The following is a 72,089-nucleotide window of genomic DNA, read 5'->3' on the forward strand; positions in this document are numbered from 1 at the left end:
CTTTCGGGTGAACCAGTTTCTGTCTGAGTGTGTTGCTGGGTCTGAAATACACTGGGATGTCATGCTTGGAGAAAACTCTCCTGAGTTATTCTGATACACCGGCTACATAGGGGATTACAATGTTGTTGCGTCTGTCCTTCTTATCCTCCTTCGCTGGTGTCTGGTCTTCTTTTCTGTGCCTCTTTGCTGACTTTAAAAACGCCCATTTAGGATAGCCACGCGTTTTGAGTGCTTCCTTTACTCAAATATAATATATATAATCTTGTCATCATATATTATTTATCCATGATTGTTTACATTTTTTTCTTTTCAAACATTTCTTTTATTATTCTCAAAAATAATTTCTGAAGTTGGCAAATAAAAACAGAAGTAATAATGTGGAAAAACGCAGTTCTTTCTGATGTATAGTAATCCAGTATTCACAGATATTATCAGAAACACAAATACAGTATTTCAAATATTTAACATCTTCCTGCATTAATCCAGACACAAAACTTCCAAGTTTGAAGCTGGCTCATGTGCACACATGCAGCTTCAGTTCAGAGACAAATGGCAGCCGCACAACCGACAGTGTGTGCGTTCATAAGACCAAACCACACACACTCACACCTCACACTTTCGCCCACGTGTGGGCCATTCTTGAAATATAAAGAATGACAACTTTATTCCTGAACTCTGGCAGTTTGTTCCTCTTGCATCTGAAAAGTTGCAAGTGTTCTGACCTGACACTCTGAAGCGATTGCTGCCAGCTCAGATTTGCTGAACCCTTCTAAACAATACCTGTTCACTCTACTCTCCCCTCTCTCCATTCCTGCTGAAATCAGTCTTAACACACACGACTCCAGTCGCACCATGCTTACTTCCTATTTTTCACTATTTGACTGTTGTTGTGTTCAAATAAGAAGAAATATTTGTGGTTTAGAAAGATTTAATTTGCTTTGGCAGTTCCTGTTCCTTTTCCTGAAATAAGAGAAACATGGACACAAAAACACACCCTGTGTAGCCTTGACTATCGAATGTTATCCTTCAGTTGATTCTAAGGCCCAGTTCAGGACATCTTGTTTGGACTCTGTGACCCAGAGACGTATAAAAAGCCATCACTGGTGTATGTGTAAGCGTGCTGAAAAACCCTCTGCACTCTATGTCTACCGGCAATATTTCAAATCCAAACATTAACATTGAATGAAGCTCTTGACTCTGAAAACATGAAACGCCAACCCATTTATGAGCAAATTTGCATCGTGTATATATTAAAACAATAACACACAGCTTTATTTATTTTATAAACATCCATCCATCCATTCGCTTTCGCTTATCCTTTTCAGGTTTGTGGGGGGCGCTGGAGCCTATCCCAGCTGTCATAGGGCGAGAGGCGGGGTACACCCTGGACAGGTCGCCAGTCTGTCCCAGGGCAATTTGATGAACAATTTATAATTTTTACATAATACTCCAGCCTTTCAACTCTGAGCTTATTTAGTTCTATTAATACACTGAAATCTCATTTGTGTCATGAAGAAAGTCTTTAATCAAACAGAATTCAAAGATCAGAAACATTTCATATATGGAGTTAAACATGAATCATTGTTTCAACAACATATTTATTGTTGTCATAAACAGACAAGAAGACAACAACAAACTGCTCCTCCCATTCAACACATGTCAGTCCATATCCCAGCAAACTAAATCATCTCCATTTACACATCAAATAGAAACATGAATCACTTGTAATGATTAGAAACTTGATAGAATTTCAAATCTAGTTTGGGGAGTCATTCAGTGAGAAACAGTGAAATGATTTTCCATGTGAAAAGGTGGACAGCAGAAACAGAAAGAAACAGTGAAACTAAAAGAGAAACAAAGAGCTTTGGAACAACGAGGCAGCAGGAGGACAGCTGCAGTTTAACAGCTTCAACTCACTGACAGGAAACAACATTAGAAACATCATCATCCTCAACTCATCTGCTGCACTGACACTGACACCTTCAACGGACACACCTTCACTTCATCATCAGTTTGAATGTATGGAAACATCCTGTGAGTGAAAGTGTGTGTGAAGGTGTGTATGTGTGTGTTAGTATCAGGTTCAGAGAACGACAGCTTTCCTCTGTTCCAGTCCAGATTCACTCTGATCCTCTGGAACTTCTTTTCTACTGAGAGAGGAGTGAGAGGATCTGATGGTGAGTGTTTGTAGTATTTACTTCCATCAAACAATATCTCCCATAATCCAGATTGTATGTTTCCTTTCCTCTCCACAGACTCTGCCAACACACCCAGTTCCCACCCTGTACTGTCTCCAACTTCGACATCCCAGCTGTGAGTCCCTGAGTTAAAGCCCTCAGAGCCCAGGACAGAGATGTAATAATCAAACCTCTCTGGATTATCAGGAAGCTGCTGCCTCTCTCCTCCATATCTCACACTGGTCAGATCTTCAGACAGGATGAGGTTTGGATCAGCAGTGTTTGGGTCCAGAATGAGATTGCTAGAACATGTTAGTAGTCTGGCAGTCTATTAGGGACCAATAAGCCAAAAACACAGAGGTCCAAACTATTAAAAAAGTGTGTGTGTGTGTGTGTGTGTGTGTGTGTGTGTGTGTGTGTGTGTGTGTGTGTGTGTGTGTGTATGTGTGTGTGTGTGTGTGTGTGTGTGTGTTTAAGAAGAACACCATCCCCCCCTGTGTGATCGCAAGACATGTTCAGCTCAACCTCCTCTTTCACTCAAACCCAGAAAGACTGGAGCGGGGCCAAGGAACTCAAAAAGAACAAAAAAATAATTAATACAGCATGTACCCATATAAGATAACAAACAATCCAAAACAGATTTTATACAACCATTTGTGCTGTAGCTTACTGCTGTCATGCATTGCGAATAAACTTAAAATTTTGAACTGAATAAGCTATAGTCACAGAAGCTTTAGAGCACAATGTTAAAAAGGACAAAAAGAATATCTTTGAAATATTTGGGGTTTTGGCTACATGCAGCACTGACAGGAAAGCACATTAGAAAAAAACCCATCCTGAACTGACCTGATCTGCTAACGGTGCCGCTGACACTGACACCGTCAGCGTCACCGGCAACACCTTCACTTCATCACCAGTTTGAATGAATGGAAACATCCTGTGAGTGAAAGTGTGTGTGAAGGTGTGTATGTGTGTGTTAGTATCAGGATCAGAGAACGACAGCTTTCCTCTGTTCCAGTCCAGATTCACTCTGATCCTCTGGAGCTTCTTCTGAACTGAGAGAGCAGTAACAGGAGCTGATGGTGAGCGTGTTGAGTATTTACCTAAACTGAAAATCACACCCCAAAATCCAAACTCTTTGTTTCCCTTCCTCTGAATAGACTCTTCTACCACACCAAGCATCCAGCTTGTATTATTTCCAACCTCGACATCCCAGCTGTGAGTCCCTGAGTTAAAGCCCTCAGAGCCCAGGACAGAAATGTAATAATCAATCCTCTCTGGATTATCAGGAAGCTGCTGCCTCTCTCCTCCTCTCACACTGGTCAGATCTTCAGACAGGATGAGGTTTGGATGAGCAGTGTTTGGGTCCAGAATGAGAGGAGTGTAGGAGACCATGTCCTTCATGTTGTTCCAGATGTTGAAGGTCAGGTTGCCCAGGTGTTTGGCCTGGTCTATCAGAGCTCCTGAGGGCAGCTGTGGATCATCCAGCAGGGGGCAGCGCTGGACTCTTTCCACTGCAGCCTTGTAGTTGTGCAGGAATGAGACGTCTTCAGCTCTCAGCTCCTCCTCTGTGGCTCTGACTGTGTCTGAAAGAGCTGCTATCTCTCTGCTCAGAGCCTCCATCTTCTCCTTCATCATCCCACTCTTCTGCTCCTCTTCCTCCCTCAGTGCAGCCAGCCTGGCCTCCTCTTCCTCTGCTAGAAACTGCTGAAGCTTCTTAAACTGCTCCTTAATCTGCCTCTCTGTGTGTCGGACCTGGACCTTAATGTGTTCTGCTGTTTGATCAAACTTCACTTGAACTTCTTCACAAACCTTTAACTTCTTCTTTAAGGGCTCCAGAGTTTCCTGAAGTTCCTTCTTGTGTTGTTGTGCAGCTTCATCGATGGGTCTGAATCTGTGGTTGGTGTGATTTTCTGAGTCTCTGCAGATGAGACACACTGGCTGCTGATGGTCCAGACAGAAGAGTTTGAGTTTCTCAGAGTGCAGACTGCAGAGATCCTCTGAAGCTCTCTGATCTCTCTCCTGTAAGAACGACTCACACAGGTTCTTTAAAGCTCGGTTTAAAGGTGGATCATCCATTGATATTTCCTTACAAACTGGACACTCGTGTGTTGGTCTCTCTCTCCACCGTCTCTTCAGACAGTCTTTACAGAAGCTGTGGCTACATGACAGAATAAAAGGATCTCTGAAGACCTCCCGACAGACCGGACAGCAGAGATCCTCCTCTGATCTGGAAGCCATTGAGTCTGTGAGTGAAGCTGAAAACAGCAGACAGGAAGTACAGTCAGTCCTGGCTCCCCTCCCTCCTCTACCACCTTCACTGAAACTTCCTTTGAGTCGTGTTTTTGCTCAAACTCACATTCAGTGTGTGGAGCGTCAGCAGCTTGAAGCAGCAGTGTTGAAGTTTTACACTGTCACTGCACTCACTCGTGCAGCTACAGCTACTCACTGATCGTCTGTGTGTCTCCCTTTACTGAGAAAGACGAACAGCTTGTTTCCTGGTTTGTCGCAGCACTTGTGTAAGGTCAGAGGCGGAGTCTCATCCACCTCCTCCCATACATGCTGTTGCTTCATCCTGAACAGCGGTGTATTTTCTTGTCTTAACTAAATAATAACTATGAATCCAAATTTGTGTGTGTCCTCTGTGCATTCCTGGTGTTATTAGATCGGGGACATTACATACCGGTACATACAACAAGGCTCCCCTATCAGTATGCTTGGGAAGAGCATACCTTTTGCTAGCATTCAAATTACACTATTTTCAGGAAACTGAGATCAAGTATCATTCATAGACAGGTGACACTAACAGGAAAACCCTACCCAAGTCATTGTTTCAGGTATTCACTGATCACATGAACTTTGTGGACCAACACATCAGGTTTACCAAGGAGAATGTGGAAAACATGACAGGTTAGCCTTCCTAAACTGTGAGATTTCCATCACCAATAGGGGACAAAAGTTGATGTGTACAGTAAACCAACACATACACTTATCAAACACTCAAGCACAAACTGGATGTCATCAGGACACTCCAACACAGAGTGAACACCATCCCCACAGATATAGCGGCCAGAGACACACACAGTGATATTTGAGAAGTGAAATGAAGTTTTTTGGATTTACAGAAAGTGTGCAATAATTGTTTAAACAAAATCAGGCAGGTGCATAAATTTGGGCAGCACAAAAAAAGACATGAAATCAATATTTAGTAGATCTGCCTTTTGCAGAAATTACAGCCTCTAAATGCTTCCTGTAGGTTCCAATGAGAGTCTGAATTGTGGTTGAATGTTTTGGAACATTCCTCTTACAAAACAACTCTAGTTCATTCAGGTTTGATGGCTTCTGAGCATGGACAACTCTCTTTAATTCACACCACAGATTTTCAATAATATTCAGGTCTGGGGACTGAGATGGCCACTCCAGAACATTGTACTTGTTCCTGTGCATGAATGTCTTAGTGGATTTTGAGCAGTGTTTCGGGTCGTTGTCTTGTTGAAAGATCCAGCCCTGGCGCAGCTTCAGCTTTGTCACTGATTCCTGGACATTGGTCTCCAGAATCTGCTGATACTAAGTGGAATCCATGTGTCCCTCAACTTTGACAAGATTCCCAGTCCCTGCACTGTCCACACAGCCCCACAGCATATTTTACTGTAGAATAGAATACAATAAGAATAAAATACTATACACAACTATATAGAATAGAATAAAATAAAATACTATATACAGTAGAATAAAATAGAATAAAATATACAATAGGATAAAAATAGAATACACATGCTGTATACAACTGAGTAAAAATACAACTTTGTCAGAAAAGAGTATTGCACTTAGTGTTATTGCTATTGCACACGTGTGGATGTGTGTGTTTGATCAGTTAAAGTCTTTATTATGGAGTCTGACAGCAGTGGGGAGGAAAGACCTGTGAAATCTCTCCGTCCCACACCGTGGGTGCCGCAGTCACTGAAGGAGCTGCTCAGTGCTGTCAGAGTCTCCTGCATGGGGTGGGAGACGTTGTCCAACAGGCACACACATATACAAACATCCATTCCCACCCTCATGCTCTCATATACACTTACTCCACACTCAACCAACGTGGAGACAGACATAAAGAGACGCTGTACACACGATCACACTCCCCAAGCGTACTCTAAGCCCCGGGTCTAGGTACCCTTGCCCCTGGAGGGGGGGAACTGCACCCAGACCCAGGTGGTGTTACCCTTTTCCCTGCGGTGGGGGGAGGCAGACCGCCCCGACTCCGCAGCAGCAGGGAGGCCCCACACTCCAGACCGCAGTCGGACGGCCAACTCCTCCTCCTAGCCCCCCCGCTCCAGCAGGTCGCAGAGAATGGGGGTGAGAGAAGACTCCAAACCTCCCTCCACCCGCTCATTGTAGTGTTGATGCATGTGTGTTCTAAGGTGCATTTAAAACCCAGGAGGGCATGGAGCTACCTGCCAGAGAGCAGCAGGTAAGCGCATAGTCCCTCCTGTTAGCCCTCAATGTCTAAGTGTATTTAAAACTGAGAGGTGGGCAACGACGCCAGGGGTGAGGTGTACACCCTGATGGTACTTTGGGTTCCATGTATCGTGCCCACCCCCAAGATCCTATATGTATGTGTAATGAGAGTGTGAGTAATGTGAATGTCTAAGTTGTGGGATAAAATTGAGGCACAGGCAGCCAGAAGGGGACGGGGGGGGGGGGGGGGGGTGGCCTCCTCTGCACCCTGGTGACATACCCCTACTCCAAGGTCCTGCATGTGTGGGTGGTTGCGGTGGAGCGGGAAGAGGGAGGCAGCTGGAGATGGGGAGGGAAGGAAGGGAGGGGCAAGTGACCGCTCCCTGGGGCCAGCTCCCCCGCTGACCCCAGTAGGCACCCCCACACTCCGCGACCCGCCAGGGAAAGGGGGCCCAGGCCCATCCAGACCGGGGCCAGTGCAGCAGCGCCTCCCGGCCCCACAGAGCCCAGGACAGTCCACCCAACCCCACCACAGAGAAAACTGCACCCACCCCACCATCCACTCTTCTTCCAGACTACATAAGACAATAAACACCCAGGCTGGGATCTTCCTCCACCTCTCCTGTGTCTCCCCCTCCTGCAGAGAGAGCCCCTGAGGAGAGGAAAGCTCCTGCAAGATGTGACAATCTTCCCCACCAGTTGAAGAGCCCCCCAGGTGGGTGCCGCAGTCACTGAAGGAGCTGCTCAGTGCTGTCAGAGTCTCCTGCATGGGGTGGGAGACGTTGTCCAACAGGGATGACAGCTTAGCTGCTATTCTCCTGTCACTCACCACCTCCACTGCACTCAGAAAAATTATGGTTCTTAAATGGTTCTTCAGATGTCTTCATGGTTCTTTAAAGAACCATCATACGTCAAAGAACCTTTTTTATTTTGTGGATGGTTCTTCAGCTATTACAAATGGTTCTTTAAAGAACAAAAGGTTCTTCATTCTTAGCAATCTAAGTTTGGTGGTGTAAATTGCATAAATATTTATTCACTATAATGAGGCTGTGAATTATACTGTGTGTTTTCTTTGTGTGCATGTGTGTGCGAAGGGGGAGGGCGGGATACCTGGCAATTACCCTTTAAGAGAAGATAGGAAACTGAATATTCAAATAAAAGTTAGAAATATTTGCTTGAAAATATACTGGTGGCAGGGGTGAGGGCCAAAGCCTAAAGACCCTAACCCCCCCCCCCACACACACACACACTCCTAACCCCACAAACACATTATGAATATGGTGAGTTAACAAACAGTAGACACAATACACACATTCAAATACTGTACTTTAGTTTTAAATTTTAATAAAGCATTACTATTTTCTACTCCAAGGCATTCCTTTAAGATTATTATGTATTTTTGAAAATATAGCATAATGATAATACTAGTTATTGTAAACTTTACAAACCACCCAGCAGTATGTAAAGTCAAATTATAAAATACAAGTAAATAACAATTGCAGAACAGAATGTCAGTGTAATGAACACACACTTTGTTTTGACAAAGCACACTGCTTTGGTAAATGATCTGAGTAGTTGTTCATCACTGAGCAATTTGTTAATATGTGTTTTGAGCCAAATAAATGACAGGGAGAGAGTAATGTCAGAACACGTCATACTATAGCCTCCCGGGAGCGGACGGAGGGGGTCCGTCGTTGGTATGCGCATGCGCAGACAGAGTGTGCGAGCGGCGGGCCTTGACCTTTCGGGGGAAAAATCTCACGGACGGTGACAGCGAAACGGATAACAGTCTTCAGTACCTGCTGGACTTTGAAGCTGTGGATTCTGGGACTGTTGGAAAAGGTAAAACATTTTCATTGAAACCTTATTACTGTTTTGTTTTTGTTACTCGTCATTGTAGCTTGCTGTTAATGTTGTGCTAACAGTAGCGATTAGCTAGATACGTTAGCCGTTGAGGTCAGCGCAATTTAGTATCTGGTATACAAAAACTGTTTTCCTAACAAAACCACTGTTATAATTAAGTGAAGGTGCTCCCAGCTAATTTGAACCTTTGGCTTCTAAAATATGTGGTTCAATTGCGTGCTGCGTACATAACCTAATGTCAGCTAGACCGAAATTAAAATGTAATATATTGTTAAAGTCACTAAAATGGCGCCTGAAGCCTGTTGTGACGTGAGCTCTGTGTCTGCTCTAGAAACTCTGAAAGTCTGTAGATCTTGTAACAAACCTTTTGGGTTATAGCACCACTAGGGGGGGAGTCTCCTAGGGGGTGTGTGAGTATAGCGTGGCAGCCATTACATGCTGCTCGTGTTCTGTTCTCAGGATAGACCTCACCATCGTAACGGCCTGGCACCGGCGACTACCGATCCCCGCACATGTATGTACGGACAGTGTAGAGCCATGGAGACCTGGCTTGTATGGTCTTATGTTGCTGACAAGGAATAAAGGTCTGTTGTTTAATTTAACTGACCGGCTCCGTGTTATCCGGCTAACCTCCTCCCCCCATACCGCACCTCCCCTGCAAAGAAACAACTCATTGAAGAGCAGGTCCAGAAAATGCTGGAGGATGGCATAATTGAACCGTCCATGAGCCCCTGGGCCGCACCTGTCGTGATTGTTAACAGGTTGGGCGCTGACCCACGGTTCTGTGTGGACTTTAGGGGGCTGAACCAGGTGACTCGACTTCCTAGCGAGAGGTCGATTCATTTCAACATTGGACCTGGCGAGGGGTTACTGGCAGGTGCCGGTTTCAGGGGACTCACGTCCTAAAACAGCCTTTGTTTCCCATTGTGGGCTGTTTCAGTTTCGCGTGCTCCCTTTCGGCCTCTGCAACGCACCAGCCACCTTTCAGAGGCTGATGCACAACGTCCTCAGCGGCCTTGTTTACAAGACATGTGCTGTATATCTGGATGACATCGTGGTTGTGTCCCCTACCTTCGAACAGCATTTGTTGGACCTGCGGGAGGTCCTTGAGAGACTTAGGTCTGCGGGTCTCTCGTTGAAGCTTAAGAAATGCCAGTTCTGCCTGAAGGAGCTCACCTTCCTGGGCTACCGGGTTACCCCGGATGGCATTAAACCGGACGATGACAAAATCAAGGCTGTGATGCAGTTCAGAACTCTGTCCTCAATGAAACAGGTGCGGCAGTTTCTCGGTCTGACGGGATACTACCGCAGATTCGTAAAGGAATACGCTCGCCATGCAGAACCTCTGCACGCCCTGACAAGGAAGGATGTTACCTTTCAGTGGGATGACAGGTGTCAGGAGTCCATGGACTTCCTGAAACAGAGCATTGCGACAGCGCCTGTCCTGTCACTCCCTGACTTTTCCCGGCCTTTCTTCATCCATACGGACGCATGTGACCTTGGCTTGGGGGCGGCCTTAATGCAGAAGGATGCAGAGGGTAGGGAAGTAGCGGTCGCTTACGCGAGTCGAGCTCTTCACAAGGCAGAGAAACCATACTCTACGCCAGAAAAGGAGTGTCTGGCCGTGATTTGGGCTTTAGAACACTTTCGTCCCTATGTGGAAGGGCTTCATGTGACGGTCTTGACTGACCACAACAGCCTTAAGTGGCTGATGTCACGCCCAAACCCTACTGGCCGGTTGGCGCGGTGGTCCCTGCGCTTGCAGGACTTTGACTTTACCATCGTACATAAGGCGGGGGTGCACAACAGGGTGCCAGACGCTCTGTCTCGCAACCCACTACCTGCACCAGAGGGTCCTCCTATTGAAATCTTGCCGGAGCATGCTGTCATGTGGGGCATGGATCTTCGTGCCCAGCCTCCCCTTTTGTTAGAAGACCGAACACAACTAAGGCAGCTGCAGTTAGATGACCCAGGTGCAGGTCCAAAGCTCCGAGACCTGGAGTGTTCCCCCAACCTGGGTTCGGACGCCAGTCCTTCACCGTCCTTGGTGGTCAATGACGGCCTACTCTATTACCGAGGTCCGAAACATAAGCGCAATCTTCACCCCCAGGAGGAGCTGAAGCTGTATGCTCCTACGGCTCTCCGGGGTACCCTGTGCGGTTATTATCATGACCACCCTACAGCAGGTCACCTGGGGATTGCTAAGACACTAGCAAGAATGCAGTCTAGGTTTTACTGGCCCAAGATGGCATCGGAAGTTAAACGCTACGTCTTGTCGTGCCCAGTATGTCAACTCACAAAACCCAGTCAAAGAAAGCCAGCGGGCTTCATGGTCCCCATTTCGCCCCAGCGACCCTGGGAATACGCAGGGGTCGATTTTGTCGGACCACTACCTCGCACCGCTTCGGGGAACTCGTACATACTGGTCTTCGTAGACTATTTCTCCAAGTGGATCGAAGTGTGTGCGGTTCGGGATGCGACGGCTCGAGTGGCAGCCAGTAAGTTCATTAACGAGGTATTTGCTAGGCATGGGGCCCCTAGGTACCTTATTTCGGACAGGGGCTCACCTTTTGTTAGTGAGCTGTTTGATTCTGTTCTCTCCACTCTTGGGTCCACCCACCGCCTCACGACGGCGTATCATCCGCAAACTAATGCGACCGAAAGAGTGAACAGAACTCTCAAAACGGCCATCCGCGCATACGTGGGCGATAAGCACGCGTCGTGGGATAAGTTCATGTCCCAAATCTGTTTCGCGCTGCGCTCGGCCCCCCATGAAAGTACAGGACTCAGCCCTGCTATGATGTTGTATGGTAGGGAGCTGGAGACACCCCTTGACTTGCTTACTAAGCCGTCCGGGGAGAGCGAGGAGTCATCCATGCCCTATCCGGAGACCCTTAAAGCGTCGCTTCAGGAGGCCCACGATCGGGCCAGGGAGACACTGGCTCGCAGCCATGCTAGGCAGAAACGCTACTACGACCTGAGACGCCGGCCGATGACCTACGCAGTCGGAGACTTGGTGAAAGTCAAAGCTCATCATCGATCGGACGCTCAATCTTGCTTCACGGCCAAGCTGGCACCCTTGTTTACAGGGCCCCTCCAGGTTACTCAGAAGCTTGGGGAGGTCAACTACAGATTAGCCAAGATTGACACTGGTGAAGACGCAGGAGTCTTCCACGTCGTGAACGTTCAGGCATTTTACTCCTGGGACTCCACATCTCCTTCAGGGCACCGGACTTCGGCCCAGGAGAGCCTGGATGAGACTGAAACGGGGGAACAGCCCTCATTCCCGAGTTCAGGGGATATCGAAACAGGCGGGCACCCCGCCGAGGGCGCCTCTGAGTCGCCACCGGCCGAGGGGGAACACTATCATTTGAGACCCCGCCGGTGCCCCAGAATCACTGAGGGTTGGACTGCTACCAGGTGGACTAACCGTCATCATACGGACAGACTCAATGTTGACTGAGGGTTGGTTTCATACATGTACATGCTGTAATTGTTCTGTTCATAAGGGGTGATTACTTGTTCTGTTCCACTGAGCCCTCGTCATCGTGGCCCGTGAGAGCCTTTGTTTGGTTTTCGGTTGTACTGATTTGTGTGACCGGTTGTGTTGTATGTCTGACTGTTTCCCTTGTCTATGACCATCTCTGGAAGATGGATTGGCAGTAATACTGCATGTTCTGTATTGTTTGCTTCAAGCACTAATTTTGTTTATTGACTGTACCAATGCATAAGGTAAGGGTGTCTAACAATTCCTCCACAACCTGCTTAGTACCTAATGTAACTATGTATAGTGAAGAAGGGTAGCGGGAGGAGGGTCACCTGGGTCCGGCTGAGGACAGCCTGTGAATTGCCGGGGGGGTGATGTAACAAACCTTTTGGGTTATAGCACCACTAGGGGGGGAGTCTCCTAGGGGGTGTGTGAGTATAGCGTGGCAGCCATTACATGCTGCTCGTGTTCTGTTCTCAGGATAGACCTCACCATCGTAACGGCCTGGCACCGGCGACTACCGATCCCCGCACATGTATGTACGGACAGTGTAGAGCCGTGGAGACCTGGCTTGTATGGTCTTATGTTGCTGACAAGGAATAAAGGTCTGTTGTTTAATTTAACTGACCGGCTCCGTGTTATCCGGCTAACCTCCACACCACATGCCCGCTGGACCGGCTAGCCGCTCCTTCCTCGCCAGACTGCTGTTACAATCTGAGCCGTACATTAAATACTCACATGAACCTGTACTTTGAATTCTGTATGAGCTGTATAAAATACAGCTATGCATAAGTGTTTTGAATGAATAATTAGATTAGATAACTCTTTATTGTCTAATCTAATTATATAGAAATGAATAGAAATGTGACATGAGAAGGTGTGTCTTTGACTGTTCCTGCATAACTTATTTTCGGACTAGTTGACAAGTTATGCTCCGGTCATTTGATGTTTCCAAGATAGATGTTCTGTCAGGGCTCTGTGTGTGGGCAGGCGGAGAGGAGGATCCAAACGCAGGACTCAGACACTAACGTGAAACTCAAAAACCTCAGCTTTATTGCTGGTACGAAAACAAAACATGAAGTGACCACTGAAACCAGAGAACAGGAATACACAGGCATAATCTGAAGGTACGACATGACACCAAGCATGGGAAAACACAGGGCTTAAATACACAGGGTAGTAATGAGGGAATGGACCACAGAAGGGAGACACAGCTGGGGGAGATCAGGGCTAACGAGACGGTGGAGCTAAGCTGCACACACTAACATAAGACAAAGACTTTCACAATAAGACAGGAAACAAGAAGTACTAAACCAGATGCAGACATGACACTGAACAGAAACTGCAATACACATGAGAACCCAAAACCTAAGAACTGATCCCTCACCAAGAATAACAGAAACAGATCCATAATGATAATAATAAACAAAGGACCAGAACATCAGACAACAATCCATAATGCAAAAATAAACCAAAACATAATAAACTCAAAATACTGGGTCCAACGGGCCCAGAACCGTGACATGTTCTTTTGTAATATAGTTATTTTTTAGTATATTTCATTTATCCACCATCATACATCATACATACAAGCTAAGAAGAGGTCGTTATACTAACAAGAGGTATCAACGGTGGGCCAAAGTTCAGCACATGGTTAAAGTTTGTAATCCAGCCAGGGTATAAATATCACTCAGCAGCCAGAGCTGAAGCAGGTAGCATCAACAGATAAATCTACTCTACCCGGCTTAAATCACAAGAGCACCTCTGACCAAAAAGCTGTAGATTTTTCTTGTTTGCACAAATTAATCCAGATTCACATTAATTGTGTTCACAGCTCCAACAAAATGAGGAAGAGGAGGGGGAGCAACACAATTAGGTTGAATTACAATTGGATGGAAGGCGAGGACAAGGAGAAGGAAGCTTAGGATGAGGAGGAAGAGAAGCAGCAGGAGCATCTTTAGGGATCCCTATGATGTCATTGAGGTTTGTTTCATTAATATGGTCCTCTCACAAAGAACGATGACTTGTTTTAGTTCACCTACTTCCTGTATTAAATAGTGATGTGCAAAATGTTGTGAAAAACCATGGAGCAGGTGTTAGGTTTTGTATTGTTGATTGCCATTTATGCTTAGAAATATTTACTTATATATGCTTAGAGTTTTGTAATTAGTTGTAGATTGGTAGAGGTTTTGATCCTTGATAGTCTGCAAACTTTGTGTGCATTAGAGAGCACTTTGGGAGCATGAGAGAGGTCGTACCTTGTCTTATTGTTTTATGGTAGGATTAACGTAGCTACGTCTGTTCTGGTCTAAGTGCTTTTGGTTTGATGAACTGCTGGACTTCCTCACCGTGTTATCTAGGGTGAAGCATCTAGGGTGAGGGGGAGACTACCCTCTTCCTGACCAAGGATGTTTGCTTTTGTGCTTTCATGTTATAGGACCCTTTGATCAGCAGTACCACACACACACACACACACACACACACACACACACACACACACACGGTACTCTTTGTGTGTATGTAGACGTCATATGTTAATGAACCTATGCATATTCATGTAACCTCAATAAAAGAGCAGTGTTACGGGAGAACGGACGAGAGCAACTGGGGTCAAGCGAAGGAACGGCGTTTGTCCGGTTCTCTCCCGTGCACGAGAAACATGAAGAACTTTGCCTACTCGTGTCTTGCTTTGCTGTTTAATTATATTGTCTTCAACGTTCCAGTGAATAGGTTCAAGCTACAAACCTATCATTAATTGGTCCTTCGAGAGCTGGAGCCCTGGAGTCGACATTCACCGAGGGGAGAAGAGACACGCTGAAAGACTGACGTCAGCCAGGAAGTTCCTGTGGATTAACTGTCTGTCTTTTCTCCTCGATGAATGACGATCGGCGGGATCCGAGGCTGATATTACACACTAAGCAACACCAAGTAAGTCCCTAGAGCCCGACTCTATAACCGTGTGGTTGTGCAGTCTCCGCCACTTTGTGAGACGTTGAGAAGTTCGCTACTTTGTGGAGCGATAAGTGAGTTCTTCGCTACTTTGTGGAGCGAGAGGTGGGTTCTCCGCCACTTTGTGAGGCGTTGAGAAGTTCGCTACTTTGTGGAGAGATAAGATAAGAGATAAGATAAGGTAGAACTTTATTAATCCCTCGGGTGGGTTCCTCTGGGAAATTCGGTTATCTGGCTTCCTCGCTACTTTGTGGAGTGAGAGGCTCCTCGCTACTTTGTGGAGCGAGAGGTGAGTTCTCCGCCACTTTGTGGGGTGTTGAGAAGTTCCGCGGGGTCCAGACTGTGCTGGACGATAGGCCTATTTTGTGTTGTTGTCGTTGTTGTTTTCGTTGTTGTTGTTGTGTGAGTGCGTGCAGAGCGGAACACGTGGTCCGTGACACCAGCTGTTGTCGTTATCATGGATTCCTAAGCAACCAAGAGTGTGTCGGAGGGTAACAGACGTTTATGCTGGACTTTGCTCCTGGCAGCACAAAGTATTTAAATTTAAAAAAAAAAAGAGAGCGACGGCTCCTTAGCTGCGCGGGTTCACGTGAGCATGGTCGCGCGGGTTTCACATGGTCCTGAGCCGTGCGGTTAATCGCAGGCTTATAAATGAAAGAGATTCAAATGTTAGAAGTTTTCAGAAAACACACCAGCCTTGAAGAGCATGTGGAGAAGGCCAGCCCACATCAGTAGCACTTAAGATATGCTCTGGTGAATGGCTTCCCCCACCCCCTTGCTGACACAAAATGTTTATTCTTTAGCTTTCCCTGATCGACAACAGCCTGTGTGCCAGACCATAGATTTAATTGAGGTGGATAATTGCTAAAAGTAATCTACATTAAGCTTGTGGTTGCTCAAATTCAGTACAATGACATATGAGATGAAGTAAAATAGGCAAATATTTAAACTAATGAAGTGCATAGAGGCACTTGACCTGTGTGAAAGACTGTCGTCTTAATATGAGCCATTGTTGAGATATAGAGCACACCTGTGAAAACAACTAATATGCTGAACCCTGTATGAAACATCTAAAAGTACATGATGGAGAAGCTGAATTGAATATGAAAGTTTAAGTCTTTGCCACTGTGGGAAAAGCACGCAACCACTGTGTGAGGTTGCGTTGCGGTTTTTTCTGAGCTGATGAGCAAGCTACACATTATCAGATCGAGAGCTGTCTGAGAACTCCTCGAAGAGAGGGAAACAGAACTATAACTGTGATAACTGGAGTGTGCAGCGTTTCCGTGAGCAGTTTTTCTGCATCTTGACTCACGTGTGTAGAGTGTTCATAGCATCCGCATCATGTTTCTGTTTATTTGTTTTGTTGGGTTAAAAATAATTAAATAAACTTGTGATCATACATATGGATCACCATGGCACATATCATCAGCCATATGATTTATTTATGCAGATGACAAAGTGAGTGTGAATGTGTTTGATGTCACAGTGTTTTTGTGCGCTGTGTAAAAGTAATTGCCTCTGATTGTGAGAGCGGTGATTCTGCAGGTCACCAGCTATTGTAAAAAAAAAAAGAGTGAAAAAGAGAGAATTTATATTGTAGATAAAAAAAAAATCATAGGAAAAAGGTTTTGTGTTGATCAGCCAAGAACAACTACAATCTAATTTTCTGCTTTTAAGAAAGGACTGTTCACAAAAACAGAGAGAGAGAGATGTGTGTTGATTAAGCAGTGATGATAATAATGAAAATGTCTTAGTTTGTCACTTTCAGGTGAAAAGCAGACCTGAATCAATTTTCCACATGCAGCGGTCGGAAGAAAGTTATAGTTTAACATCATTGGAAACATTCAGGCCAAGTTTCTGGCTGACTTATTTACAGCACCATGTGTCTCTCAACCTCACAAGCAAGCTCTCACTCCTCCCTGAAGACAAGGAATGCAGCTCCAAAGAGCAATAACATGGCAGATAAAGAGACAGCAGCAAAGTCCTGAGCAAAGAGTCCCAGCAAGCAGCAGCAGTGTGGACAAACAGCATCAGAGAAGAAGAGCAAACCCATCATCCTGCCTGATTGGATGAATGGCACTGTGTCTACAACAAGCTGAAACTTCACTGTGCATGTGACAAGAACATTTGAGGAGAACTGAGGAGACTGTTGGAGTTTGACATTTGCCACCTTTGGAGAAAATGGCAAGAAGAGACAGTGGAACACAGGACAAAGCTGAAGGAGAACTGCCGGCTGTTGGACTGTCTAAGAGTGAGAGGACAACAGAGTGAGAGGAGTGGTGAGAACACATAGGAATTTTGTTATTTAATGTGGGAAATCAAAATTTGGGTTAGCAAACCTGGGAAAAAAAAACTGACTGCTTAAGTTGGAAAATTGTGAAGGAGTCTGAAACACTGCGAAAAAGAAACATATACAAAATCACACACACAAGCACAACATGCATTAACCCTACTAACACAAACACAAGAGAGCTCATGAAGATTAGACAACATCTTAAGCGTGAGTCTGTTTATCATCTTGTCCAAGTCACCTCGTGTGATGCAAAGACCAGTGGACTCATAGCACATTAGTTAAGAAATGATCAAATAATAGCAGAGAAGTGTGAATGAAAGGCAGCTTTAAGAACATGCTCTGCTGGAGATGCAGCTCCACAGACATGCATTAGACCTGCCTAATAACACAAACACCCATGTAATGAAAATTAGCTTGTTATCTTTCATCAGTGTTAAAATAGTGTCAATTTAACAGACACTTGTTATCAAATACTGAATTTATCCAATGCAAAAATTGACTCTCTAGGTTGCAGGACAACAGTTTAACTTTCGTGGGAAAAAAGATTCTGGTTTGACCAACCAGTGATCAGACAATAAATTTAGTCGTTGATATAGTAAATTGGGTGAAGCTTCCTGCTTGATTGATGCAGCACAAGTAATTTACTGTATGAGGGAAATTCTATTTTTGTGATATTATTTTGAACATGCATTTCTGTTGTCCTGTCATCTTAGTGGGTTAATAGCTGATATGCAAATTAGTTGATCGTTCTTAGATTAATGAAAGGTGACTGAATTCTAGCACGAGTGAATGAGGTGTGTTGGAGTTTGTTGTGTGTTGAGTGGAGACTCTAAAACACTGAGTTTCCTGTTTTGATGTGCGAGTGAATCCTGTATTTAGATACACAACTCTGAATACGTCAGAACAAACTTCTTTTGTGAAGTGCATGACAGCATGTCACATGTTTTATGATGAAGGGAAAAAAGGAAAACTGAATAAAATCTGTGGCCTAAATGAGTGAAGAGCACAGACCTGGTGACTAAACTCATAGCTAATAAGACATTAGGGTTATGTTGTGTGTTGTGCAGCTGATGGTTGGTTTGGAGTGAATTTAGCTGATGATTTTTTTTTGTTGTGAAGTTGAGCCTGCCAATTAGTATGATGGTATGATGAACCATGCTAATGGTATGATTTACCCTCCTGAGATGAGGAGCTTGTGTCATGACTTAACAAGGCCTTTTTATTTTAATACTTTCACAGTGCACTGAAAGTTTTGTTTGATAATCTCTGTCGTTTGAGCAGATCTGCACGATTAGAACAGAAAGCGCTGTACTACACGTCGTCGGGAAAATTGTTGCAAGTGAGTTTCTCCACATTAAAATGGGTTCTGGAGAAAGCCACTTATCTGGGACAATTAGAAAATGAGAGTCCCTGCCTAAAAAGGATTCAGCGAGGTAATCCGATCTAAAGTTCTTCTTTTTCTTTTTCAAATGACGTCATTTTGCTGAGAGTGGAAACTAAATGCGACGATAGGTTCCACTATCAGCAAGATAGACTTTATTGATGTAACACTACTGTGCGAAGTTAACCCCCACCTGACAGAGGTGCAGCAACATTCGAGGTTGCATGACGATTTAACCTTTTAAATGCCACTTTCTGTGTCTGTGCATCTACCAGGGGTGTTATTCACTATCCTGTGTTGCTCACAGAGGAAACTGTGAGAAAGTGTGTATGCACATGTGCAGCGCTAACATTTACATTTCTTTTCTACAGCATTACAGTTCTTCATGTGATTTGATGATGCGATTTATACCAGGACAACTAGTTAATGTTTTTTCCTACTACAGGATTTCTGGGTTCATGTGTGAAGAAACCGTGTTTATAGGTTAGGAGTGGTGATGCTGTTACACTGTGTTTTTGGGAAAATGTGAAGGTTACTTTGATGATGTGAATAACATGTGAGAAATTTCCTGTGTTGAAAACTAGTGTCACTTCTTTCCACAGCTATGGATGGCTAACTTTATGGTGTTTTTATGGCACCTCTGGAACCTGTCGACCTGCGTCTGACCTGCGTCTGACCACCGTCTGACCACCGTCTGACCACCGTCTGACCACCGTCTGACCACGGTCAATGTGTATTGCTAATGTTTGTTTTTCTGAGAATGCATGTAGAGGATTCAGCAGAAGCGGACAAGTGACATGAGAAAAACAAATAAGAGATGCAGTGTTTATGGAATAGTTTAAAATGGAGCTCATTTGCTGGCCACTTTTGAGCTCCTAGTAATATATGAGTGGAGTGACTTTGCTTAAGGGAAGTCACTGATTACATTAATGTTAACTGAGCACATGGGATGATCCATGTCTGAGGCAAATTATGGTAATAGTTGTAGTTTACTGATTTGAGAAAACCTGCACATGACACTTGTCTTGTTGATGTTGAATTCTTATTACTCTTATGATACAATTGTTTACAAGTGTGAAGTTTGATTTTACTTCCAGATTTTGCTTTCCAGGCCATGATGGTGTGTATGCAGGCTCTTGGCAGAGCCAGGTGTTAAGAAAATTTAATATGCAAAACACACTAACATATTTTATTGCAGGGTTACGGAGCTACTCCAGCGGAGATGCCCTGATGTTGCCTGGGACATGATCTCGCTAACCTTTTTCTTTAAGACAGGAATCCAGGTTTGATGAGTTGACTCATGTGTGTGTCCATGCGTCAAGAGGAGGAGTCCAGGATTAACATGAAATAATGTTTTTTATGATTGTTGCAGTGATTTGTGTGATTAACCGTTTATTTACAGGTATTAAACCTATGTAAGTGGTGCATCCATGTTCAGATGAGGCTTTGATGGCCTATAAGTGAAGTTCACTGAACTAAAGAATGTGGCTTGATGATTGTTGACATGCTCTCCAAATAGAAGTTTTTCTTCCTAGCAAGGAAATACAGGTGCAGCAGTCTGCTGAAAGGGATCTCCTGAGAAATCTTCAGAGGCCCAGTGAGAAGCAAGAACCATTCCAGGCATAGCTGACAGCCCAGGCAGTGGTTGAGGTCAAAGGTCGAGCTGTTTGGGGCCCATCATGAGATCAGACTTTGGAGCCACAGCAAGGACCATGAAACTGCGTTGGAATGAGAGCTGTGCCAAAGGGGATTTCCAGAGGCCAACAGAGGAGATTCTGGACAACAGACGGGCACCTGAAGGATGAGGGGAGCGTGCCAAGCTCCATTGACAGCCCAGAGGGAGTCTAAGGATGACATCATGATCCTGTGAAAGCACAGGAACCAGAAGCTATGGTGGTGATGACAGCAGTTTCCTATGAACATCACCGGGGGCAGGGATAGCTCAGTAGGTAAAGTGGGCACCCCATGATCGGAAGGTCGGCGGTTCGAATCCACTTAACGGCTACCCTGAGGTACCCCTGAGCAAGGTACCGTCCCTACACACTGCTCCCCGGGCGCCTGCTTAGTGGGCTGCCCACTGCTTCACTGAGTGAATGGGTCAAATGCAGAGAAAAACAAGTAATTTCCCCATGGGGATCAATAAAGTATCCATTATTATTATTATTATTATTAATGCTGTGCCACTATACTGTGCATACGCTGGCACATTGAAGACTGCTGGGATCATAACAGCAGTAAGATAACTGAACCCTGCACCCTTTTCACAGAGGGGTTTTTCTGCAGAGCGTGGACAGTGGAGGAGTCATAAGTATCCCCCTCACAAGACGAAGGCCTGAAGTGAGGTGATGGGGGTTGGTAGAGGCCATAAAACTAGAGTGCTGAAAAGAGGTCTGTAGCTTTGGAGATAGCTGAGACCCATGTTGACAAACAACAAAACCAACTGGTATGTTTGAATGTTTATTCTACATACATTTGGACTCTGGTCCTATGGACAGTGATGGAAACAACTGGAAGAGACATTTGTGACGCCCTGCAGAACGCAAACCACTCTGCAGAGAGACATGTGATTTGCACACCCGGAGGAAGCACCACCAAGCTGGAATGTTTTGAAAATGTTACTTTCTTATTTTCACTATTAAATTAACAATTCATTTGTTTGCTCGTAGGATGCAGTTTGCCATTGGATGAGATCAATGAGGAATGGGATAACTGCTAATACATTTGTCAAACTGTGTATTTTTACAGTAATTTAGGGTGATTGACATATGCTGTGTATAACAATGTTTGCATTGAAACTGGCTGCAAAGGCTTGGTGTGTATTCCACACTGGAATGCACACCTACATTCTGGGAGCATGGGAAGAGGTCGTACCTTGTTTTATTGTTTTATGGCAGGATAAACGTGGCCGTATCTGTTTTAGGTTAAGTGCCTTTTGTTTAGATGAACTGTTGGACTTCCAGACCAGCAGGTTTAGGGAAGTCATTTATGGGGTCACACACACACACACACACACACACACACACACACACACACACACACACACACGAGTAACACGAAGAACTTTGCCTACTTGGTGTTCAATGCTTTTGCTGTGTAATTATATTGTCTTCAACGTTCCAGCGAATAGGTTCAAGCTACAAACCTATCAACAGTGACATCATGCAGTTTGTGTTTTGACCTCCAGAGGGCGACAAATCAGCACAGACAGAGAGCTCCATTCAAACTTTGCTGCCATCAGTAAGAATCCTTCAAATATAATCATCAGTGTTTGAGCAGTTGTGATATCAGGGACAATCTAGACATGTGTGACAATACTGAGCATGTCACATGACACACCTTAAACATCATGTGATCCACTCTCAGTCTGCACTTTCACTCATGACTTCAACAGGTTGAAATGAGCTTTGAAGAAACATTCAGTGAAATAAAGTTTTCATCACAGGATTTATGTGAGCAGCAGATGAACTTTACAAAGAATCAGTGGATTTATCTTCTGTTTCAGATCAACTTTGATCGCTTAGAGCATCTTAAGTCCGTTTGTTCTAACTTCTCACACACTAACTTCTCATATGGTTTCAGATCCCTGCTGTTCCCCATCTGCCCTGTAGGTGGCCGCAGTGTGTTCCTACTGTTTCCAGTCACCTGACCCCTCGTCCAACAGCACACCTTTCCCTGCTCCTCCACCTGCATGTACAGAAAGTCTGAACAATTTGTGGAAAATTTTCATTAAAACAGAATGAAATGATCTGAAATCAGTTCAGTGACCAGTGATCAGATATTTAATGAAAATCGTTCAAAGTTAGCAGATTAATGTACAGTGAAGACAGAAAGGATGACTGGATCTGTAGACTGGAAACAGAGAAACTGACTGTCAGTGTTTGCAGTATAAATATTTATTCAGTAAATAAAGCCAGCAGTCTGGGTGTGGCTGTATTAGATGTCTGTTCACGCTGGCAGATACAACAAGGTTTCATGTTAACAAGTGAACTTTACTGTGAACCAGCCTGAAGTCAAACACACTGATGAAGCTCAGAAGCTGTAGTCAGATTAACATTAAATTATAAAACCAAAGATCTGTTTCTACAGAGTAAAGTCTGCACATGATCAGGATCCATTAAACATGTTGGACTGATTCCATTTGCCTTCATCACATGTTTATAATTTCCATAAATCTTATTAAAGGATGACTAATCTTAGTTGGAGAAACTGAATATAAGTCATAACTAAATGCAGTGTTTGTTGTTTCTTAATCATGATGTGGCTTACATAAGACTTCTTTTGAATTCTTTTCTTATGTGTGTTAGCAAGAAAATAATTTGAGAAATGTCTAAAAGTTTTTTAACTTCATCCAGAATTAAGCACATCATGTTTTTTGCTGGCAGATGAAATGCTGTCTTCCTATTTTGAACAATCAGTCGAGTGGAACAGTGCTGAGTGTTTTGTCTTTTCTTTACTCTCACACTCTTTGAGCCTGTCCACTAGTCATGGTAAATACACTGGTTATAAAGGACCTTTCTCTACCTGAGCACTCAAAGACCTTTTTACAATTTGCCTCATTCAAAAGAATCTGTGACATGTCTAAAAGTCATATTTTTTGAAGCTCATCCAGAATTAAACCAAAAACACATCAAGTTTCTCTGTCGGCACATGAAATGCTATAGGGCCCTTTTTGAACAGTTAGTCGAGTGGAACAGATGTGTTTTTTTTTATCTTTTCTTGACTCTCACACTCTTCGAGCCTGTCAAGTACTCATGGTAAATATTGGTACTCATGGTTTCAGTGTTTACAGTCGGATCTTGGAGCAGAAACAAACTGAGAGCTCGTTTCATTTTGTTTGTTTACACAGCACAGTTGAAGGTCATCAGGGTGAGGGGGAAAGTCACATGATGTGACTTCATCAGGTGGAGTCCAGATTATTCACAGACTTTAACATAGGTTTCCATGGTGATATACAAATGTGAAATATAAAAGTCACTAAATTCATAAACCTGACGTCTGGTTTACACAAATACACAAAGTACACAAAGGTGAGGTCCAAAAAGCTGCAGCAGTTTCTTTAAATGATGATAGTCTGAAATCTAAAGAAGGTCTGTATCACAAATCCTGTTCTTAAAATGACCTGTAATAACTGTGCCTATTTTTAACAAGCAGGGAGGTTTCTGTGCACATGAATCTCTGGATAAATGCTATGGCTATGTACCAGATGCATTTAAAGCCCTACCCCTCCCCCCTCTCAGCTTAGCAACTACCACACCATCCTGCTGGCCCCTGCTTACACCCCAGTCATCAAGAGGATTAAAAAGGTCACCAAAAGTATCAAGCAGTGGACAGAGGAAAGTATCCTCACCTTACAAGAAGGTTTCGAAGCCACTGACTGGGACAGCCTTCTTTCTCCCTCTGATGACATTGACAAACAAGTCGACACGGTGACATCATACATCTCCTTCTGTGTTGACAACATTATCCTCTCAGAAACAGTCTCCAACAACAAACCCTGGGTCACCAAGGAGCTCAAGGAAATCCTTGATAAAAAAAAAAGGATTTTCTTCACCGGCTCTGCTCTGGATAAAAAAGAGGTGAAGAGGGCCATAAAAACTGCTAAACTGAAGTATAAAAACACAGTTGAAAAGAAATTGACCACAGGGGACCTCCACTCAGCCTGGCAGGGCCTCAAAACCATGGCCTCTGTGAATACTGCGGTCTTCACCCCAGAACCATCCAGGTGGAGAGCAGCAACCCCTCCTCCCTCCCTGATGACCTCAACGCTTTCTAGACCAGGTTTGAAACGGACAACATGGCCCAGCTTGAGGAGTCCAGATCCTCACTCAAACCTGGCAGCTCTGCACTCTGCACTGAGGACGTGTTGAGAGCTCTCAGGAGGACCAGGGCAAGGAGCTCACCTGGCCCTGACAACATCAGCAGTCAGGTTTTGAGGCACTGTGTAGGGCAACTAGGAAGTGTGTTCCGGACTCTATTTCAACACTGACAGTCACACCGTCCCCCAGCTGTGGAAACACTCCACAGTCATCCCCATCCCCAAAAAAACAACCCAAAGTCTCTGAATGATCTTCGTCCTGTGGCCCTCACCTCCCTGGTGATGAAGGTCATGGAGAAGATCATAAAACAGCACATCATAAGAGCAACTGAGCCCTGATGGATTGACTCCAGTTTGCTTACCGTGCCGGTGTCGATGATGCAAAAATCTTCATCTTGAACTCCATCCCCAAACATCTGGAGCTCCCTGACTCAACCGCCAGACTTCTCAACAGCATTCATCACTCTGCTGCCTCATATCCTGGCCACTAAACTTTCCTCCCGATATCACCTGGATGATCAGCTGATCCAGTGGATATTGGACTTTTTGACCAACGGGTCAACTACTCTCTTTCCAGTCTCCGTTCCACCTCCACTGGCTCCCCCCAGGGCTGTGTGCTCTCCCCCCTGCTCTTTATAACATATTTACATACATATACATATTATAACACTGATGACTGCAGACCCACACAGCCCAACTGTCACATGGTAAAATATGCTGACGACACAGTTGTCCTGTCACTGTTGTCAGGCCCCTCGCAACACCAAGGGCCCACTCTGCAGGAGTTTGAACTGAACGTGAGCAAAACCAAAGAGATGGTGGTGACCTTCCCGTGGCTGCTTCAGTCACCACCACCATCCACCGGAAGCCAGTGGAGGTAGTTGAGGAGTACAAATACCTGGGAACCATCTTTGACAACCTCCTGAAATTCTCTGCTCACACAGAGGAGATTCTCAGGCGGTGTCATCAACAGCTATACCTCCTTAGGAAACTCAACTCCTTTGGAGTCATGATGACTTTTTACTATGCCTTCCTGGAAAGCATCATGACCTTCTCCATCACCTGCTGGTTCCACTCCCTCAGCCTTCAGAACAGGAACAGACTGCAGCACACTGCATCAAAATCATCGGCCTGCCTGTCAGAACTCTGGCACAGGTTTTCAGCCAACAGGCCCTTAGACAGGCAGCCAAAATCATCAACGACCCCTCTCATATTCTTCACCCCACATTTCAATGGCTCCCCTCTGGGCGATGCCTCCGCTGCATTTCCTGCAGGACTGAGAGGAGGAGCGCCACCTTTGTCCCCAAAGCCACTCTGCTTTTTAACTCCAGCCGATAAGAACATTTCCCACACCCAGAAACATAAACTACTCTGCAGTCTTTTTATACTGCCGACACTTCATTCACTTTTAGTCACTTACAGTTATTTATTCACCTTTCAGTCAGTTTAATTTTAAAACTGTGTATATACTGTATGTTCTGTGTGTATTTATTGTCTTACTCTTATTGCCAGTTTATGCCCTGTCTTTATCTTCAACGTCATGCTGCTCTGTTGTATCTTAATTGCGCTTTGGGGATAAATAAAGTCTTTCTTATTCTGACCCTTGAGAAATTAAACTCTGTGAACCAGTTAGCTGGAAGGTTCAAAGCCTCGTGAAGCTTCATCTGAAAATCACTAACAAAAACACTAACAATACCCAGATTGATTCTTTATTTCTGTACTACAGAGTTTGAACTGCTCTGTTTTTACATCACTGCCCACTTTCCTTTATCCTGCAGACTCTCAGTCCCAGCACATTACTGAGAATTAGGAAACTCACATTTAAATGATTGCATCTGTTAAAGGAAATTTCCCCTGCAGCTGAACAAATAACCAAACCCTGTCACCACATTTGAATGAAACGCAGGTGCTGATGATGCTCACTGTTGGTTTCAACTCTGCTCTCAGTCTTTACTTCACTGGGAAAGGTAGAAAGTGTGACTGGATCCATAGACTAGAAACAGAAACTCACTCTGAATGTTTGCAGTGTAAATATTTATACTGCAAACAGTGTGACTGTGTCAGAGCTGATCAGGTATCAGTGTGTTCACACTGCAGCTACATCAAGGTTTCATATCAAAACTTTAATCTAAACCAGTCTGACCAGTTTGAAGGCTACATTGAATAAAAAAAACACAAATACATTTTATTAGACATTCAGTAAAGTTTCTACAATGATCAACATCAATGAAATTAATGGACTGATTTGATTTGTCTTCTCCAAAGGAACATCTTTAAATCATTCATTAAAAGACTCACTGTAGTTAAAGAAAGTGATTATGAATTATAGTTTAATGCAAAGGTTGATATTTTAAAGATCAGCTTGTAAAGAAGTGAAAGTGACTTCTGTTCAAACTTTACTGTTTTTAAGTAAGTTTTTTAAGAGCAGTGAAACATTCTCTGGGGTCTAAAAGCCAAATCAGTAAAGATAAAATCTTGTGACAAACACATCTCTGTAATGGAGATGAACATGCAGCAAAAAATTCAAAAAGAAGTCAGTCACATCTGAACACAGAGACACACACAGGCACATCAAATGCAAATTTAATGGAAATGAAAGAGAATGAAATCAGAGAAATGTTCCAGTGTCCAGTTAAATGAACTCAACTGTTCCTGCTGAGCTCCGCCTGAGCTTCACATGGAGTCCCGCCTCCTTCCAGGAAGCAGCTCAACTGTGTGTCCCTGTTTAGTGTCCAGGTGTGGAGTGGAGCTCGTTGTTGCTGTCTCTGTGTGAAGAAACTGTAAGTTTGCTTTTTGTTTCTACTCTGTAATGTTTGGACCTGATGTTCAACTCTCATTCCAGGACAAAATTTATGTGTTTGAAGACAAATCCACGGTATTATAGATTATTGATTGATTGAATCCACACTGATTATCAGTCAGTAACTTAGCACTGAAACATTGGTTACTGTGATGAACAGTTTAAATAGATCTGTATGAAACTTTAGAGCCATCAAACACTAATCATTGGTCTGATAGATCATTGCGCTTCTTTTAACCGGAAAAATTACATAAACTCAGTTTGTTCTAAAAAATGTCAGCGTTCATATATCTGCCTGTGGAGGATTTGACTTGAGTCATAATATGAAGCAAAGTGTTTGGACTCTGCAGCTTTTGTGTTTTTAATAAGTGGATCTCAATTTTCTTTTAGCATTTGAAGCTTTGAACCATTAATAGTTGGTCAGTGTGTGTCTCTTGTGTTTCTAGTTTCTTGTCTTTGGGCTGTTTTGTCTAGGACTTTGAAAATTTGTTCCTTGTGAGTTTTCGGTCTGAATGACGCTACTTGATGTTATACGAGTTACTCATATAAAGTTTAAGATCACCACAAAACACGCAGTCAGATACACAAAAGAACACAAATCAGTCAATTTTTAACCATTAATAGCAATAGCATAATATTTATAATAAACTAAGAATAATTTGTTATAAAGTCCTTCTACATCAGACAGTCAGTGAAGCCAGTTTGTTGGAAATGTTCAGGTGCAAAGATGTAAAACACTTTAACCCTTTAAAGCCGATCGGAGCGGACACGCTCTGTTTTGCGTTACTATTTTTAAATCCCAGTAGCACTGCAACCACGTAAGCTAGCGCAAAAATTTTTTTTGCATATGAAACCAGAGGAGTTGTACTTACATCTTATGCCATCAGCTTGTCCTCGGTCACGGTTTCCTTCCACATGAAGCTTTGTAAAAACTGCATAAAAAGCGCTTGCAGGAACAAAAACATAATATTCCAGAAACACGCTTTGCCGATCCGATCAGCTGTTCAAAACACTTCCTACGTTGGAATAGACGTCAGCGCGAACTTTTGCATTTCCGCCATTACCTGCCCGAAACCGGAAGTGACGTCATTTTCGCGGAAATGTAGTCTTTTTTACCATCAGGGCCTCAGGGCCTATACTGGTCTTTTTAAAAGTTATGTTTGACTTTATGAGTTTCTGTGTCGTTTCTGGGATGCTTAGGACTCATATTGCACTGCTGGAAATATTTTATTTTGATGCATATGCTGCTTTTTTGCAAATTTGCACTATAATATTTATTTTCGTTTTTCCTGCAGTGTATAGAAATTGGTGTATGTCACGGTCCGGGTCAGCGGCCGTGTGAAGAGTGGAAGGAGGACTCAAACGCAGCACTATTTCAGACGTGAAGGGTGATTTATTGACAATACTGAACATAAAGAGGAGATGGCAAACAGAACTAAGGACGAACTAAACTGGGAGAAACTACACAAAGGAGTGGCAAACCTGAACATGAAGGGAGAACAGCAGGGAGAGCACGCAGGGGAATTCACCGGGTATGAACACAGACGACGCGACGAGGAGCAGAGGAAAACACACACTATAAGTACACAGAGAGACACTGGGAAATCACACACAGGTGGGGGATACAGCTGGACCTGATTAACCTGACGAGACAGGGGAACACTAACACCAGGGACCAATAGAGGGAGCACAAACCCAGAACCCAGTACCTAAAATCCCAAAACACAAACCATCCCAAAACAGCCATGAATAATAATGAAAGTAATAACAATAAAGAACACAAACATAAAGTCACTGAGTCATGGTCGCAGGACCATGACAGTGTATTTCAAAAATAAAACTATGAAGACACTCAAAATAAATTTCCTGTGGTGGGAAACTATTTTGTGCAACTTTTGTTGTAGTTACAGTTTTGAGGGATAAGCCTCTTAAATTTCTCTAACTAGAAATATATGTTAAAAAACAAAAACGATTTTCAATTTTTTTGTAGTTTATTGCTATTTTTTGCAATTTATGTAATTACTATGCACTTCATGCATGTATATTATTAAAATTTAGGCTGTAATGGTTGTATTGATGTATAGCAACTTGAAATGCTCCCAAAAATGGCTCTACAACTAGGGTTGCCAACTCCCTGAAAAATAAATAAGGGACACCTCGTGGCCAGGGCCGGGCAACCCAGTTGTCTTCACCCTTCCCAGTGTGGTGAATTTTCTAGCTCTTTTTTTGTGTGTGAAATTTTTTTTTTAACCATTTGACTTGAAGTTGATTTAAGTAGATGCATATTCTATTCTTTGTGATATGAACACATGTGAAACAAATGATCATTTAGACATTTATTTTTAGCTCAAAATGACAATATTAACACAGTAAAACAGGTCTCTTTCTTAAACAGAAGCCTGTCATGCTTAACTTTTGAGAATATAAGTAAATCTTTCTTTAAAAGAACTCTGTCCTGCTTAACTTAAAATAATAGAATATAATAGAACAAAAAATATTCTTGTAACAGTGCACATTTAGTGCATTTAGTACAATTGGCTTCATTTGAGGTATTATTTCAGCTTTTCTAATGCTAATCAGCTGCTCCTGTTCGTAAACCCGCTTGTTCCCATGATTACGCATCTTAACTCATCATCATTATTCATCTATGTATTACTTTTATGTATTAGTGATCTATTTGTTGTAATCATCTATCCTTGCAGTTGTTTATTACACAAAATAAGTTATATTATCACACTTCTGGCCACATAGCGCTGATATTCACTGCACATGTCCATATTAACTTTTTCCAGCCAGGTGTTTTCCTTTTCCCATTCTTCCCTTTTTCTGAGGGGAACAAACATTGCTGCTCTAATGCTGGGCTTACACTGTGCGGTTTTAGGCCCATTTTGAGCCGATTTTTGAGTCGTGCGACCGTTTTGGTGATCGGACCGATTTTGTCCCATATCGTGCGTCGTGTAGTATACGTGGGGTAACGAGAAGCGATTAACACCTCACGACCAGCTCCCGATCATCAATCGCTCGTGAGGGTGTCACCACAGCCGCTCACACTGCTCACGCGCAAACACATAAACGTCGGGGAAAAAGATGGAGCAGCACGGCTGTGCAGCCTGTGATCTGGACACAAGCAATGGAGGCACAACTTGTAGAACTTTGGAAAGCTCATCCGAGCCTTTTCAATGTGGCATCAAAAAAATTATCACGACCACAACAACCGTGAAAATAGTTGGATTTACATTGCTGCTCAATCACATCTGCCCCATCAGAGATTTTATTATTTTTTTTTTTTTACCATCCCAGCCTTGCCGTAATGGTCCATTTGATTCACCTTTTATTGTTTATTTTATTTTCACTTGCTGAATACGGGACAGACTTGACTGGAGGAAAGAAGGGGAGAAAGAAAGAGGGAAAGAGAAACAGCTGAGAAGAGGGACGGGGGAGAAGGGCAAAAAACAAAAACCAACAGAATGGGCAGAAAAAAAATGTATATATCGATCACCTGGATCACCTGTTGAGAAAGAAAAAAGAGAACAAGCAGAAGAAAACAAGAGTAATAGAATAAACAACATCACAATGATATATGGGAATATGACAGTAAACACTAAATATTAAACATTATTGTGCAGCACATAAGATCAACAGAACACAGTGTACTTTGAGGTAGGAGCCAAAAAGGGTGTAGTTTGTGGGTGTGATCACCCGTGTGTACACCTGTGAGCATGGACGCACTTGTTTTTAAAAGGTTCCTTCATGTAATAATCTGCTAGAGGGTGTGGGGGGGCCACAGCCCCGTCCTCCAGGGTGTGAAGCAGGTATGGAGGAGATCAAAACTCCAGACATCCAGAGGCCCCCAGAACACAAGAGACCAAGGAAGACCAACAGAGGGGCAGCCGCGCCACTGTCCCAGAAAGAGCTGAGGAGAGTCCCAGATGAGGGCTCACTCAGCAGCCGCGGAGCAGAAGCCAGGGGGAGTTGCAGTGACGTGCCCGTGAGCTCCGCCGGTAGCCAGCTGCGCCTGAGTGACCGAGCCCCAGGCCGAGAGGTCGGGGGCACCCCACCTCCGAAGTGGCCCGAGCGAGCCCCAGGCTCCAGGCCCCGATAAGCGGCCGCCAAGGAGTGAGCCGGTGTGTACCTGGACGCCCACCCCCAGACACAAAGAACCACCAACCCACCGATGTCTGAGGGAGTCCGCCACTGGTAGGGGAAGTGGTGGTGGTGGTGGGGGGAGATAGGCCTTCAAATCTTGGAGGGCCTGAGATGTCCCCATAGAGGTGGCGTCTGATACCCAACCTGACATATAGACACAGACATACAGGCACACACAGATACAAATATCCATTCCCACCCTCATGCGCTCATATGCACTTAGCTGCCCGATCAGTGATTTAGCAAAGTTTATGGTGGTGGTGTGTCTGTGTGAGAGGGAGAGAGAGCGACAGATTTTCTGTTATAACCTTAATTTTATGGACGCACAGTGTGAGCTCTCAGGTCGCATCAGAGCATCAGGCAGTATAGTGTGAGAGTACATCGTGACCTACCAACTTCTAACCCCTGCGAGTCAATCATGCATTGTGAGCCGGAGCTGAATAACGTGACTGAAAAAAATCGCACAGTGTTTGCCCAGCTTTAGGTGTACTGTCGTCCGAGACTTGCACCGCAGTCTCGGCGTTTGTTTCCCTGTTGGCCATGCTTCTTGTTGTGGTCATTTGTTGTCTTGTCTAGTTGTCGGTATTTTCTCCGTAAGCGACCTTTCCTCGACCAATGAGATGAGCGGTAATCTGAATTGTCATAATCGAATTGTCATAAGTGTGCTGTCTGCTCATTGGTCACAAAGCAGGGAATTATGTTTTCAAACAAAGCGTTAATTCCATTAAAAGTTATAGACTACTTTTGACTCTCACTGTATTACGGGACAAAGTGCGTCCCTTATTAGCTCAATATGGGACGTGTACTTTTGTTTCTAAATACAGGATGATTCCGTATTTTAAGGGACGGTTGGCAACCCTATCTACAACATGTAAAAATATAATATAAGCTCTGGCGGACTTGGTTCTATGGTAGGTCTTAAAGGGTTAAATTCATCGTTTTTCCTTAGACTGTTTGAATTCAGTGTGTCAGAGAAACAGAAACATGGAGGTGTGTTCATGACATGACATGAATCCTGATGTCAGAGAGAAACTTTAGATTATTCAGCAGAGCTGATGTGGGACTGAGATCTGCATCAACATGAATGTTACATGTATGAAGTTCACATGTTAAACTACGACAGTCACAGATATCATGTGTGGACATCATGTGATCCTAAAGTGTCTTAGTGGCCATAAAAGAGCTTTAATTCATACTGAGGTCAGAGTTTGCAGTGAGCTGACTGTATCACACTCAGAGCTGTTCGTAATGTTCAGTCATTGTCTTGCGTTTTGTGTTTCGGAATGACTTAAATTTCTAAGTCAGCAGGTGAGATCATGTTTCTGTGATCGCTGCTCTGGATCATGTGACCTTTTTTCTAGGTTACATGATAGGTCAGAGGTCAGCGACTGTAACTCAGTTACTTCTGTTAATGTGAACTCACGGAGTGTTTGTGATTTCAGACTGACTAAAGTCCACAAGAAGATGATGATGGAGAAAGAGGAGGACAGAGCAGAGTCTGCAGGATTCAGCTGTGAAAGTGACGACTCCAGAGTTAATTCTCCAGACTTCAGTACTGAACCTGGACCAACGAGGTCAGAGAGCTGAACTCACTGAGTAACAGAAATAATTCTGCACTGACATTATAATTAGTGTTGATTCTGGTTGAATTTCTGACTGTGTTTGTCAGCTGAGAGGAAATGAAAATGAATTTCTAACAAAACTCAGTTTTGTCCAGTTTTCCTGTAAAAAGTTGAACTCTAATCTAAGAGGACTGTTACTGACAGGAAACAGCTGCATTATCTGCAGTCTGTGTGATCACAGCTGCTTCAATCATGTTTGTGTCTGCAGAGGTCAGAGGTCACAGTCTGCAGGGTCCAGCTGTCCGTCTGTGAGGAGTGACTGGTCCAAACCTGAAAATCCAAACGTCAGTGGTGAACCTGGACCAACGAGGTCAGAGAGCTGTGATGACTCCTTTACATGTTTGTCTTTTCCTGGATAAATATGACCTGAAACATCCTTAGATTGTTACAAAGATTCATTAAAAAGAAAACAATGAAAGAGAAAAGATCAAAATATTATACTTGGTTATTTGCTGTTTGAGGACAGTGATGCTCATGTCTGTGGGGAAAGTGCGTACTGAGTAGTGTTGGGCAAGTTACTTTGAAAAAGTAATTACTTACAGTTACAAGTTACTTCATCAAAAAATTAACTTAGTTAATAACTGAGTTACAAGATTCTAAAAGTAATTACTTGAAAAGTAACTATAGCGTTACTTTAAAAAAACGTTTAACCCTCTGGGGTCCAGGGTGTAATTGGACATTTTTAATGACTTTTGAGTGGTTATATTTATTTATTTATTTTTATTTATCTATATTTCACCTTTAAAAACTTTTTATTTGGCTTGTTTGGTATCATTCTTTTCAGCACAACCTCATGTGTCTGAATTTACAGTTATGTTTTCATTTTGAATCTAGAATCAGACAAAAAACTTAAATACGAATACAAAAAGTTATATTTTTGAATGTGACAACCAAAGCAGCTAAAGCCTGGATCATAATTGCTGCTGTTAATGAGACTGCCATCATGACAACACTGAACAACAGTGGTGTGGATGTAGTGGCATAAATCCCACGATACTGATGCTCAGATTTAATCACAGGAAACAAAACCAGATGTTTCCTTCAGATTGTAACCTTTGGATTGGACGATGCAGATTCCAATAGAGAATAAATGTTGTTTTTCAGCTGTGAAAAAATAATCAAATTTTCTGGATGGTTTGCTCTGGCAACCATCAAATCTATACTTGTGAATCAGATTGCTAGATGGAGAAGTGTGATTGGTCACTCCGGAGAACACATCTCTGCAGCTCCAGAGTCCAGTGGCCATGTGCTCTACACCACTGGACCATTGTGCTTGGTGATGTCAGGATTGAATGCAGCTGGTTGTCATGGAAACCTATTTCATGAAGCTTTGTTCTTGAACTAATCTGATGGCCAAATGAAGTAGTGATAGGCTCTGCAGAAACTTTGCACTTCAGTATCCACTGACTCCAAAAAAATAATCTCTCCATTGAACATTTCTTGTGATTTCCTGCCTATTTGGAGCTAAAAGAGGCGACCAAACATATGAGATATCAATGGAAAGCCCAGGATATCCTCTATCTAGTACATCAGGATTTAGTATGGCAGCTTGTCTGTGAAGGTTCTCAGTCATCCAGGTCATCGTAGTCAAAGGAGCTTGCAAAGAAAAGCGTCTGGACTTCTTTAAGTTACTTGAAGACGTTTCACCTCGAGAGGTGAAACGTGAAACGTCTTCAAGTAACTTAAAGAAGTCCAGACGCTTTTCTTTGCAAGCTCCTTTGACTAGTATGGCAGCTTGAATAACTCAAAAGATATAGATAAAAAAAACAAATGTCCATTACAGATCACATTAATGTATAGGCTGGTTCTCAGAAGGATATTGTGTATATGAAGTAAATGTCAGGAGAAAGCAAGACAGACACAAAGCAAACAAGTAATTGTCGTCAAAGTAACATAAGAAAATGTTTTAGAAGCACCAAACAAACTCAAACTGACATGAACGATCAACAGTTACAAAAATGTTTAGAGTTGCTGCACAAAGTTGTCACAGGAGATACTGTCAGCAATGTTTCATAAATGTCTTTGATCTCATAGATGTTTCGTACTGCAATGACTGATCTTCTAAAACATGTTTTTTTTTCTTTACTTCATGGATACAACTCATTCAAAATATATGTAATAATGTTTAAAAATTATGAAAAAAAATTTGAAAAAAAATGATATAATCTTTCATGTTGTCCTTTGAGAATAAGTTTCTAAAATAAAATTTTGAAATCTGTAGTTCTAGTTTAACAGTTGTAGTTTGATAGCAGAGACCAGAGCTCTGAAAATGATTGTGGTGAAGCTTATTCTGAAATATTTAGTATCCTTGAAGATGTCCTGGAGCCTTCATCTCACAGCTGCTGAACAGAGATGTCTAGTCTTATTAGTTTAACTCAGAGAAAAACTTGTCCTGATCAAAATGAGGTTGGGGGGAAAAGAATATGAGAATTACACACCTAACTAATAAATGATTAAATAGATTAAGAGAAGCTACTGGAGCCAGTGTGGACACAGCGGCTGGTCACCAGGAGAACCTGGAGACGCTACAGAAGCTGATCTGTTAATGTTCCCTTTGATTGTTTCCTTTCCTCAGTCTTTCTTTCTTTTCCTCCTTCCTTGGAATTGTTGTGTGGTTTGACATTAGGACCAGTGTGCAGTGTGGGTTTCCCTCAGACTGAGTGGGAGAGGGTTGGCCCACTGCATGACCCCCTGACTCTTACCGAGTCAGCGGTGGGTTGGTTGTAATACTTGAGAGTGGGAACAGTGATCGTCTCCTCTCGCTATGCCAGCCCCTCAATACCAGTTTCTGACCACATTTCTGTTGCATATATGCTAACAATGCTAATGTTAAAGGCTGCATTATCAGAATCAGAATCAGAATCAGAATACTTTATTGATCCCTGGGGGAAATTATTTTTTGTTACAGTGCTCCATTTTAAACCAACATTAAGACAAGACAGACAATACGCTAACTAAGAATAGTACAATATATACATATATATACATACATACATACATAAGTCACTTATAAATAAATAGTTGGAAAAGAAACATATGTAGCTGTAGCAGCAAACAGTGTGTTAAGTGGATGCATTGTACAGGGAGATGGCCACAGGCAGGAATGATTTCCTGTGTCGTTCAGTGGTGCTTTTCGGTAATCTCAGTCTCTCACTGAACGAGCTCCTGTGACTGACCAACATGTCATGGAGTAGGTGGGAGGTGTTATCCAACATTGTCTTTATCTTGGACAGCATCCGCCTCTCCGACACCACCTTGAGGGAGTCCAGCTCCATCCCCACAACATTGCTGGCCTTACGGATCAGTTTATTAAGTCTGTTGGCATCTGCGACCCTCAGCCTGCTCCCCCAGCATGCAACAGCATAGAGGATCGCACTGGCCACAACAGACTCATAGAAAATCCTCAGCATTTTCTGGCAGATGTTGAAGGACCTCAGTCGCCTCAAAAAATAGAGACGACTCTGGCCCTTCCTGTAAAGTGCTGTGGTGTTTTTAGCCCAGTCCAGTTTATTGTCAATGTGTACTCCAAGGTATTTATAGTCCTCCACAATGTCAACACTGACCCCCTGGATTGAAACAGGGGTCAAGTGTTTCCTGGTCTTCCTGAAGTCCACGATCAGTTCCTTGGTCTTTGCCACGTTGAGCTGCAGATGCTCAACCAATGCTCAGCTGTGTTGTTCAATAATAAGAAGCAACAAAGGCAAAGATGTTTGGACTTCTGTTTGATCCTGCAGCTGGAGCAGCTGTCAGAAACCACATCTCTAATGTGGCACCGAGTACAGTCTGACTGACAGCTGGGACACCTTTTACATTCATTCATGTTTTAGCTGCTTAGAGTTTATGCTGGAGGGGTACCTGCTCACCTTGGATATGTTTCTGTAACTAATCAGTTACTTCTGTAAAGTAATCACAATTATTAACTAAACAAAGATAATCTGTATACACTGACTGGAAAACATGAAGGATATAAACAGCACCCTCCAAAGGAAGGCTTTTACTGTGAAGTCTTTGCGGGAAATGTGCAGTCACAGCAAACTGCAAGCAGATTGCTGAATGTTTAATGAGAAAGGCAGACAGAAAATGAGTTCAATAGTGTTGATGAAATCAATGAATCATCACTTTGTTTCCAGATTGAATGCTCTGACCCACAGGACTTCTGCACCATCTTTTAAATTTGGATATTTTGTGCAAAAGTCAGTAAATGATTTTAGTGATAAAGAAATGTGTTCACAGAGAGAGGAAGAACAGTGGCGTTTGTGAGGAGGAGCAGCTGCCCTGCTGTGCTTTGTGCCAGGACGTCCTGAAGGATCCAGTCTGTACCAGCTGTGGACACTGGTTCTGCAGACAGTGCATCTCCTCATACTGGGACCAGTCTGCTTCATCAGGAGACTCCTCCTGTCCCCAGTGTGGAGAAAGATCCAGAACCAGAGCTGGACTGCAGACAGCCAGTCAAAGCAGCTGTGTCCAAAGTAAGACTAAACATCTGTCTGCTGATGTTGTTCACACATTGAAGAGTTTTCTTTCTGTTTTTCTTTCTTTCAGCAGTTGTTGGTCTGCAGGAGCTTTTAGATGAACATAAGATCAGTCTGAGGAGGAGATGTGAACGTGTGGCAGAAGGATGTGATGAAACAGGAAGTAGAACCCTCCTCAACAGGATCTATACTGAGTTCCACATCACAGAGGGACAGAGTGAAGAGGTTCATACCCAACATGAGGTGAGGCAGCTGGAGACAGCTTCCAAGATGGACGCCCTCCATGGCATTCCAATCAGGTGCCAGGACATCTTTAAAGCCTTACCTGACCAACAGAGACCCATCCCCATCAGAGTGGTTCTGACTAACGGCGTGGCTGGTGTTGGAAAAACCTTCTCAGTGCAGAAGTTCACTCTGGACTGGGCAGAGGGCTTGGAGAACCAACATGTCAGTGTGGTGGTTCTGCTTTCATTCAGGGAGCTGAACCTGATCAGAGATGAGCAGTACAGTCTTCTGGAGCTGATCCATGTTTTCCATCCAACATTACAGAAGGTCACAGCAGAGAAGCTGGCTGTCTGTCAGCTTTTGTTCATCTTTGACGGCCTGGATGAAAGCAGACTTTCATTGGATTTCACCAACAGGAAGCTGCTGTCTGATGTTACACAGAAGTCATCAGTCAGCCAGCTGCTGACAAACCTCATCCAGGGGAATCTGCTTCCCTCGGCTCTCGTCTGGATAACTTCCCGACCTGCAGCAGCCAATCAGATCCCTCCTACATGTGTTGACAGGATAACAGAACTACGAGGCTTCACTGACGCCCAGAAGGAGGAGTACTTCAGGAGGAGATTCAGTGATGAAGAGCTGTCCAGCAGAATTATCTCCCATATAAAGACATCCAGGAGCCTCCACATCATGTGTAGAATCCCAGTGTTCTGCTGGATCACTGCTACAGTTCTGGAGCACATGTTGACTACAGAGGAGAGAGGAGAGCTGCCCAAGACCGTGACTGACTTGTACTCACACTTCCTGCTGGTTCAGACAAAGAGGAAGAAGAACAAGTACGATGAGGGACATGAGACAAGTCCACAGGAGCTGACGGAGGCTGACAGGGAAGTTCTTCTGAAGCTGGGGAGGCTGGCGTTTGAACATCTGGAGAAAGGAAATATGTTCTACCAAGAAGACCTGGAACAGTGTGGTCTGGGTGTCACAGAGGGCTCGGTGTACTCAAGAGTTTGTACAGAGATCTTCAAACGAGAGTGTGTGATCTTCCACAAACCAATCTACTGCTTTGTTCATCTAAGCATTCAGGAGTTTCTGGCTGCAGTCTACATGTTCCACTGTTTCACCAACAGGAAGACAGAGGTGGTGGAGAACTTCTTATGTCCCCAGGTGGGAAACTTCATCTGGGATGAGGAGGAAGAGTATGAAGATGATGATAGTGATACTGATAATTATAGTGATGATGAAGGATTGGTGAATGATTACGTGGATCCAAGAGAGGTCTGGGACCAGAGCACTATGATGAGAACGCAGATGATTTACTTCCAAAAGATAACTTCTATGACCAAGAAGCTTTTTGGAAGGGATCTCCGATCATACGATGCATTTCTGAACAGAGTCATGGAGAAATTCCTCCAGAGTAAAAATGGCCACCTGGACCTGTTTGTTCGCTTCCTTCATGGCCTCTCTCTGGAGTCCAACCAGAGACTCTTAGGAGGTCTGCTGGGTCAAACAGTGATCAGTACAGAAATCATCCAGAGAGTCATCAACAACCTGAAGATGATGAACAGTGATAGCATGTATCCTGATAGAAGCATCAACATCTTCCACTGTCTGATGGAGATGAACGACCTCTCAGTACATCTGGAGATACAAGAGTTCCTGAAGTCAGAGAACAGATCAGAGAAGAAACTCTCTGAGATCCAGTGCTCAGCTCTGGCCTTCATGCTGCAGATGTCAGAGGTGGTTCTGGATGAGTTTGACCTTCGGAGGTACAACATATCAGAGCAGGGACAACTGAGACTGATTCCAGCTGTGAGGAACTGCCAAAAGGCTCGGTGAGTCCAGATGTGATCATTAACACACTTTATTAGTGTAGATTAGTAGTTTAGTTCTTCAGATGTACACAGTAACTCTCATTAGTTGGAGTTTCTCAGATAAAATTATATTTTCTGTTTATCAGGAAATGTGTATGTGCATTATCCTGCATTGGTAGTCATATGCTGTGTATTGTAGACTCACTTCTACATGTAGTTCATGTGTTGTGTCATTTGGGGGCAGTATTTTAAATCTGCGGCTGCTGTTGTTGGTCATTCAGACGCTCCTGTTATAGAGAAGACAGAAATAAGAATCTTTGTAGTGAAATGAACTATAATGTTAAAAATCGTGACAGAGAAAAAAAAAGAAAGATAAAATGAGCTAATCATTTCTTTTTTTAGTTCACTTGAAATCAGATATGATATCAGCAGCTCTGAGTTCAGTTGTCATTATTGTCCAGTGATGAGATTTCTGCTCCGTTTGGTAACAGTTACCACATTTTTCCTGCATGTCAAATTGAACAGTCGTACCTGACAGCAGCAGGTAGCAAACAAAGATCAGCTTTCTCCAGCTGGAACTCTTCACTGAGCTGAACTCATTCAAAATGTTCTGGAGTCAGATTCAAAACAGGAAACAGTCCAAATGTCTGACTTTGGATCAGATCTGACTGACAGACCGTGAACATTATGGAAGCCTTAAAGTGATGCCATCTTCCCTCCTTCATCTGCACATTAAAGCCAAACAAAAATGCTCATTAAAAGTCTGCAGGTCTGAGAGAGACTGAGTCATTGTGTCATGTCAAACACAGTAAGAGGAGCTGAAGCACAGATGTAAAGAGCAGACGTTCATCAGATTGTGACGTCACTCCGTTTTGTCTTCATGTACATTCAGTCTGTTTATAATGCAGAATTTCCTCTTCTATAATAACACATTTTATATTTTCTAATCACAGACTGACTCAGTGTCGACTCTCAGAGACTCAGTGTGAAGTTGTGGCCTCTGCTCTGAAATCCAACCCCTCCCATCTGACACAACTGGACATGAGTTTAAATGACCTGACGTTTTCAGCAGTGAAGCTTCTCTGTGCTGGACTGGAGAGTCCCAACTGTCGACTCAAGACTCTGAGGTGAGTTCACTGACAGCAGATGTTCTTGTTTTTCTATATTTCAGATCTTTGATTGATGTTCATAAATGTTCAGGATGTTGTCATGTAATTAATATACTCTTAGTGCTTGTTTTCTGATTATATTGTTTTATGTACTTTAATAATGAAGGGTTGTAAAGCAAGGCCACTTGTGACTCACAAACTAAGTGCTCAGCCAGACTGAAAAACAGGAAGTTAGTATAGAGCTATACTAGCATATTAATAAATACAGGAAGCCAGACAAAAAAGAGGAACTTGTACCATATAAGCAGTGTTTGTATCATCATCATCATCATCATTGTTTATTTATATAGTACTTTAAAAACACGCAAGGATGACCAAAGTACTGAACAATAGAAACATAATAGTTACCATAAGAATAATAAATACGATAAAATAATGAATAAAGCAAAAACAATAAAATACAAGTTAGTCAACCACAGAGTCAAAAGCCAGTGAATACAAATGTGTTTTCAATCTGGATTTAAAAACCATCACTGATGTCGATTGCCTAATGTGAAGAGGAAGATTATTCAAAAGCGTAGGAGCCACAATGGAGAACGCTTGGTTTCCTCTCAGTTTCAGCCGTGATTTGAGGACTGAGAGCAACCGCTGCTCAGCTGACCGGAGCGAACGAGTGGGGACATAGGGCTTCAGCAAATCAGACAGATACACAGGTGCCAGACCAATTAAAGATTTAAAAACCAATAAAAGAACTTTAAGATGAATCCTAAATTGAATTGAAAGCCAGTGCAAGGAGGCCAGGACCGGAGTAATGTGCTCAAATTTCCTTTTACTAGATAAAAACCGTGCCGCAGCATTTTGTACTAGTTGCAGGCGTGTCAGATTTTCCGGTCCAACCCTTATTAAAAGGGACTTACCATAATCCAAGCGTGAGGTTATAAAAGCGTGGATAACAGTCTCCTTGAAAGAAAAGGTTTAACCTTCGACAGACGCCTGAGTTGGTAGAATGACGATTTCACCACTCCATTCACATGGCGATCAAAGGTAAGTGCAGAGTCGATTTTTAACCGAAGATTGGTAATCGAGCTCTTCAGGTAAGGGGTCAGAGCAGCAAGGTCAACATCAGGGATGTCAGAGAAACGATTCGGGCCAAACAGAATTGCTTCCGTTCTACGTTCATTAAAATTTAAAAAGTTTTGAGCCATCCATGACTTAACATCACTAAGCATATAGATGAAATGCAACTTTGTGTTTACGAAAGATCGCACCCAGTGGCAGGAGATATAATGAAAACAGTAATGGCCCAAGAATAGATCCCTGTGGTACACCCCATGACAGAGGGGCCACAGAGGACGATGACGAGCCCAACTTAACACAGAAGCTCCTGTTTGAGAGATATGATTTTATTCACAGGAGTGCCAAGCCAGAAAGGCCCACACAATGCTGTAATCAAGAGATCAGAAGGTCGTGATCCACTGTGTCAAATGCAGCAGTCATATCTAGTAGTATAAGCACTACGTGTTTACCACAGTCCGTCGCTACCAGGATATCGTTTATAACCTTTATGAGAGCTGTCTCTGTGCTATCAAATGGCCTAAAGCCGGACTAAAAAAATTCAAACATTTGAGAGTTGTTTAGATAATCCATCAGCTGAGTGTGAACAACCTTTCCCAAGATCTTACTCAGAAAAGGAAGTTTAGAGATGGGTCTAAAATTTGACATTACTGAAATATCTGAGCCTGGCTTAAGGGATAAATAATTGCATGCTTAAACTCACTTGGTACTTGACATGACAAGAGGCTGGTATTGATTATGTTCAGAATATGTGGTCCAACAGTAGGAAACACCTCTTTCAGAAAACGGGGATGAACGACATCATTCGGAGAACCGCATGGTTTAGCAGTTAACACAAGCTTCTCTAGTTCAGGTAGAACAATTGGTTGGAAAGCAATAAGAAAATTTAAACAGGGAACATGCACAGCCGGGCCAACAGAAGATAAAGTTATTACACCTCAGAAGATTGCAAAAGAACATGATCCTGTGCATTCAGTACAGAATTAATGGTATTATACAGAACACGAGGGTTATGTGAATTAACAGCAATAAGTTGTGAAAAATAGGAGTTTTTGGCAGTCTTTACTGCCCTCTGATAAGCTTTCCAGCTCGTCTTAAGAGCTTCCAGAGAAACGTAGAGCATGTCCTTTTTCCATCGTCTTTCACATCTCCTACATTCTCTTCTAATGGCTCGAGTAAAATCGGTTAGCCAAGGGCTGGACTTGGGTTTACACTGCCTGAGTCTTAGAGGTGCAACAACATCAAAGGCAGATTTACAAACAGAGTCCAGGTGAGATAGTAATCCATTTACGGAGGATGACTCAGAGGGACTGGACACAAGTTGTTCAAATAGTGTTGGAAAATCCTCAGCAGTATCTGAGCCGAAGGCACGATAGCATCGCATAGGTGCAGCCGGTTTAACAACAGGACTAAGAGGAACAACGTCAAATAGAATGGGCATATGGTCAGAGAATACAGCATGCGCCACATGTAAGATACAGACAGATAATCCATATGATAACTCCAAATCACAGTCAGCAAGAAACTCTGAAAACTCAGATAAAAACTCCTTGTTATATTTAGGAGGCCGATAAACTATTGCACACAGCAATGAAGGCGAGTGGCCCAGTTCACACAGGCAAAGTTCAAAGCTGGTGTGACGTGTCCATGAGGATAGTTGCTTAAACTCAAAGTGTGATTTTAAAAAAACAGCTAACCCCCCGCCATGACCAGAAGCTCTTGGAGCACTAAAATAAGCACAGCCAGCGGGCAGCAGTTCAGAAAAAACGCTTAACTCACCGGGTGAACTCTAGGTTTCAGTCAAACAGAGGAAATCCAGTGCATGGGAAGAAAAGAAATCCTTCAGGATGAAGGTCTTATTCGCCACCGATCTGGCATTTATTAAACCCAACCTGAGGGGAGCTGGAAGACATGTCAGTGAAATTAAGAGTCAGGGGATGAGGGGAATGACCCGCCAATTTCCAGAGGCGAGGTCACTGAGGCAGTTAAACAACTCCTTGGTGGCAGAGCCCCTGGTGTTGATGAGGTCCGCCCCGAGTTCCTGAAGGCTCTGGATGTTGCAGGGCTGTTCTGGTTGACACGCCTCTATAATGTTGCATGGAGATCAAGGGCAGTACCCCTGGGCACCCCGGCGTGGTGGTCCCCATCTTTAAGAAGGGGGACTGGAGGGTGTGTTCCAACTACAGGGGGATCCCACTCCTCAGCCTCCCTGGGAAAGTCTATTCCAGGGTGCTGGAAAGAGGAGTTCGTCCGCTAGTCGAACCTCGAATACAGGAACAACAATGCGGTTTTCGTCCTGGTCGCGGAACACTGGATGATAGGTGTCAATAGGAAATTGTACTTAAAAGTCAGTATAATCTTTTAATTATATAAGTTTGTATATGGTAGAATACTGCATGTAAACATTAGTGTTTAGTTGGTGGCATAGTGAAAGAATGTCTCATCCTAGGGGGCCTGTAACACTTCAAGGTGTTTTAGCGTCCACCCCCACATCCTGGGAGCATGGGGAGAGGTCGTACCTTGTTTTATTGTTTTATTGTTTTAACGTAGCTATGTCTGTTTTAGTCTAACTGCCTTTTGTTTAGATGAACTGCTGGACTTCTTCACTGTGTTACCCAGGGTGAACCATCTAGGGTGAGGGGGAGACTACCCTCTTCCTGACCAAGGATGTTTCCTTTTGTGCTTTTATGTTATATGACCCTTTGATCAGCAGCACCACACACACACACACACACACACACACGCACACAAACGTACACCTCCACATTTTAATGTAAAGAACAAACGCTCACTGAAGTATAAATAAAGGCCGGGGCAGTTCCTCAGCACGAGTCTCAGTTCTGGAGGCTGCCCTTGCTAGCAAGAAGTTCTGTGTGTTTCTCTTCTCTGAGTCTTTACTGAAGAAGTGTTTTAGAATAAATTTCTTAACAATAGGTTTGTAGTGTAACAAGTGTCACCTGGCAGTTTGTTGCTTTCTGCCAGGTGATTGGCTGAAGAGCTGTGAAAAGGTAGTGGGTGTGTGGGGTGAAGTGAGCGCTCTTCTGTGGAAAAAACCAGAGGCAATTAATTCACTCAGGTGCGAGTGGGTATACTGTCGGTAAGAGACTTTTGCCATTTTTGTTTGGATCGTTTGCTATTGCATGTGCCTATTTTTAATGTGTCATTGGACTTTTTTAGTGTGACCACGAATTTTAATAGAAGAATTGATCAAGCCCTAGATCGACTGCGCGCAGGGAAACTGATCAATATTGTAGGTATATTGAGTGTTTGTTTTAGCTTCATGATTTTGAATGGTTTTATAAAATTGCTATTTTATTGGGTAATATTTTAATTGATAATGTTGTTTGTTTTTCAGCTGTGCTGTCTCTGCTGTCCTTTTTTCGTTCTTTTGATTGATTTGTAATTTTGTTTTGGTTAGTCCGTCCAGCCGTAAAGGCGGTTATTGATTGAGAGTAAGTTGTGTAAGGGCGGACTAACCTCCCTTTTGTTTTTTTTGTTTAATTGTTTGTGCCACTTCCCTTTTTCTCCCAGATCACAGGCCATACATAGCACTGATTCCCAGCTGCGCTGAGACCTGAATTGTTTGCAGTGTGTGCCACGATTGCAGGGTGCATGGGAGTTTGCCCAACCAGTCTACATGTGTTTTGTGGACTTGGAGAAGGCATTCGGCCGTGTCTCTTGGGGTGTCCTGTGGGAGGTACTGTGGGAGTATGGGGTGTCTGGCCCATTGCTACAGGCCATTCGATCCCTATACAACCGTTGGTAAGAGCTTGGTTTGCATTGCCGGTAATAAGTCGGACTCATTCCCGGTGGGTGATGTGCTCCCCCAAGGCTGCCCTTTGTCACCGATTCTGTTCATAATTTTTATGGACAGGATTTCTAGGTGGAGGGCTTTAACTTTGGTAGCTTCAGAATCTCATCTCTACTTTTTGCGAATGATTTGGTTATGTTGGCTTCATCAAGTGAAGGCCTCCAGCTCGCACTGGAACGGTTCGCAGCCGAATGTGAAGCAGCGGGAATGAGGATCAGCACCTCCAAATCTGAGGCCATGGTTCTCAGCCGAAAAAGGGTGGAGTGCCCACTCCGTGTCGGGGATGAGTTCCTGCCCCAAGTGGAGGAGTTCAAGTATCTCTGGGTCTTTTCCGTGAGTGATGGGAGAAGGGAGCCAGAGATTGACAGACGGATTGGGGCTGCGGCTGCAGTAATGTGGACGCTGCACCGGTCTGTCATGGGGAAGAGGGAGCTGAGTGTAAAAGCGATGTTCAGGAGCTGTGTGTAGTGACCGAAAGAACAAGATTGCAGGTACAAGCGGCGGAAATGAGCTTCCTCCAAAGGGTGGCTGGCCTCTCCCTTAGAGATAGGGTGGGAAGTTCTGCCATTCGGGAGAGGCTCAGAGTAGAGCCGCTGCTCCTCCACATCGACAGGAGCCAGTTGACATCTGACAAAGATGCCACCTGGGCGCCTCCTAGGTGAGGTGTTGGTGAGGTGAGGCATGTCCCACCGGGAGGAGGCCCCGGGGCAGACCCCTGACACACTGGAGAGATTATACCTCTCGGCTGGCCTGGGAATGCCTTGGTGTTCGCCCGGATAAGCTGGAGGAGGTGGCTGGTGAGAGGAAGGTCTGGGCATCTCTGCTTAGGCTGCTGCCCCCACGATCCGGCCCCGGATAAAGCGGATGAGGATGGATGGAATTATAAATGTTTTGACCACTATGAGTAGGGTTTTCTCTGTTCTATCATGGCGATTAAAGAATAGGGTTAATAATGTGTCTGAAGATAAATATGAAGAAGTTTGAGTCCTTTCAGAAATGTTGTGTCTTTCCAAATAACTGAACAACAGTTTTTCCTTTTTGCTCCAAATAGAAGTGACATACTTGATCAGGGTTCATTTAAAGGCTGACAGAAGCGGGGTGGTGATAGAGAGATGTTTGACAGGACAGTTTTTCAGCCTCCACAGGTTCATGTTGTGCTCCATCAGTCAGTGAAGATCAGGTCAGTACTGATGAGGCTGTAGAGTGTGTGAGTGATGAGAGTGAGGCTGCTGAAGATCTGATGATAGCAGATAAAAACCAGCTGCAGAGACTTTGAGCTTCTGTGGAAGCAGAGAGAGAGAAAAGATTGACATGAATGTCAAAGCTAACAAAGGTGAAGTTTGGAGCTGTGATGATGTTCATGGTATCAGAAGCTGATATGGCTGCTTAAGACAACCCAGGTTAGGTGTGTGTTAAAGCAGAGGAACACAGTGCAGCCTAACACAGGCCCAAACATGACAACAAAGCAGGATTCAGGCTCTGTGAAACGATTTCAAACAGAAGCTGGAGAAGAGAAAGGACTCTGTTGGAATGACTACAGAAAGAAGGCAGCCGAGACCAGTGTTTCCATGGAGCCCAGTCTAACATTCATTTATACACTAACGCACAGAAGTGAATGGAAAATGAATCCCTAGTTTCAAATGTAGAAATAGTTCTCAGTTCATTTACAGAGTTTAATACAGTTCATGATCAAATAAGAAATGTTCCAAACAGCAGCTGAGAAGAAATCTTCTTCAAAAAGTTGAATCCAATTCCAATAGTTTGAGATGCATTTGAATGCAGCGTGAGCAGTTCACTGCCTAACCCCATAAAGACTGTCGGTCTGAATTTTTCTTTATTTCTATTGGCTGTCAGTGAGATTTGTGATGGACCCTCGCCACCTGAGTTTGAATGATCAGCTTCTTTTCCTTCTTCAATAATTAGTCATACAGGACACACAGTGTGTCTACAGAAAAGCTGAAATCATTATGGAGGCCTCACTGGAATATGGTAATGAAATAAAGCAGTTTGAGCTTTTTCATGAGTGGAAATCCATTGTGATTGTGAGCTGCTACAGCCTCCAGATTAGCCAGCAGCTGATCCTGCTCAACATTTTCTCACCAACTTTAATGGAAGTGTGATGTTTTCAGCTGGAGTGATGGTGAGGGTGGCCTCCCTCTCCTCTCCCTCTCCTCTTCTCTTCTTCTTCCTCTTTCATTTGTAAAGCCACTTCTGCTGCTTTTATTCATTTGGAAGTCACATAGCTGAGTTTGGGAGATGCTAACAGATTGATAAAAATCACATTTGAATTTCCAATAAAGGACTCCACAGCGTTGAGTAAAAATAATGACAGTAGATGTTTATGTGAAAGCAATAGAAACAAATTTGTGTCTGATGTTCTTTCGCTGTTGCACTTTGGTCTTGTTAAGGGTTCGATATTGAGGACGAGAGTATAAACAACCATGGTCCAGAAGAGCTTCGTCAAACAATTGATTTTAATGAACACATGTGGTGAGATGTACACTGCATAACATCAGCTGTAGATCTCCGCCCAAAAAGACACTTCAGATTGCTTTTGATTCATCAGGGTTAACGTAGTTTCACTTCCTGGATGCAAAGCATGCTCTGCAAACCTACAGTTTCCTGTCAAGATTTTTAGGCCCAGACTATACTCAGAGTTGGGCCTTTATTTTATAGTGCAATATAATCTGCATATAAACATTTAAGATTATGAAAAGCATTCAAAAGCATTTAAGATTATAGATTCAACTCAACAGTTTAAAGTGGTTATAACTGCACCTGTAATAAAGGCTAATTGGGTGCCAATATGTTTAAACATCTGAATACAATATCAATGCTGTAGATTATATTATTAATGGAAGGGTAATGATAATGATTATGAACAATAGCAGGAAAATATTTCTCTAATCTCCACAGTCTCTATGTGCAGCTGGCTGTGAGACCAGTGCTCAGGGACCGTCTACAGTGTTGTTAGTCCAGGTCAGAAGATGACTTGTTGGAATGAAAAGGAGCTTGTAGTTTGTCTACTTTAATGATGTGACTGGAAAAAGGTGTTGGACTTAAAATATGTCCATTTCTTCCTAACTTTACTTTTAAAGGTAAAGCCATGTGGTTCCTGGAATGAAAAACACGACTTTTTCATGTTTTTTGTGATAAATTTAGGACTTTAATTTGAAAATGCAGAGATTTATCTTTTGTTGTGTTTGTTTGAAGGTGCTTCTTGTTGGCTTCAGCTTTTTTGAGTTTCCATTTTCTAAACTTCTACATTGTGAACCTTCTTCAGCTCTGAACAGATGATGAAACACTGAATGATTTCAAGCACATACTTTGTCTAATAAACTTACATTTATTCTTCATACAGACTGGGGAGCTGTGGTTTGTCAAAGATCAGCTGTGATTATCTGGCAGCAGCGCTGAAGTCTAACCCCTCCCATCTGAGAGAGCTGGACCTTAGAAACAACAACTTGCAGGATTCAGGAGTGAAGCAGCTGTGTGGTTTTCTGGAGAGTCCAGGATGTAGACTTGAAATTGTGAGGTCAGTCACCATGTTTGTATGTAGTACACTTAACCTGTGTTTCCATATGCTAGGAACTTCCTGTTGTTCTAAGGAGGACTGGAAAATGTGTGAAAATCTCCCAGTCAGTTCACAGCACACTTCAATCATTTTCCTCCCATGTCTTATGCTGATTCAGTGTCACATTCATCTTTGGTCCTTGTTCTGCATCCCCACCATGGACTTCATTCCTTTCCAAGCCAGCCTTGAGTGTCCTTTATTCAGCTCATCCTCTGCTTTACTTTTAAATAATAATTTTGTGAATTTTAGTGATCCCTGTGGGGAAATATGTATAAAGCAGTGGGGAGCCACTAAGTAGGCACAGCGGGAGCACTGAGTACGGACGGTACCTTGCTCATGGGTACCTCAGGGTAGCCATTCAATGGATTCAAACAACCAACCTTCCGACAATGGAGCAATAACCTTGTCTACTGAGCTATCCCTGCCCCCCTTTTAGCTGCTTTATCTCTCTTTGAACAAGTTTATGTGCCTCAATCTTTTTCTTCTCTCCCTCATAACAAGACAGCTTCTTCTGCCTGAGAACATGTTGGAGTGATTTACTAATCCATGGCTGCTTATTGGGAAAATACTTCCTGTTTTCAAAGTAATCCCCAATTTTCCCCAGAAAGAAATGTAAGTAGAAATCAATGATCTAAGTGAGAACATGAGCCTTTAAAAAGTCCCAGTGGGTGCAGTCAAAGCAGTCCCTCAGTCCCAGTATAGAGTCTTTGGTCCAGACTGGAACAACTGTGTGCCCAGTTTGAGCTCTCTTCAGTCCTTTGATCTGACAGACCCAGAGGGGCCATCACATCACATTTAGAAGCTCCCCTAATGGAGCAACTACACACGTCCAATACTTAGTCTGTCTTATTGGATCAACTGGAAGAAATGATTCAAGGACTTAGTCACAGAACAGAGATTTAAATCTCCAAACTCAAACTGGCGGCATCGGGGCATATAGTCTGAAAAGTCTGCACAGTTTCCTGTTTGAAGCTGCTTCCTGTTGGCTTCAGCTGTTTGGAGTTTCCATTTTCTAAACTTCTACACTCTGAACCTTCTTCAGCTCTGAACAGATGATGAAACACTGAATGATTTCAAGCACATACTTTGTCTAATAAACTTACATCTTTCACTCTTTGTACAGATTGAGAAGCTGTGGTTTGTCGAAGATCAGCTGTGATTATCTGGCAGCAGCGCTGAAGTCCAACCCCTCCCATCTGAGAGAGCTAAACCTGTGGTTAAACAAGCTGCAGGATCCAGATGTGAAGCAGCTGTCTGACCTTCAGCAGAGTCCAGACTACAGACTGGAGACTCTGAGGTCAGTAGCTTATTGATTGGAAACAAACACTTCCTGTTTCTGCCTTAATGGTCACTATAGTAACGGCTGACACACTCTGATCAAACACTGTCAACAGCTAATCAGCTCTCTGAAAAAAGCAGCACACAGACCAATGGCTGCATTCATTTCCAAGTTTAAAGCAGTGAAGAACACAGTCTGTAGGTGAGGAAGAATTTAGTGAGAGCAGATGTTTGGATGAAATTCCTCCAGTTAACAGCTGGAACCGTCCATCTGGATTGTTGGGGTTCCTTAAGAGCTCAGAGTTGAAAGACCAAGGTTATTGTGTTTTTACAATAACCTTGGTCAGACTGCTATACAAAACATAGAATACAAATGTTTCATACAGCATTTGTATTCTATTTTATCCTATTGTATATAATATTTTATTTTGTTTTATTGTATATAGTATTTTATTTTATTGTATTATGTAAATTTGTGTACATTATCTTATTCTTATTCTATTCCAGTGTTCTCTAATTTTTGCTATATAATTTTGCACTGTCCACTTTCTATTGTAACAAAATAAATTTTCAACTTGTAGGACTAGTAAAGGTTATCTTATCTTATCTTGTCTTATCTTATTCTAATGAATGAAAGTCCAAAAAACATAGAAGTGAGAAAAATTTTCATTAACTTCAATAAAAATCCAAAGATTAGAAAAAGTGAAGCAACAATGAGTCCTAGTACAGTCCCAGCACTGAAGTCCCTGCTGCTCTTTATACTGGATGTGCTGCATCACTGACTGACAGCTGATGAAGAGTCTCTAAAAACACTCGTTTATCTCCTCTGCTCTTCCTTCTTCTCTCTGCAGGTGGAGCTGATGATGGTAAACAGGACGGTGAGAGAGGATGAGCTGTGTCCCGATTTGATTTTTTATTTGTATTTTTTAATGAAATATATGACATATACTCTCATATATACTATGTAATCATATATACTTGTATACACCATACATATACATACACCTGAGTGTTTTATATGATGGAATCACTGAGCATTTAACCTACATGCTGAAATCACAAGACCCAAAGGTCAAATATGGAAGTCCTAGTACAATAATATTTGACCCAAAGGTCAAATATTATCTACAATTATATTAATAAAACTTTATGCCATTTGCTTTGTGAACACATGTTGATCAATACTGTTTGAAACAATGTCTTAAGGCCAGCAGTGACTAGCCCAAACATGGGGTTAATTCAACTTGCCAATGCTAAAGTATGGGACCTCTTTTCTCTGCTCTCTTTTGTGCTTATCTATTTTAGCCCCACTGGGTATGCACCTGGGGTGCTGTTTTCTCACCTCAACCACCAGTAGGTGAGAAAATTTCTTTCTTAGCATAGATAGCAGTTTACTTCAGGTAAGCGCACCTAACAAAATTGTCGAATTGATTAACTTGAATTGACACTGCAACCTTCCACGCCATTCAAGTCACCATGTGTCCACCCAACGCATAGTTACGTTTGTCAGGAGGTGCACGTCAGGTCACGTGGAAGGTTACGGCGTAAGTTACTCAGATTACTCACAGAAGTCTAAATCAACTGTCAGTCTGAGTCGAGTCAGCCGAGGTTCAGAACAGTGGATCCTCACATCGCTCATTCAGAGACTTCCTCAGGTATTTGTGTGAGTACAGAGAGACACAGCTCTGCTTTATTCATAATTACTAGTCAATAAATGGGCCTACAATCATTTTATAGCACAATCAAATGTAGGAGTGTCATGTGACCTGGGGGAGAAAGATATAGAAGTCCTCCCTGACTGCGTCTACATCACAGCTCAGAGGTTCAAAGGTCTTAATGTCCAGCTTTATGTGATTAAATATGATCAGAGTGCTGAAACAGAACTTTTCTCTGTTTCCTAATAATAAAGAATTTTTATTGTTAATCAAAGATAAATGAGTCCTTTGTGAGAGGAGCAGGTCAGCAGGTTGGATCTAAGGTTCATGTTGAAGACTCCAGCAGAGACACTAGAGGGGGAACCTCAGTCCAACCTGTGAACCTGTCAACTGATTGTGTGATTTTTGGCTTCATCTGCTCATTGTTGCTGTGTTAGATGGTTCATTCAGTAGGATTTGGATGACATCACACTTCCACTGGAGGCCCAGCTGCTCTCCTGCTGGGGGATTATCATGAACACAGAACTCGGGGATAAGAGCATCTTTAGGCCTGGCTGACCTCTCCTCACTAAAGAGAAGAACAAACTCAGAGTAGCTTAGTTACATCAGTAGAGTTTACAGTTTTTTCTGATTGCTTAAGCACATTTTTTGTAACTATTGGCTAATTTTGCAAAACTCTTCACACAAATAAGAAAACCTGTCACCCAATCATCAAAACATTGTAGTTCTCTTGCAAAAGCAAACACAGCTAGATTAACTCTTCACACCTTCGTAAAAATGGTGTTTCCGTATCAAACAGTACACACAAGCCATCATCTACTAAGCACACAATGCGCCAACTGCACACTGATGGTATGAATACAAAACACATCTGGCTTTTGCTTTCTCTGTGCACAAGGTAGGCTATGTCAGTTTGAGCTCATACTGCTGTCATAGATCCATAAGCATAGAGGGATCCAAACTTCAAGTACTGGTGTTTATTCAAACACATCAAAACAAACACAAGTGTTCATTTCCAAGTATAGGATTATTTGCAATCGCCATAATGACTATATGGGTTACTTGGTCTGCAGTGAACATGCTTCCTCTGCCCCCAGCATCTGGTCATCTAGCAATTCTGTAAAGTAACAATTTCAGTATTTTTACATCAATGGTATTGGTGTGTTTCTCATTGGCATATGGCAGTGCTACAAATCTTTGTGCGAAGTGACTGTACTAACCGATTCTCATTTCAAGATGTCCTTATGATGCTTGCTACAGTGTAGCGGCTCGAGTTAGGCTGGACCCGTTGGCCAGCTACCCTCAGGGTCATTCCACGGTTGATGACATGGTCCACTATTGTAGCTCTGATGTCATCAGCAATTCTATTTCTTACTCTTCCTACCCTTCCTCTCCCCCCTCCTCATCTTCCTCTCCCCCCTCCTCGTCTTCCTCTTGCTCCTCCTTGTCCTTGTCGTCCTCTTCGTCCTACTTCTTCACCTCCACGTCCTCTTCCTCGGCCTCCTCTACTTCTCACTCTTTCTGCTCCCTTCATTGTACTCCGCACACACAGCTTACCTGTATTATAGTGCTTAGGCTGATTGCAAAGTGAACTAATTATCTAAAAAAGTTTTCACATGTGAAAGTGTGCCAGACAGTTGGCAAATTAGTGTTAATGATAGCCATACATGTGTATACTTTTGCTAGGAGTGTGTTGGAAATTTGGTAATTGAGTGTTGTGCAGTGAATTGTGCCTACAGTTTTGCAAAGTGTGTGTTACAAAATTGCAAACTGAGTGCAAAGCAGTTTTTGTGCTTTTAGTTTTGCAAACTCAGTGAGTGGTTTTGCTATAAGTCTGAATAGTTTTAGAGATTGTGCTACAGGAATCACAGTTAGGGTTTAAGCATTCAGAAAAAACTGTAAGTCATCTGATTATTATCATTTGATTTTGCTAAACTGTTTTAATAAAGTTTCCTGTAATGAAAGTGTAAATTGTAAATTTTAAATCTTCTTCCACTGATCTGTGAAGTTGTCACTATATCAGTGAGTTCCAGCAGAAGCAGAAGGAAAGGATTCAGTAATGACTGAGCGTTTGGATTCAGGGATCAGTCCTGGAATCTGGACTGCTCTGATGATGCTCCTCCATCTAACTTATTCAATGAAATCATCTGTGTCATTTTCTCCTGCTCAGGGATCCACTCAAAGCTCAAATCCAAACCACTGAAGAAACTCTGCTGGAAAGAATTCAGCATTGATTTAAAAACAGTGACAGTTTATGAAATTAAGTCATCAAAATGATGCAACTTGCTTCAGATATTTAGGATGATGAACATTTCTGCCCTTTACTGAGGCCACTTTGTCCATTTAATGAAAGTGTCATGAACAGTTAGCTGTGACATCATCAGTAAGGAATAGTTATGGTGAAATCAAACTGTTTATGATATTTCATTGACAGCACTTTAAAGTCTGAAGGACGTCTTATTTTGTTGAATCCTGCTGTTGAGGGGACGAATCAAGCGTGTGCAGTTTGGGAAATGACAAATATGATATTGTACCATTTTAATCCTGCAAACATTTGTTTGATTTGATTTCTCATTGGAGGAGAAAGAAACACAGCAAAGAGCGTTTAAAGGCAGAATAACATAAGTCAAGACAGGATGGTGTTTAAAAAAGTCCACAGCTGTGGAGTGGAGCTTGTTGTTGGTGTCTCTGTGTGAAGAAACTGTAAGTTTGCTTTGTTTCCTCCTTTAACAGTTTGTCTTTAGGAACTTCACTGTTTGTTCAGCTCATGTTGGATTTCTTCACACAACACACTGTGTGTGTTTGTATTAAAGTCAGTGTGTAATGTTTTCCTGGCTAGCATCAGCTGTGTGTCTTGAGCTGGGAGAGAAAGTTAACTGGTTCTTTATGTTCATGTAAACAGTTGGAGATAGAGAGAGGAACATGAGGGATTTTCTCGGTTTTCATACATGGAGTTCCAAAGTAGATGAAACATGTGTGACTTTGTTTCACACTATTATGAACTGTTAGCTCTGCTCTATCAGACTGTTTATGGTGGAACAGGTTTCCCTGGTTTTAAACTGGGACTCAGACTCAGTTACATGTTGGTTCATCACTCAAACCATTTAAATATGATCTCACATCAGTCATCAAGTTTCTATTCAATATAAATCACAAACATGTTTGCATTTATTCACAGTAGATTTTCTGTCTCATTAACAGATACTTTCTGTTCATAGAAAAATGTAAAGTTCTCTTTATATGACCATTGTGATGGACCAAGTTAAAAAAACAGGAGGAGTCCCAGGAATTATTAGAAAAATAGTTTTTCATTTATTTAACCCCCAAAAATTAGATTTACAAAAGTAATAAATGTTGAGCTCAAAGAAACAAAACAAAACTCAGGCAAACCAAATGACGTTATATTTCTATACTGTTGGATTAAAACAATTCTTCTGCAGGAGAGGCATTATACACAGGATCATCTGACCATGGAGGACCTACCCAAAGAACTTCATACTGACATAAATGTCTACAGTGTGAAAATGGATGACATAAGTTATGGATACCTGGAAGTAGCAGAGAACAGTCCTCAAAAAAAAGGGGTGGTTGCCTCTTGCTAGTCGCCTTGTATGTCTGTCAACAGATGTGAACTATGCTTTGCTCATGGTCTCACCTGGGAGGTATGGATTATTTGATTCACATTCAAGAAGTGCAGGAGGTTTACCCCAGCCAAATGGAACAGCAGTCATGCTCACTTTCACTCATGTGAATGACCTGATCACCCACCTGCATAACCTTTTTCAAAATCAAGGCAAGTATGCAAGATATGAGTTTGTGCCTGTTTCTTTCCAAAGAGTCAGCACTCACAATGAACAGCCTGCACAGTCAACTTGGGCAACACCAGGAGCAACAGCTACATCATCACCACAAAATGATGAACCACAAATCACAAATGTCACTGTGCAAGTGCCTCAACCAGAATCAGCCCAAACCTACATGACAATGTTAGAAAATGCTTTAAACTCACCACAAGACAAAATGGCTTCAAATCAAATTTGTGAACATCAATTTGAAACATCTGTTGATCTAACAAGCAACATCTGGACAGAACAACAAGAAAATCTTGAATTCAATAATGAAAGAGATAAAGTCATAGATAAAACCCCCCAAAAGCAAGAAATGTGTGCAAATTAAATAAACGACAACGTGGGAAAGCTATTCGTCAAGCTCAAAAAAGTCACAAGCAGCATGTAAAAGATAAAGAAAAATCTTCATCTGAAGAAGTGGCAAAGAAGATAAACAAAAAAAGACACGAAAAGGAACAATATGCCTGCTGTCATGAATTTCGAATTAAAAAATTACAGACTGTGAAAACTCAATATGCTGAAAACTATCATCACCATAAACAAAAACTGTTATCAGCCAAGGATTATTATGTAAATCCTCATATTCAAGAGAAGATAACAGCCCACAATGTGAAGAGATACCAAAATGATCCTCATTTTCAACAAAAAAAGAGAGACTTCATTATCAGAAGATATACCACAGATCCTGACTTTCAAATCAGACAGAAAAAAATATGTGGTTCAGAAGTAAATTACGGATGTCAGCTTTCGAACCAAAAAGAAACAATATGAGTTCCGAAGATACAACACAGATACTGACTTTCGAAGCAGACAGAAAAAATACATGGCCATTACATGTATTTTGTAATGGAGAGCCATTACAAGATATGGAGAAAGAAAAGGAGGAACTTCGACCTGGTCTTGTTCTAGACACCTGTATGCAACCACCAGATATAGCACAGGAAAAGCTACCTATTCTTTGCACAGTTTGTAACAGAAACACACATGGCTACAAACAGCATGTCCATCCAATTGCGCAAAGGAAAGGCAATCACCAAGGACTAATTTAAAAGCCTCACACGCTGAGCAACCACGCTCCTCGGAGTCTAACTCCTATTCTGGATGAATTTAAATACATTTAAAAGCACCACTGTGGGGATTCCACAGCTAAATTATCTAAATTACCTGGTGCCCGAGGCTAACTCCGCTGATCAATACAGGAAAAGCTCAGCCACCTTCAGCCACATTTGTTCTCTCTGTTACAAAGGAACTGGGCGGAAACACCAAATATTAAACCAGATTCTTTGATCCCCATGATAGAACAGAGAAAACCTGACTCAGAGTGGTCAAAACATTTATATATTTTTATTCAATCATCTTCCGGAAGAGAGAGCCCCGCACAGCCCAAAGCCAGTTGCAGAATCTCTAACATTAGAAGCTCAACATGAGTCTCATGTAGGTGTTATTTTGGTACTTCACACGTCACATAGTTTCAATACAAACAACTCCTTTTACTCCGTTCCTCTTTTCTTTGTGTCTTACTTCCTATGCAGCTTGCAATAACTTCCCTTTTCTGAGGTCTGTTGTGCAGTGCAACCTGTCACCCTTCGTCTGAACTTAGTTTCACTCTCTGTCTACTCCTCATATGCTGCAAAAACATGCAGTTTCCTGTCAGCCTGTGACCTAGTCAAGTCTGGGCCTCTCATAAAACAATCTAATCAGCAAATAAGCATTAAGAATATATATTTATTTCTTAACAACAGTAAGATGAAGACCAGAGCTGACCACTGAGCAGGAGACAGTTTATCTGTGGAGAGACTTCCTGATATCAGGGACTGTTGGACCTCCTCCACTAGAGAACGATCATTCAGTTCACTCATACAGTGGAACAGATTGATGCTTTTCTCTGCAGACAGATTCTCGCTGATCTTCTCTTTGATTTACTGAAATGTTTCCTGTTTGGTCTTTGAGCTACTTCCTGTGTGTGACATCAGACCTCGTATGAGAATCTGACTGGTCTGCAGTGGAAGGCCCAGGAGGAAGTGGAGGAACAAGTCCAGGTGTCCATTTTATACTCTGTTAGGCCTTCTCCACAGCACTCTGGTAGAAGTCTTTCTCTACAGAATATACATATTTTTGTGGTTCTTGTTTTCCAAACAATTTAAACCACTTGGACATCATTTGTTGTTGTTCCAGCAGATTGAGTTCAGAGTTGATGATGGTCAGATGGGCATGAAGAGCAGCCAGAAACTCCTGAACACAGATGGATGAAGCAGAACACCTTGTCCTGGTACAGTTCTCTCTCCTCTTTAAAGATCTGTGTGAACACTCCTGAGTACACTGAGGCTGCTCTGATATCGATGCCACACTCTGTCAGGTCTGATTCATAGAAGATCAGGTTTCCTTTCTGCAGATGATCAAAAGCCAGTTTTCCCAGAGACTCCATCATCTTCCTGCTCTCTGGACTCCAGTGTGGATCTGTCTCAGCCCCTCCATCATACTTGACCTTCGTCACTTTGGCCATGTTGAAATTTAAATGTATATTTTTAATGCTTATTTGCTGATTATATTTGCAGGCTGTGACCCAGCTTTGAATCGGGGTCACAACGCTCAAAACGCTGAGGAAAACGCTCAAAAGCACTCTCCACCTGTGCAAACCCCTGCCCCCAGCCTTTCCTATTGGTGGAAAAATGTACCATGTCGACCAGTCAAAAAATGAAATGGCAACATGGCATTAGTTGTTTAGGGAAGGGGGGAAGTTTTAGGAGTGACAGCGTGTGATGTGACAGATTTGCGACATTTAGCGCAAATCTTGTGTAGTTAGTGTGTAGTGTAGTCAATAGTTTAGTTGTGCCTGTCAGAACAATGAGGCGACTGCTGAATGTTACAGGAGTTACAGCAGTGATACACCTGCTGCTCTCAGGCCTGCAGGTATCAGGCTGTTGTTCTCCTTTATCTCATAGTGGACAGAAATGATTTTTTTGGAGTGGCACAAATAATTTGTGTGGCATCAAATTTGATGCAGAACAGCTGATTGTTCTGTAAATAGTTTGAAATGTTTATTTAAAAAAAACTTGGCTGCATTTTTAGGTAAACAGCTGCAAAAACTTTGCTGTTTGCATAACTCAGTAACTTTTTTGAAGAAGTAACTATATAATTAATTGCTCAACATTGGACATTATTTACTGTATTTTGCAGACAGAGTTACAGACTCTCTCCCAGACCACAGACTCATGAAACAAGTCAGAGCTTTAAAAGTTGTGTTTTCAAAATTGGAGTTCAAGTTATTTTTACTTCCAATAGTGTCAACATGCTACACAGGTCATGAACAAGATTTTTTTTAAGTTTTCATTGTAAGTGTAATTAGATTATTTTAATGAAAACCATGTAACTTGGATGGATTAGATCCTGGCGTGACCACAGTGCACACGTCTGCTGTCGCTCACAGCGGTTCAAGTGTCCACTCAGGGAGTTTGTGTGTTCGCTCAGACACATGAAAAATTAGAGGGAACATTGATCCTACCATGTTTTCAGGGGCATTATTAAATCTCAGTCGATTAGAGTACATCATATCTGTCTCTTTAAGGAGCGTATGGAAGAAGCTACTTCAGTGTTGTTTAAGGCTTTAAGACCTTGAGGTTACTCAGCCTGCTTCTTACCACATATTAAAAGTGAAGTGAGAACACGCTTTAATAAGGATCAGCCATCAGTCAGGAGCAATAATCAGAGTCATTTGATTCTGTTTGCAGTCACCTTTTTTTAGACACATCGGAGTCTTGAATCGAGCTCTTAATACTTCTTTATTGATGACCCAACAAGCCCTTCCTCCTTTACAGCAATTGAAAACCATTACAGCTTATAGAAGAAGTAGAAATCTAAAGGATATGCTGGTACACAATAAATTGAATCCTGTGCCTTTAAATAATTTAGATGAGTTTTAAACAAGTACTCTCCTTTATTATTCTCTAAACTCAGCCATTTCCCTTTCTCCACCTTTTTTGTATTTATCTTTTCTTTTCTTATTTCCTTCCAACCTTAACCTTTTTCCTGTTTCTTTCTTAAACCTTTTTTCCCTTCCCTTTTATTTTAGAGGTAAATTCATTCATTCCCTTATCCTTATCTTATTTCTTCTCGAACCTTTCTTTCCCTGTTCCCTGATATTTTACAGCTAAATTAATTTTCTTATTCTGTGTTTGTACTTTTGTTTACTTTTCTTATTCCCACTTATAGTTTTTTTAGGTTTTTTTTTATTCGGTCTTTCCTGTGACATTTTATGACAAATTCTGGTTGTGGAGGTCAGGAGGAAAATAAATCAAAGTTCATTTTTTCACTTTCATCTTTTTTATCTTAAAGAATAATTTCTTCTCTTTTGGTGTGTTTTATTTGGGATTCAAAATGTGATAAGATATTTAATTTTGGTTTGGATGAAAAAATAAATTGTGTGTATAGGTTGATTTGTTTCTACATTTTTCATCACTGTAATATATTTTCTCACCTGTATTGATGAACGGCCCTAAGATTGGTTTGGATCATTTTTATGGCTCAAATTGATGGATCTTAGTTTCTGACCCTCCTCCAATTTTTACTTCCTGTATTTCTCCAGGTGATGGCAGCAAATATCCACAAATAAATACGATGAATGATGATGTAGTGCCCCAACTCTGAGTTTTCACTCATTTAATTCTCTAATCTAACCCTAAACAAAACTATACCCTAACTGTAACCATGACACTAAAACCATATTTTGAGTCTCAAAAGTACTGTCAAACTCGTGAGGACGGCACTTTGTCCTCATAAGTAACTGTTGGTCCCCACAAGTACAGTAGCATGCCAATTTTCTGAACTCACAAAGATGTCTAAACATGTATACACACACACACACACACACACACAAACACACAGTCAGATGTGTTTAGAAAGAGATGTTCCTTTGGTATAACTGAGCTGCTCGCTTTGATCTTGCTAAACACACTGAATAATTGAGAATTATGGAGTCAACAATAATGATACTCTTCACACATAACATGTCAAATGAAAGGGCCCAAAGGTCAAAATAATAATTATTATGATACTTTCCACAAAAACAGACAGAAGTAGGTCAAAGGTCAAAGTGGATGTAGTCATAAAACAGTCAGCAGTGTGTTAGGTTTGCACAGATATCAGTGGAGGACTTGACCCTGAAAAATGCAGAGTGTAATGTAGAGTTTGATGGTTTTCCCAGAAAAGGAGGAAGAAGAGATGGCTGAGATTTCATTGTGGATCGAGGTTTCTATCAAATCACTTTGAATGTTTGCGTGATGATAAGGTGTTCGCAGCTGAAAATGACAAAGTGGGGTCTAGATCTTCTGACACTGGTTGGACAGCATGGTAAATGGACTAGTTCTTATATAGCGCTTTTCCACTCTTCTGAGCACTCAAAGCGCTTTACACAACTTGTGCATTCACCCATTCGCACAAGCACAACTGACGTTCACACACATTCATACTCCGATGAATGCATTGGAGAGCAATTTCGGGTTAGTATCTTGCCCAAGGATATTTGGCATGCAGACTAGGGGGAAGCCGGGAATCGAACCACCAACCTTCCAATCAGTAGATGACCTGCTCTACCACCTGAGCTACAGCCACCCAATAGCATGAAGGAAAATGGTGGAGCAAATTTATTTGTAAAGAGATGCTTTGTTGGTGAGACATTCCTCCGGCTGGACGACACGCTCTGCTTTGATACAAAATAAAGCTCCGATATTTTCCTCTACACTAGTTTATCTCATGACTTTGAATCCCCCTGAAGATACTGACAGTGAAGCACGTACATAATACTCCAGCCTTTCATTGTCATAAACAGACAAGAAGACAACAACAAACTGCTCCTCCCATTCAACACATGTCAGTCCATATCCCAGCAAACTAAATCATCTCCATTTACACATCAAATAGAAACATGAATCACTTGTAATGATTAGAAACTTGATAGAATTTCAAATCTAGTTTGGGGAGTCATTCAGTGAGAAACAGTGAAATGATTTTCCATGTGAAAAGGTGGACAGCAGAAACAGAAAGAAACAGTGAAACTAAAAGAGAAACAAAGAGCTTTGGAACAACGAGGCAGCAGGAGGACAGCTGCAGTTTAACAGCTTCAACTCACTGACAGGAAACAACATTAGAAACATCATCATTACAGCTGGCTGCCGGCGGAGCTCACGGGCGCGTCACTGCAACTCCCCCTGACTTCTGCTCCGCGGCTGCTGGGCGAGCCCTCATCTGGGACTCTCCTCAGCTCTTACTGGGACAGTGGTGCAGCTGCCCCTCTGTTGGTCTTCCATGGTCTCTTGTGTTCTGGGGGCCTCTGGATGTCTGGAGTTTTGATCTCCTCCATACCCGCTTCACACCCTGGAGGACGGGGCTGTGGCCCCCCCACACTCCCTAGCAGATCATTACATGGAGAAACCTTTGGAATGCAAGCATGCTGATCCACACAGGTATGCACACATGGGTATTCACAGACGCGGACTAAAGCTTTCTTGGCTGCTGCCTCAAAGCACACTGTGCGCTGTCTATCTTGCGTGCTGCACAATATCGTTTATTATTTAGTAAATATTGATATCTATGACTAGCTAGTTTATTGTGACATCATCATCCTCAACTCATCTGCTGCACTGACACTGACACCTTCAACGGACACACCTTCACTTTACCATCAGTTTGAATGTATGGAAACATCCTGTGAGTGAAAGTGTGTGTGAAGGTGTGTATGTGTGTGTTAGTATCAGGATCAGAGAACGACAGCTTTCCTCTGTTCCAGTCCAGATTCACTCTGATCCTCTGGAGCTTCTTCTCTACTGAGAGAGCAGAATCTGCTGATGGTGAACGCGCTGAATATTTACCTAAAAAGAAACCTATTCTCCATAATCCAGACAGCATGATTCCCTTCCTCTGCACAGACTCTGCTAACACACCCAGTACCCACCATTTACTGTCTCCAACTTCAACATCCCAGCTGTGAGTCCCTGAGTTAAAGCCCTCAGAGCCCAGGACAGAATAGAAACGATCAAACCTCTCTGGATTATCAGGAAGCTGCTGCCTCTCTCCTCCTCTCACACTGGTCAGATCTTCAGACAGGATGAGGTTTGGATGAGCAGTGTTTGGGTCCAGAATGAGAGGAGTGTAGGAGACCATGTCCTTCATGTTGTTCCAGATGTTGAAGGTCAGGTTGCCCAGGTGTTTGGCCTGGTCTATCAGAGCTCCTGAGGGCAGCTGTGGATCATCCAGCAGGGGGCAGCGCTGGACTCTTTCCACTGCAGCCTTGTAGTTGTGCAGGAATGAGACGTCTTCAGCTCTCAGCTCCTCCTCTGTGGCTCTGACTGTGTCTGAAAGAGCTGCTATCTCTCTGCTCAGAGCCTCCATCTTCTCCTTCATCATCCCACTCTTCTGCTCCTCTTCCTCCCTCAGTGCAGCCAGCCTGGCCTCCTCTTCCTCTGCTAGAAACTGCTGAAGCTTCTTAAACTGCTCCTTAATCTGCCTCTCTGTGTGTCGGGCCTGGACCTTAATGTGTTCTGCTGTTTGATCAAACTTCACTTGAACTCGTTTGCAAACCTTTAACTTCTCCTTTAAGGGCTCCAGAGTTTCCTGAAGTTCCTTCTTGTGTTGTCGTGCAGCTTCATCGATGGGTCTGAATCTGTGATTGGTGTGTTTTTCTGAGCCACAGCAGACGACACACACTGGCTGCTGATGGTCCAGACAGAAGAGTTTGAGTTTCTCAGAGTGCAGACTGCAGAGAGCCTCTGAAGCTCTCTGATATCTCTCCTGTAAGAACGACTCACACAGGTTCTTTAAAGCTCGATTTAAAGGTGGTTCTTCCTTTGAAGATCTTCTTTTACAAACTGGACACTCGTGTGTTGGTCTCTTTCTCCACCATCTCTTCAGACAGTCTTTACAGAAGCTGTGGCTACATGACAGAATAACAGGATCTCTGAAGACCTCCTGACAGACCGGACAGCAGAGATCCTCCTCTGATCTGGAAGCCATTGAGTCTGTGAGTGAAGCTGAAAACAGCAGACAGGAAGTACAGTCAGTCCTGGCTCCCCTCCCTCCTCTACCACCTTCACTAAAACTTCCTTTGAGTCGTGTTTTTGCTCAAACTCACATTCAGTGTGTGGAGCGTCAGCAGCTTGAAGCAGCAGTGTTGGAGTTTTCCACTTTTCTCTCCTGTAGCTGGACTCACTCAGAGGAAGCTGCTAGTTTGGTCTGAGCTCAGTCTGATCGTCTGTGCGTCTCTCTTTACTGAGGTTGAATAACATCCTATTTACTGGTTTTTCCCAGGTGTGTCAGGTGATGGGCGGATTTTCATGGCACCTTTCTGTTAAATGTTTCTTTTCACCTGAATCTCAGGTATGTTAATTCCAGTGTTAAACTGTCATCCTTCTTTTACATCAAAGGTATAAAACAGGTTTTGCTCCATTTCAGGCAAGATGGGGGTGGCTTCGAGAGATTCCATCAGGCAAGTAATCTGTCCGCGAGCTTGGAGGAAAATCAAGTGAACACTCTCATATATTGTATGGGAGATGGAGCGGATGACGTCCTGAGAGGACTCGAGTTATGTAGTGATGTAGACCAGCGGGACTATGCTAAAGTGAGAGATAGCTTCCACAACTTTTTCATTGTCAGGAAAAATGTTGTTTATGAGCGCGTACGTTTTAATATGCGCAAACAAGAGCCAAATGAGACTGCATTCGTGACTGCCTTGCATGCATTAGCAGAGCACTGTAACTACGGACCGCTCCACGATGAGCTGATAAGAGACAGAATAGTAGTGGGCTTGGTCGACACGAGGCTGTCTGAGCACATGCAGATGGAAAAAGACTTGGACTTGGATAAAGCTATAAATATGGCCAGGCAGTCAGAAGAAATCAAAAAGCAACAGTCAGGTTGGAGAAGTGAAACAAATGTAATGCAAATAAATACGAAAACAGTTGACAGAGTGATACAAAAGCACGACAAAACAAAGTTCAACATGTTCAAAAATAAAACTGTCAAAACACAACAGCAGTATAGCAACAGACAAAGTAACAAATGCTACAAGTGCGGAGGCTCTCCACAGCCGAAACCTGAGTGCCCAGCGAATGATGCAAAATGTCATTTATGTGGAAAAAAAGGTCACTACCAGCGCGTCTGCAGGCAAAGCAAGACAGTGCAAAGTATTGAGGAGGAAGAGGAGCAAGGTTTCTTCCTAGGCTCAGTTTCCAGTGACGGCCAGGCGTGGACAGCCATCATACAAGTGAAAGATGCAAAAATCATTTTCAAACTGGATACTGAAGCAGATATGACTGTAGTAGCTGACTCGGACTTATCAAAAATTTTTGCTAATGAACACAGACCAGTTCTCCAGCAGCCAGAAAAACCTTTGTCAGGCCCTGGAAAAACACCACTGGACGTTGCTGGTTTTACAAAGCTACAGCTCAGCTAAGGAGCAAAACAGACAACAGAGAAGGTCTATGTTGTAAGAAACCTGAGCACTCCACTGCTAGGCCTGCCCGCCATTACAGTTCTTGGCCTGCTGGTGCGAGTTGACACGGTTTCAATGAACACTCTGAAGACTACTTTCCCTAAACTTTGCAATGGTCTAGGGAAAGTGCAGCGGGCCTATCACATTAAACTCAAACCGAACGCTGTGCCATACTCGCTCAAAACTCCGCAAAGGCTTCCTCTGCCTCTAATGGGAAGGGTAAAGGAGGAACTCCAACGAATGGAAGAGCTTGGTGTCATTACCCGAGTTGAGGAACCAACAGATTGGTGTGCCGGCATGGTTGTTGACATAGCTGACATAGCTACGTTAATCCTCCCGTAAAACAATAAGACAAGGTACAACCTTTCCCATGTTCCTAGGATGTGGGGGTGAAGCCAGAACACCCTGGAAAGTACACACCGTTGTTACAGACTTCCTAGGATGAGACATTCTTTCAATATGCCACCAACTATATACTTCTAAACACAAATGATTACATGCAGTATTCTACCATATGCAAACTTATATCATTAAAGATTTAAAGATTATACTGACTACTAAGTACAATTTTCTATTGACAATATGTCAGCAAAGTCATTATTGTATTTTGGAGGTCGATAAACCATCGCACACAATACTGTGTGAGAGTAGCCCAGCTCAAACACAGACAAACATACACAAACACACACACACTGTGACATAATTGGTCTACAAATGCCGCCTCAGGAGGATGCAGCCTATGTTTTGTGACACACCTAATGTTTTTGTTCAGCCTCCAAAATAAAGGCTCATATTTATTAATCATTCCACCGTTGTCACTTGGGTCCCCCCCTTTCTAGTATTGTTTTGACCACACTGAAGTCCAGGTTTTTTTCCCTGCCTCCTCTGATAAGAGCCAGGGAGCTGAGTAGCTTTGCAGGTCTATTGTTAACAGCCACACCTGTTAGAGGCAGCAACCTTCTCGATTATTGCAACTGATAATCTGGGTTGATTTTAGGATAGGCATCATGGATCTGTTACTTTTAAAGGGCTGGAGTAACCTGTAAGAGCTAATCACACTAAAAAGGATTAATATTCAGATTTTTTACTTTTACTGTTTCACAAAGACCTAAAAAGTGGCATATCCAAAATTTAGACTTCAATTGCAGGAAATTGTATTAAAGCAATGTTGCTTTAATGGCAACAATAATCACAAAAAAATAATGAAACCACATCCATTATACTTGCCTAATTAATTTGCTCTGAGCTAATGCTGATTTTTTTTGGAGAGAATAGGCACTACTGAATCCGAAGATACATCCATCTCTGAGTTCTGAGTTGATGATAATCAATCAACAGGAAGCATCCCCATTCAGTGGGGCATTCAGTGGAAATTCTCCCAGAGTTCTTTCACAAAAAAATCTTTATACCAATACCGCAACCACCAACTAATGTGCTGCCTAGTGCTTACTCGCCCTCTCCTCTCTCCTTCATCTACCCATTCAATCACCTTTTTTACATAAGTTCATCCCATGTCCAGCCCCACCCTGTTATTCTATCTCTACCTTTTTTCTCACATACTTGATTTTAAAACTTTAAACTTAAAAATCATGCTGTTACATTTTCTTACTTTCAGTCTCATTCTCAATATAGAAAATTCCATTTCATATGAACATTAAGTCACATATGAGTAGGCTTCACTTCATGTGTCATCCATTTTATGCAATTTACATACAAGGCGAAGAAAGATGCCCAACGGATTTACTCTACCAAATTGACTATCCCAGCCTTGCCGTAATGGTCTATTTGATTCACCTTTTATTGTTTATTTCATTTTATTTTCACTTGTTAAATACGGGACAGACTTGAATGGGGAAAAGAAAGGGGAGAAAGAAAGGGAAAGAAAAACAGCGGTGAAGAGGGACAGCGATAAAGGGAAAAGAACAAAAAACATCAAAATAAGCAGACAAAAAATACATATATCAATCACCTGGATCACCTGCTGAGAAAGAAAAAAGACAAAACAAGCAGAAAAAAAAGAGCAATATAATAAACAACATCACGATGATCTATGGGAATGTAACAATAAAAACTAAATATTAAACATTATTGTGCAGCACGTAATATCGACAGCGCACAGTGTGCTTTGAGGTAGGAGCCAAAAAGGGTGTAGTTTGTGTGTGTGAGCACCCGTGTGTACACCTGTGAGCATGGACGCGCTTGTCTTTAAAAGGTTCCTTCATGTGATGCTCTGCTAGAGGGTGTCGGGGGGGCCACAGCCTCGTCCTCCAGGGCAGACCTTCCCAAAGTGTGGGGCCCGCCCCTAGGGGGGGCGCAGAGCCATGACAGAGGGGCGCGGGATGAAAAGGGGGGGAAAAAACAAAACGCTTGGACACTGCTAGCACGGGCGCCTACAGAAACACAAAGCAAGAGATGAAGCATCGCTGAATATGTTTCCAAACCAACTTCATTCTAAGCCAAAGACTAGAAAATATGGTGAAGCAAATCTTCCCTTTGGCTTCACCTGCACAAGTGCCGAGGTAGGTCTCCCTGCAGAATTGGTTTTACCTTCCTCGGGAGCAGCGCTGGGCTGTTTAAATCACGGACAAACAGTATCCCACATTCATTATTTTTAGTTCACAAACACTTATTGTAATGATTAACTACTCCTGACATGTTGGAGATGTTAGCTCTGTATACACTAAAGTTACAGCGGGATACAAATAACATCAGGCTGATCCTGCCACGATTTGTTCCCCCGGTTCAAATCACGGACTAACAGTATCCCACAGCTGTTTATGTTTTTAAACCCATTTTGCACAGAGAGGCATTTTTTGAAAAATGTATTGCTAACAATGTTGAATATTATTACACAGGGGGAAAAAAACAACTACATGTAAAATAATCACACCGTGACGCCTCTGCCTTTGTAAATGGAGGGACAGTAACTGTGTGTATGTAAGCGTGTAAAACCTGCAGATGGTCAGATTAACAGTATTTTGTCTCTATCTATCATTCTGCAATTCATCTCATGTAAACAATAACGTGGCGCACAGCGTGACGTGAAAATAGCCACATACCTTTGACGTTGTGTGACAAACTCTGTATTCCTCGTCCACACGTAAACGTAAAAAATGATTTTTAAAAAAATCTCAGTTTTTGGTGATTTGAAACGCCGTTTACGTGGACGAAACAGCTGCATGTTCAAAAATACACGTGTAGGTGTGGAACCTAGCGTAAAAGAGTTAGTAGTTTATTTTATTACTACCTGTAATTTATTGCAGATTACTTGTATTTGCTTAATTGTTTACTAAATGTTTGAGGTGTGAAATGAAACCACAATGGAGTTTGAAAACAAAATCTGTGTGTGTGTGTGCGGTTGGAGGATGTGTGCGTGCGTGCGTGCGTGACCGAGCCCCAGGCCGAGAGGCCGAGGACACCCCACCCCCGAAGTGGCCAGAGCGAGCCCCAGGTTCCAGGCCCCGACAAGCAGCCACCAAGGAGTGAGCCGGTGTGTACCCGGACGCCCATCCCCGGACACAAAGAACCACCAATGCACCGATGTCTGAGGGTGTTTGCCACTGGCAGGGGAAGTGGTTGGGGGAGATAGGCCTCCAAACCTTGGAGGGCCTGAGGTGTCCCCAGAGAGGTGGCGTCTGATACCCAACCTGACATATAGACACAGACATACAGGCACACACAGACACAAACATCCATTCCCACCCTCATGCTCTCATATGCACTTACTCCACACTCAACCGACGTGGAGACAGACATAAAGAGACGCTGTACACACGATCACACTCCCCAAGCGTACTCTACGAACCGGGTCTAGGTACCCCTGCCCCTGGAGGGGGGAACTGCACCCAGACCCAGGTGGTGTTACCCTTTTCCCTGCGGTGGGGAGAGGCAGATCGCCCTGACTCCGCAGCAGCAGGGAGGCCCCACACCCCAGACCGCAGTCGGACGGCCAACTCCTCCTAGCCCCCCCGTTCCAGCAGGCCACAGAGAATGGGGGTGAGAGAAGACTCCAAACCTCCCTCCACCCGCTCATTGTAGTGTTGATGCATGTGTGTTCTAAGGTGCAATTAAAACCCAGGAGGGCATGGAGCTACCTGCCAGAGAGCAGCAGGTAAGCGCATAGTCCCTCCTACTAGCCCTCAATGTCTACGTGTATTTAAAATTGAGAGGTGGGCAACGATGCCAGGGGTGAGGTGTACACCCTGATGGTAACTTGGTCTCCGTGTAGCGTGGCCACCCGCAAGATCCTATATGTATGTGTAATGAGGGTGTGAGTAATGTGAATGTCTAAGTTGTGGGATAAAATTGAGGCAGAGGCAGCCAGAAGGGGACAGAGGGGGGGGTATCCTCTTCTGCACCCTGGTGACATACCCCTACTCCAAGGCCCTGCATGTGTGGGTGGTTGTGGTGGAGCGGGAAGAGGGAGGCAGCTGGAGATGGGGAGGGAAGGAAGGGAGGGGCATGTGACCCCTCCCTGGGGCCAGCTCCCCCGCTGACCCCAGTAGGCACTCCCATACTCCGCGACCCGCCAGGGAAAGGGGGCCCAGGCCCATCCAGACCGGGGCCCAGCGCAGCAGCGCCCCGGACAGTCCACCCAACCCCACCACAGAGAAAACTGCACCCACCCCTCCATCCACTCATCTTCCAGACTACATGAGACAATAGACGCCCAGGCTGAGATCTTCCTCCACCTCTCCTGTATCTCCCCCTCCTGCAGAGAGTTCCTGAGGAGAGGAAAGCTCCTGCAAGGTGTGACAATCTCCCCCACCAGTTGAAGAGCCCCCCAGGTGGCTTGACACACCGGCGGCACCCTGCTCCAGGGCTGGGCCCCCATGCACCCACCCGCCCACAACCCCGGCAACACACAAACCAGGACCCAAGGCCCCAAGGCCCGGCCAGGGCCCCAGCCCAGAGACGGAGCGCCCCCAGAACCTCACGCCCATCCCGGACCCACCCAGGGGCAGACAGGCTACCAGGTCAGTAACCCACGTCTGTCAGCACAGACCCTCCCCTAGCCCCGCTGCACGCAGCCGCGAGGAAACAGTCAGAAAAGAGCCCCCAACCGGACGTGACCGCTACCCCGGGTTGAGCCCCCCAAGGAAGATGCCTCCGGGGAACCCCCCGACGCCCTAAGCCTGTCCCTACCCCCACACCAATCACAACATTGAAGGCGGGACCAAACTATGACCCCCCACTGCCACTAGGTGATGGAGCTGATCAAAGGAGCCCAGAGCAATTGATCTGATGTGGTGGCAGAGGCTGTATCAAGACTAATGTAATCTAATAGATAATTTCTATATTGGTTAGAATTAAGATTATTTTTATTTTTCCAGTTCATCAGGACTGTTTTCTTGGCTATGCATAGGGCAGTGAAAACCATATGGGCGATATTCTTTTCTGAAGTGACATTATCTAAGCTGCCCAACAAACACACTAAGGGGGAAGTTGGAATGTTACATTTCAGACACTTTGATAAGTCTTCACATATCTCGCGCCAAAACTTCTGCACTGGTGGACAGAACCAAAGAGCGTGAATGTAATTGTCTGGTGTATTGCCTTGACAGTGTGAGCAGTTGTTGGAAGATGTAAAGCCCATCTTGAACATCCGATGACCTGTATAGTGCACTCTATGTAGTATTTTGTATTGTATTAATTGCAGACTGGGATTTTTAATCAATTTAAAGGTTTTTAAGCAAATCTGAGACCAGAAGTTTTGGTCTAAACTGACTGATAAATCTGTTTCCCACTTTGCAATAGGAAGGGATATTGATTCATCTAATTTAGAAAGTGTTCTGTATATTTTAGATAATAATTTGGGGGATTTAAGAGTAAGGAAATGTGCCGCACTTGGTGGTGTTTGTAATTCAACTTGACTGAGGTTAAATTTCTTTTTTATTATGGATTTAATTTGTTGATATTCTAAAAATCTTTTCTTGTTGATCCCATATTGTGCAACTAGTCTGTCAAATGGAATAAATTCTGTTCCCTCTAATACCGGTATATGTTCTAAGTATTTAATTCCTTTACAACTCCATTCTGGGAAATTAATCATATTATTGTTTTGTAATATGTCAGGGTTATTCCAGATAGGTGTACATTTGCATGGGATTAATGAAGACTCCGTTATTTTTAGAAACTCCCACCATGCTGTCAGAGAGAAGCTGATGTTGATATTTTTAAAGCATTCATGTCTTTTGATGTTTGAGCTAATAAATGGTAGGTCTGAAATCTCTAGATCCTTGCATAGTGCCTGTTCAACATCTAGCCAGGGCTCAACTAAGAAGGTATGTTTTAACCATTCTGAGATGAACTGAAGCCTGTTGGCTAAGAAGTATTGGTGAAAATTAGGCAGATCTAATCCTCCTCTATCCTTGGTTCTTTGTAGCGTTTTTAAGCTGATACGCGGGGGTTTATCTTTCCAAAGGAATTTGGAAATATATGAATCCAGAGATCTGAACCAATCTTGTGATGGTTTGTTAGGGATCATCAAAAATAAGTAATTTATTTTTGGCAAGATCATCATTTTTATAGTGGCGACCCTTCCCATGAGTGATATGGATAAAGATTTCCATCTAGTCAGATCGCCTTCTACTTTCTTTAGAAGTGGGATGTGGTTTAATTTAGTTAAGTCTGAAAGCTTAGGAGAAACATTAATACCTAAATATTTAATATTTCCGGATTGCAGTGGGGCAGAGGAAGAATTATGGAAGGAGCAGTTAATGGGGAGAACTGTAGATTTTGGCCAGTTAATTGAATAATCTGAAAC

The 72,089-nt window shown here is 43.0% G+C and overlaps 3 protein-coding genes and 1 long non-coding RNA gene across 5 annotated transcripts; 2 read left to right on the forward strand and 2 right to left on the reverse strand.

The window, feature by feature from the left end:
- Positions 1-2,921: 2,921 nt before the first annotated feature.
- On the reverse strand, positions 2,922-4,418 carry LOC113019674 (nuclear factor 7, ovary-like). Its single transcript, XM_026163468.1, has one exon. It carries the CDS (start codon positions 4,416-4,418, stop codon positions 2,997-2,999), a length of 1,422 nt encoding a protein of 473 aa, XP_026019253.1. The 3' UTR covers positions 2,922-2,996.
- A 19,978-nt stretch (positions 4,419-24,396) lies between these two features.
- Positions 24,397-52,543, forward strand: LOC113015623 (NACHT, LRR and PYD domains-containing protein 12-like). The gene is made up of 12 exons (XM_026157678.1): positions 24,397-24,523; positions 25,168-25,294; positions 25,405-25,554; positions 27,117-27,197; positions 32,806-32,937; positions 33,194-33,295; positions 37,219-37,454; positions 37,528-39,514; positions 40,447-40,620; positions 48,849-49,022; positions 50,185-50,358; positions 51,191-52,543. Exons 1-12 carry the CDS (start codon positions 24,397-24,399, stop codon positions 51,198-51,200), a joined length of 3,474 nt encoding a protein of 1,157 aa, XP_026013463.1. The 3' UTR covers positions 51,201-52,543.
- LOC113019765 (uncharacterized) lies at positions 44,713-45,251 on the forward strand. Of its 2 annotated transcripts, none has more exons than XR_003272078.1 (3): positions 44,713-44,773; positions 44,854-44,926; positions 45,208-45,251. It is a non-coding gene; the product is annotated as an uncharacterized LOC113019765 (long non-coding RNA). The 2 variants fall into 2 exon arrangements; XR_003272077.1 differs by lacking the exon at positions 45,208-45,251 and adding an exon at positions 45,032-45,057.
- A 9,916-nt stretch (positions 52,544-62,459) lies between the features above and the next one.
- LOC113019670 (nuclear factor 7, brain-like) lies at positions 62,460-63,861 on the reverse strand. The gene has a single exon (XM_026163464.1). The coding sequence runs from the start codon at positions 63,844-63,846 to the stop codon at positions 62,461-62,463; it is 1,386 nt and encodes a 461-aa protein (XP_026019249.1). The 5' UTR covers positions 63,847-63,861; the 3' UTR covers position 62,460.
- Between the last annotated feature and the right edge of the window lie 8,228 nt (positions 63,862-72,089).

Source organism: Astatotilapia calliptera, chromosome 3 (genome assembly GCF_900246225.1).
Source record: "Astatotilapia calliptera chromosome 3, fAstCal1.2, whole genome shotgun sequence".
Taxonomy (NCBI): Eukaryota; Metazoa; Chordata; class Actinopteri; order Cichliformes; family Cichlidae; genus Astatotilapia; species Astatotilapia calliptera.

What these genes read in the sequence shown, in the direction of transcription:
- LOC113019674 (XM_026163468.1), bottom strand. Translation starts at nt 4,418, where the DNA reads ATGGCTTCCAGATCAGAGGAGGATCTCTGCTGTCCGGTCTGTCGGGAG.
- LOC113015623 (XM_026157678.1), top strand. Translation starts at nt 24,397, where the DNA reads ATGGCCCAGCTTGAGGAGTCCAGATCCTCACTCAAACCTGGCAGCTCT. An exon ending in TGTCTCTGTGTGAAGAAACT is followed by an intron (nt 27,198 to 32,805) that starts GTAAGTTTGCTT and finishes TTGTGATTTCAG; the next exon opens with ACTGACTAAAGTCCACAAGA. An exon ending in AGGAACTGCCAAAAGGCTCG is followed by an intron (nt 39,515 to 40,446) that starts GTGAGTCCAGAT and finishes TTCTAATCACAG; the next exon opens with ACTGACTCAGTGTCGACTCT.
- LOC113019670 (XM_026163464.1), bottom strand. Translation starts at nt 63,846, where the DNA reads ATGGCTTCCAGATCAGAGGAGGATCTCTGCTGTCCGGTCTGTCAGGAG.